The sequence below is a fragment of the Arachis ipaensis genome, chromosome B1 (assembly GCF_059453495.1).
Source record: "Arachis ipaensis isolate K30076 ecotype BB chromosome B1, ASM5945349v1, whole genome shotgun sequence".
In the NCBI taxonomy this organism is placed as follows: Eukaryota; Viridiplantae; Streptophyta; class Magnoliopsida; order Fabales; family Fabaceae; genus Arachis; species Arachis ipaensis.
Window position 1 is genome coordinate 76,458,873 of NC_142436.1, and position 72,089 is coordinate 76,530,961.

The 72,089-nt window shown below is 39.2% G+C and overlaps 2 non-coding genes across 2 annotated transcripts; one reads left to right on the plus strand and one right to left on the minus strand.

Moving 5' to 3' along the window:
* Nucleotides 1–13,753: 13,753 nt before the first annotated feature.
* Nucleotides 13,754–13,861, minus strand: LOC148577090 (small nucleolar RNA R71). Its single transcript, XR_015903150.1, has one exon. It is a non-coding gene; the product is annotated as a small nucleolar RNA R71 (small nucleolar RNA).
* Nucleotides 13,862–43,450: 29,589 nt separating this feature from the next.
* On the plus strand, nucleotides 43,451–43,558 carry LOC148577091 (small nucleolar RNA R71). Its single transcript, XR_015903919.1, has one exon. It is a non-coding gene; the product is annotated as a small nucleolar RNA R71 (small nucleolar RNA).
* The last annotated feature ends 28,531 nt before the right edge of the window (nucleotides 43,559–72,089 follow it).

The following is a 72,089-nucleotide window of genomic DNA, read 5'->3' on the forward strand; positions in this document are numbered from 1 at the left end:
TCTGAGCTTGCTTTCCTTTGCCTCTTCCCTAATTGTTGTTATTATTGAATCTTGAGAAGTTATTCTAACCTTGAGGTTGTTGTGGAACATAGCCACCTCGCTTGAAATTTAGACCTCTCGACGCCAAATTTCTCCCTTGATCTCTCCTAACAAAAGCTTAGTGATCGCCCTTGTTTGACGTGACCTTTTTTGCACAATCCTCAGTAACTCAGCTTTTGTTTACCAGTTCAGAGAAAGTTCTGATCTCCATTGAGCCTACTGTACTTAAAATGTCACCCTGAAGTCCACCTTCGTACTTGATGCACTTCTACTCTTTTAATTCCCTCGAAACACGCTGACAGATCCTAGAAAATTGACACAATTCTTCAAATTGATTGGTGTACTCTGCCACTGACATAGGACCCTGCTTCAACTATAGTAACTCGAGCTCCTTGGCTGTCTAACTAAATTGGGAAAATATTTCTTATAAAACTTAGATTGAAAAGCATTTCAGGGTATTGTAGTGTTAGGTCATTGCAGCAGGCGTCAGGTTCCCTGCCACCAATGCTGAGTTTCACCTCCCAACTGATAAGTGGCGAACTCAACACACTAGTCCTCAGGCACTTGCTATGCTTACAAAGCTCATTCCATCGCCTGAAACTAATTATCAGCCTCTGTAGGATTTGTTATTCCTCGAAAAATCCGTGAGTTTATCTTCATAAAGGTCATCGGCCCATTTCTGCCGTTACCCCCATTTTCGTTGTTAATCTGCTGACCAAGGACCTCAGCTGTTGCCTGCATAGCAGCTGCCATATTTTCCAGAGCATTCATGAAATTTACGGGATTATTCGCAATTGTTTTAGGCTTCACATTACCATTACGGCCTCTGCCTCGACTGCGTCTGTGTCCATAAGTCGTCATTTGGTTCCTGTTCACACTAAACAAGTGATATCAAGGTGATCAATCTCAATATCTCAAGCCTAGTGCTTCAAAGTCTCAAATGCATGCTCATGAACAAATATGTCACATATATAAGTTAGATATCCTAATTAGCATATACACACACCCAGAGCATGCCCAGAAGCATAATCAGTCCATCCCTTAGGCTCTATAGGAACGAACTGCTCTAATACCATAATGTAACACCCTACCAAACAGAGCCTTATGCTTAAGTCGTAAAGCAGAAAAGAAAATGTGTATATATATATATATATAGTTGAAAGAATAGTAACTAGGAGCCTTGAAGAAGAAGCTAAACAAAATCAAAACTGAAGTCGCATCATTCTCGTAAGAATAAGCATAACTGGATAAGCAAGATCGTAAGAAAGCTAAAACATATATACAGATCAGAGTTCTAAAAATACAGATATCAAGTTCCAGACTCGATCTGCGAAGCTAAAACTGGCTAAAGTATGTATGTATACACACACACACACACACACACACACACACACACACAAACACAACCCAAAATATGTACTCAAACCATAAAGTGAACACCTGTTTCTCCATAACATCTTATAAGAGGGACAAAATGTAAAATATACAAGTAGAAACAAAATTCTAAGCCCAACATATAGTTCTTTACTTCCTGAAGGCCTCCAAAATTCTCAGTGAGGTGCCTCTCGACCTGTATCTAAAAAATAGCAGAAATATGCATGGAATGAGAACCGGGGGTTCTCAGTATAGTAAATGTGTCTGCATAGTTAATATAAAAGGTCATGGGAAAGCCAGAGGCATTCCAAGAACTTCGACACTCAGAAATTAAACTTAGAATTAATTCTAAACCAGAAGGGTTGGTACCCTAACTACGGGATTCCTACCTCTAAGCAAATTCTTCACCTTAATCTCCTACAAACTTCCTAAATACCGGTGGAACAACCTTCATCACTCCTCCGCCGTATGAGGGGTCTATCAAATACATACACAAACAAGCCAAACAAAGAAAGTACAGATAGAATTCAAATACTGCAAGTAAACAAGTAGCAGCTAAACATGTCAAAACAGTTAGGCAAATCCAAAACAAATGCACACTAAAGCAAAACATTCAAATGCATATGATGTATGCCTGTCCTGTGGCTGATGATATTATCTGTCAATTATATAGCCAACCCGACATGTCCTGGTAGCTAACCGTGGACAGTCCCTCTGTACGCGCATCCCCAAGCTTAGCGATATCCATGGAAATAATCCCAAGCTCATCCATGGGAGAGAAAAAATCCCAAGATAAACTTTATACATGAGGGAGACACCCCAAACTCAAATTTATATATATATGGGATTGCCCATGGGAGAACTGGGAGAGTTAAAGTGCCCGGTCACATATTACGACAGAGGGTCAATGACGTAGTGCAAACCGTCAGCTTCGAATTTTTCACAAATTGAGTTCCGTTGCAAGTATAGTCCAAGCCAACGGATAATGCTCACAGTCAAAGTTTGAATTCAAACAATGTCACAATTTAAAACCAATTCAATTCCAGGAGTTTCAATTCCCGGGTCGTCTCCCAAGGACACTTGAGACCAATGAGTGTGCAATCTTGGTTGTGAGGATCATGGGGTTTTCAATAAAAGGGATAAACATATAAAGCAATAAAAGAACATGCAAAATTGTAATAAATGAACTAATAAAGGAATTAACAAAGTAACTATGCAATATAGACAAGTAAAGTGTAAAAGGAACTAATGTAAATATGTACGAAGGAATTGAAGCATAAAAGGTATCTTGGCTTGGAGTGAGCTAAGGGTCCTTTCCTTGTTGGAACCACAACTATGACAACTAGAATGGATCAATATCACTTGATTAACCCTCACATTGGAGAGTAAGTTAAAGGAGCATAAGTGTTCTTAACCCACAAATCCTAAATTGCTTGCTAATTGCCTTAGCAACAACCTAGCATTAGTGGGAACAAGTGCAATTAACAATCCAAAAAATTGACACTAAATGTTGGGCATTCCAACTCTAGGAACCCAATTGCTCACTTTTCCCAAGCCAAGAAATAGAAAACTAGCCCAAAATCATAATTGACGTTTTGTCGAACACTTGGTGGGCAAGAACTCTAAACATGGGAAAAATGAGGCAAAGCTTGAAACCAAAAGCAACAAATGACCTCAATCAACAATAAAGACTCAAGAAAGCATGTAACAATCATCAATAATCAAATTTATCAATAAGAAATAGAAATTGCAAAAGAGAAGTAAATTGAACTATAACTTGAAATATAAGAAAGAGTAAGAACAATATAACTATAAAGAGTAGTAACAAACAGATACTTACAATGGAAATTAGCAAAATCCAAGATCAAAATAGAAATGGCACTTGAATGTAAAAACCCTAGTATAAACCCTAGTAGAGATGATGAAAAACTTAAAGAAAAACTATACTAAAGCTATCTACTACTACTCCTAAGTTACCCTAATGTTATGCTATGATCTTCTCTTCATTTTCCCTTCCTTATGAGCTAAATGGCTTCAGAAATGGGCCTCAAAACCACCAAAATCACGAGTCACGTGAGATTTTAATGAAGGCATGTGCGGCCACCTGTGCGGACGCACAAACGTGTGCGCACGCACACTCTGCCAAAAATCTCTACCCGTGCATACACACGGGAGGTTGTGCGCACGCACACTAGGCGATGCTTGAATGGATGCACGACGCGCACGATGCGGCTTACGTGCACGCATGGCTCTGATCCGATGGCTGTGCGTACACACGCAGGTCTGTGCGTACGCATACTAGGCTGAGCTCTTCTCCTTTGATTCTCCATGCTTCCTCCACTTTGAATGCTCTTCTTCCATTCTCTCCAAGCCATTCCTGCCTTATACCTCTGAAATCACTCACAAATAACATCAAGGCATCGAATAGAAGGTAAATGGAATAAAATTAATCAAATTAGGCACAAAAGAACATGTTTTCATAATCAAGCACAAATTAGGAGGAAGTTCAAATGCATGCTATTTAGTAGAATAAGTGCAAGTTTATATGATGAAATGCATTCAATTTCAACCAAAAATCATCATCAAATATGGATTCATCAATTCCCCTACACTTAAACACTAGCATGTCCTCATGCTAAACACACTCAAAGGAGATAGATGAAAGAAAAACGATTTATTCTATGTACTACCTAAATGCATGCAACTATCCTAAAGGTTACTACCAATATGTACTATGCAAAGAGTTGGTAAAAAAAACCATGAAATTTCAATCCATCACAAGAACGCTTTGGGGCAAATGCAAAGAGTTTATGCACTAAAACCAATGTCCAAGGAATTGAATTGAGCTTTCCAAAACTAATCAACAAACAACTTGCAAGAAGATACAACATGAGATGCAAGAACATAGAATTGAGCGATCGAACCCCTCACCGGATGTGTATTCACTCAATTCGCTCAGGGTTTAGGGCTTAGTCACTCAATTCTCCTTTTATCATGCTTTTCAAAGATTTTCACTTCATCTAACAATCAACTAGTATTTGATGCATGAAAGACACATATCATGAGGTCTTTGGAGGGTTGTAATGGGGCCAGGGTTTAGGTAGGATAAATATGGTTAAGTGGACTTAAAGAATTAGTTCTTTGATTAGCTTAAGTGTCCACCTAATCCTATATTACCTATATACCCATAACAATGCAACCTAGCTACCCAATTTTTCTCCTATCTCACCTTACTCATGCACTTTCTTTTCAAAACATGGACATATGCATCCTTTATTTTAACTTTTTATTTCACATTCTATTATGCAAAAGTTTTTTTTTTAATTTCTTTTCTTTGTTAGCACAAGAGATGCATATAACCTAAAACAAAGAACACATGAGTATTTTTCAATTGCCAATTTTTCACAATGAGTTCCATGTCTTTATCGCTAATGCTTCCCAATAATTCTCCCCCACACTTAGAATATACACAGTAATCCACCCAAGCTAATCAAAGAGTAATTCAAGGACATCAATGGTTTTTTGCTTAAGGGGAAATAATGTGCTAAAATCAGAACAAAAGGGAATTACAGGCTCAATAGGGGTTCACAATGGTGAGTACAAGGGTTGGCCATATAGGTTGGTGAGTTCAACATCAAAGATGGCCTCAATCATGCTAAATGCATCCAAACAACAAATACAGGATATAAAGAATCATGCAAATCAATGATCACAATCAAAAGGGAGTAAAATCACACCAGAACAAACATTATGGTTGAAAAATGCAACCATCTATCAAAGCTCAAATCTTACAAGGTATGTTGTCCTAGCTCTTTTCTATGTTCCACAAACAGAATACTTCAAGCAAGTTGGAAAACATAAAATTTTTCTTCAATTCAACTGATGGTATGCCCTAAGAAAGATTTCATGAAAATTACTTGGTGTTTCACCAAACTTATTCATTCTATCATGCAACATGCAAACATTAACTACCATATAACTATGAACACTAAAGGGATATATAAAGACAAACCAATTAAAATGCAATAAAGATAAATCTACTAAAATTGAGTAAAAAGAACTAAAAGAGTATTGCAAAGTGTTTTGTGAAAAGAAATTTTTTTACCCCCACAAAGTCATTGATCCTCTCCCACACTTAGTTTGTGCACGGTCCTCCGTGCTTGCTTAGGATCCGGGAGAATGAGAATTTCGGGGCCACTTTCAACTGGTGGTATCGGGAATGGGTTGGTCACCTTCATCACGCTCCTCCCCAACTAGCTTGGATGAAGCCTCAAAAGTTGGGCCGGGGGTCTCTTCCTTCTAGCTTTGCCGCTATCCACTCAAAACGCTTGTGCTCCAATTGCTCCATGCGGTGGATATCGTGCAAGATGTCTCGAAATAAATCCGGAAGAGACCGGAGAATCGGTAAAGGAGTCGATGAAGTTGGTAGACTTGACGGTGGTGCTACGGGTGCCTTCCTCTTCGAGGGTGTCTTCTCTGATGATCCATCCAATTCTCCCCTCAGAATGAACTTGTTGCCTCTTAGAAACTCGAACATGATGTCCATTGGTTGCCTCTCTACCCCCACTGTGTTTGCTAAGCGCATCACCATCGACGGAAATAGAATGTTGATATTTTTCTTCTCAACCAATTTCCAAATTGATTTGTGCAACAAAGGTACAATGGCTATATGCTTCCCTTCCATAATAGCCCAAAGTAACAAAGCAGTTCTAAATCTGACATGGGTAGTGTGGGTGCTCGGGATGATGTAGTCCGCCACAATCTGATGCCATATACGAGCTTCGACATTCAAATCAGAGTATGCAATACTAGTGGGAACAAAATTTCTCCCTTTGCTATACTCCCAAGATGCATCAAGACAGCCTATTCTCTCAAGAATGGGAGCCAGAGATATTCTTCCTTTGGATACATCCACTTTTATCTTGAAATAATCATCTTTCTCAAGCAGAATGTGGGGGATGCTCAGAATAGCTTCTAGAGCTTGATTGGACGTATCCAACATCCTTTCCCAGAGGAATACTGACTTCGGTTCCCAAGCTTGGTAGTTCGCATAGAATTCCCGCACCATAGTTTTATTTACTTCAATGGGTTCTCGCTCGAGAAATCCCCAATGAAGCGAGGCAATTCTTTGATGAATAGTCGCCTTGTACTGGCTTGGAACCTTCAATGTCCGCTTCCAATGGATTGTGCACTTCTCAATAGCCTCGTATTGAGAGTCGGATCTTTGGTTAACCAAGATACTCGGTTTATCACCTTGGCGATTCCACCAAATATCAGGAGAGCGATCGGTAGTTTGCACAACCGGCGAAGTAACCGGGGCCTTACCCTTCTTTCGCATCCTGAAAATAAAATAAAAGATTTTCGAGATCATAGGGCAACAATAATATAAAATCACTGAGGAAGCACTAACAAGGTTAAAAGAAGCTTTTAAAATAGTGTGATTTACAAAAACACAGTGTGTATATTCCAATGATGCGCGCAGTTGGAACACACACCGGCGAGATACCACGGCAACCACACTGTTTATCGGTCAAATCTCACTGCTTCTCAAATAAGTGCTTAAGTTGCAAGGCTAAAGCATGGACATAAAAGCAAGTTCAAGCTCGCACCAATTGATTCATTAACACGCTTTGAATGTAATAGTCATTGAGGTTGTTGGCAAGAAATTTCATCAGCAAAAGAGTGTACAACAACAATAACCATTCACTCAAAGTGAAGTGTCAATTGCTCATCCTCAAGAAGTGGTAAGTACATGTGCAATGTTCTTAAGTTGAGGCCAAAAGATGTTTGATCAAGACATCATCTAAAGTTGAACATTTGTAAAGTGATTACCGAATCCAAATTCAGAGATGAATAATGATAATTGAGTTTCACACAACACAATGCATTTGTAACCGAGAGCGCACATCAACAAACAAGGAAATGCATTGGTGAATTCACTTAACTACCATCAAAGTCATAATTGAAGTTGCACAATTCATACAATATGCCTAACAAGAGATAAATTGAACACATATGATGGCCATGTCATATGAATTAAACAAAGTGTTCATAGAGGCATTTCATCAAACATGTGGTATGCAATGTGCAAGCTTATCATAATTAATGCTCAAATGCAATCATAATCAACCCATAATCAAATATCAACACTTGCAATACACAAAGGATCAGAGGAAGCAATAAAGTTAATCTAAGCAATATGAAAAGAAAATCATGACAATTGCAAAAATCAACAAAAAAGGAAAAGGAAAAATAACAACCTGAAAATTGAAGGTTGAAACAAGCGAGAAATGAGGAAGAAACAATGGCACTTCTTATAGCCACTGCGACTTGCGGCGGTTGGGTTCGCCGGAAAAACATCGGAGGAGAAAAAAAATCACCGGTGGTGAAGAGAGAAGAGAGAAAGGAAAGAAAGAAGGAAAAGAAAAGAGAAGTAAGAGAGAGAGGGTATGAGAGAGAGGTGGTGGCGGCTTGAAGGCGGCGGTGGCCGGCGGCAGGGTCACATAGAGCTAGGCAGAGGTTGAGAGAGAGCAATAGTAGTGAGAAGAAGAAGAAAATGAAACTGCTGCTCAACAGGGCAGGGTGCTCTGTTAACGCCCAAAACGAGTCGTGTGCGCGCACAAAAAGCAAAAATTAGAGGACTTGCGAACGCACACAGCATGCGATCACTGCGACCAGAGAGGTTGTATAAGAGTGTGCGGACGCACAGCAGGGAGCGCGCGCACAGAGGTTGCAAGATAGAGGGGTGTGTGTGTACGCACAAAACGCAAAAAGGAGGGGGATGCAGGCGCACAGAGCATGCGGTTGCTCCCACCAGAGGGGTTGCAACAACGCGTGCGGGTGCATAAGGGCGTGCGCTCGCACAGAAAGCTTCTCTCGCTCTCTCTTTCTCTCTCTTTTTTTTAAAGGAATTGCTTGAGGTACATAGTCATTCGTGTGTGCGCACACAGCTCCGTGCGCACGCACAAGGACAAAGATAGGGGGAGGTTGTTCACACGCACAACTCATGATGACGCTCCCACCAGAGGGGTTGTCAATTGGTGTGCGGACACACACCTCTGCGTGGCCGCACAAGAAGCGCGATAAGCGGAATACGTGCGTATGCACAGAGGGGTGCGCATGCACGGGACTCAGAAAACAGGGCAGCGCCCATGCACAGGCAGTGCTGGCGCTGCGACCAGAGGGTGCTGCAACAAGTGTGCGGGTGCATAGAGGCATGCGCTCGCACAGATGGTGGAAAATGCAATTTTGTGCGCACGCACAGGTGCCCTGTTTCACAAAAATTTTTCTTTTCAAAACTAAGGTTCCCTCCTATAGCATAGCAATATACCAACCCCAAATCATACAAACAAGCATAAATTTATGATCCACAAGCAATTCAACTTATTCAATTCAAAAATACTAAATCAAAACTAAGCCAATCATCATACCACAAGAAAGCAACCAATTCAAAAAGCTATAAACAAAAAGATAAAGTTGATACAATGTTACCATGGTGGGATGTCTCCCACCAAGCACTTTGGTTTATAGTCCTAAGTTGGACTATGCATGGCCTCATTGGTCACTTGAAACTTCTCCAAGGAGGAAAATATCCAACTCCTTGGCATTCTTAGGTCGAGTGTGATAGAGTTTCACCCTATGACCATTGATTTTAAACTTGATCCCATTGATAGGGGGAATCACTTCCACCACTCCATAAGGCTTGACATCCACCACCTTGAATGGACCATCCCATCTAGATCTCAACTTCCCGGGCATCAATTGCAACCTCGAATTGTACACAAGCACTTCATCACCTATCTTAAAACTTTTACTCCTAATATTTTGGTCATGGAATGTCTTGGCTTTCTCCTTGTAAAACTGGGAATTCTCATATGCTTCTATCCTAAGACACTCTAATTCCTCCAATTGGAGCTTATGTTCCATCCTTGCTCCCTTCAAATCCGGATTGCAATTCTTCACCGCCCAATAGGCTCTATGTTTGATTTCAACAGGAAGATGACAAGGCTTCCCAAAAATAATACGAAAGGGACTCATTCCGATTGGGGTTTTGTAAGCGGTCCTATATGCCCATAGTGCATCTCCCAATCTGGAACTCCAATCCTTCTGCTGTGGGTTAACCCCTTTCTCCAAGATCCACTTGAACTCCCTGTTGGACACTTCTGCTTGCCCATTAGTTTGAGGATGATAGGCTGTGGAGACTTTGTGGATGACCCCATACTTTTTCATCAACACCTCAATTTTCCTGTTGCAAATATGAGTTCCTTGGTCGCTCACTGATGAGCGGATAATTTATACGCTTTTTGGCATTGTTTTTAGTATGTTTTTAGTAGAATCTAGTTATTTTTAGGGATGTTTTCATTAGTTTTTATGTTAAATTCACATTTCTAGACTTTACTATGAGTTTGTGTGTTTTTCTATGATTTCAGGTATTTTCTGGCTGAAATTCAGGGACTTGAGCAAAAATCAGATTCAGAGGTTGAAGAAGGACTGCTGATGCTGTTGGATTCTGACCTCCCTGCACTCAAAGTGGATTTTCTGGAGCTACAGAACTCAAAATGGAGCGTTTCCAATTGAATCGGAAAGTAGACATCCAGGGCTTTCCAGAAATATATAATAGTCCATACTTTGGCCGAGTTTAGACGATGCAAAAGGGCGTTGAACACCAGTTCTACGCTGCAGTCTGGAGTTAAACGCCAGAAACACGTCACGTACCATAGTTGAACGCCAAAAACACGTTACAACTTGGCGTTCCACTCCAGAAGAAGCCTCTACACGTGTAAACTTCAAGCTCATCCCAATCACACACCAAGTGGGCCCCGGAAGTGGATTTATGCATCAATTACTTATTTCTGCAAACCCTAGTAACTAGTTTAGTATAAATAGAACTTTTTACTAGTCTTTTAGACATCTTATGATTTTTAGTTCATCTTTAGATCATATTGATCACATTTGGGGCTGGCCTCTGGGCCATGCCTGAACCTTCATCACTTATGTATTTTCAACGGTAGAGTTTTCTACACTCCATAGATTAAGGTGTGGAGCTCTGTTGTTCCTCATGAATTAATGCAAAGTACTACGGTTTTTTATTCAATTCAACTTATTCCGCTTCTAAGATATTCATTCATACTCCAACATGAATGTGATGAACGTGACAATCATCATCATTCCCCCACAAACGCGTGCCTGACAACCACTTCCGTTCCACCTTAGATTGGATGATTATCTCTTGGATCTCTTAATCAGAATCTTTGTGGTATAAGCTAGAATGATGGCGGCATTCATGAGAATCTGGAAAGTCTAAACCTTGTCTGTGGTATTCCGAGTAGGATTCAGGGATTGAATGACTGTGACAAACTTCAAACTCGCGAGTGCTGGGCATAGTGACAGACGCAAAAGGAGGGTGAACCCTATTCCAATATGATCGAGAACCTCAGATGATTAGCCATGCTGTGACAGAGCATTTGGACCTTTTTCACAAGAGGATGGGATGTAGCCATTGACAACGGTGATGCCCTTACATAAAGTTTACCATGGAAAGGAGTAGGACTGATTGGATGAAGACAGCAGGAAAGCAGAAGTTCAGAAGAACAAAGGCATCTCTATACGCTTATCTGAAATTCTCACCAATGAATTACATAAGTATTTCTATCTTTATTTTCTATTTATTTATTATTTATTTTCAAAAACTCCATAACTATTTGATATCCGCCTGACTGAGATTTACAAGGTGACCATAGCTTGCTTCATACCAACAATCTCCGTGGGATCGACCCTTACTCATGTAAGGTTTTATTACTTGGACGACCCAGTGCACTTGCTGGTTAGTTGTATCGAAGTTGTGACAAATTATGAATTAAGATTAGAGTACCAAGTTTTTGGAGCCATCACCAGGGATTGTTCGAGTGACAATTTCGCCCAGGGATCACAATTTCGTGCACCAAGTTTTTGGCGCCGTTGCCGGGGATTGTTTTGAGTTTGGACAACTGACGGTTCATCTTGTTGCTCAGATTAGGTAATTTTTTTTTGTTTTATTTTCAAAAAAAAAAAATTTCAAAAATCTTTCAAAAAAAAAAATTTTTCCCTTTGTTTTCGAAAATTATTTCAAAATTTTTAAGAATGAATTCTAGTGTTTCATGAAGCATGTTGAAGCCTGGCTGGCTGTAAAGCCATGTCTAAATTCTTTTGGACTGAGGCTTCCAAACCATCATCACAAGAGCAAGCTAGCTGTTCCTGATCCACCTGCTACTGTTTGCTTGAGATACATGCTGAAGCTTTGCTGGCCATTGGCCATGTCTAGTGTTTTGGACCGGAACTTTCAATGAAAGCCTGGCTGGCTAGTGAGCCATGTCTAATTCCTGGACTGAAGCTTTAGACTAAAAATACAAGATTCCTGGAATTTATATTAAAAATTTTGGAATCCTTATTTTCTCTTTTTCAAATAATTTTCGAAAAATACCAAAAAAAAATTTGAAAATCATAAAATCAAAAATAATTTTTTGTTTCTTGTTTGAGTCTTGTGTCAATTTTTAAGTTTGGTGTCAATTGCATTTTTCTAAAAATTTATGCATTTTTCAAAAATTCATGCATTCATAGTGTTCTTCATGATCTTCAAGTTGTTCTTGGTAAATCTTCTTGTTTGATCTTGATGTTTTCTTGTTTTGTGTCTTTTGTTGTTTTTCATATGCATTTTTCGTTTGTTAGAGTCCAAGTATTAAAGATTTCTAAGTTTGGTGTCTCGCATGTTTTCTCTGCATCAAAAATTTTCAAAAATAAGTTCTTGGTGTTCATCTTGACATTCAAAGTGTTCTTGGTGTTCATCTTGACATTCATAGTGTTCTTGCATGCATTGTGTGTTTTGATTCATAATTTCTATATTATGAGTCTTTTTCATGTTTTTCTCTTTCTTCATAAAAAAATTCAAAAATAAAAAATATCTTTTTAAAATCTTTTTCAAAAATCATATCTTTTCCATTTTTTTATTTTCAAAAATTTCAAAAACCTTTTTCAAAATATTTTCAAAATATTTTTCTTATCTTTATTTCATAATTTTCGAAAATATCACCAAAAATTAATGTTTTGATTCAAAAATTTCAAGTTTGTTACTTACTTGTTAAGAAAGATTCAAACTTTAAGTTCTATAATCATATCTTATGATTTCTTGTGAGTCAAGTCATTAATTTTGATTTTAAAAATCAAATCCTTTTCAAAACTAATTTCAATCATATCTTTTCAAAAATATCTTTTATCTTTTATCTTATCTTTTCCAAATCATATCTTTCCATCATATCTTTTCATATCATATCTTTTTCAAAAATTTGATTTTAAAATATCTTTTCTAACTTCTTATCTTCTTATCTTTTCAAAATTGATTTTCAAATCTTTTTCAACTAACTAATTGACTTTTTGTTTGTTTCTTATCTTTTTCAAAACTACCTAACTAACTCTCTCTCTCTAATTTTCGAAAATCTCTTCCCTCTTTTTCAAAAATTCTTTTTAATTAACTAATTGTTTCAATTTTTAATTTTAATTTGATTTCATTCCTAATTTTCGAAAATCACTAACCCTTTTTCAAAATTTTATTTTCGAAAATCCTCTTTCTCTCTTATCTCCTTCTATTTATTTATTCATCTACTAACACTTCATCTCACCTAAATTCGAACCCCCTCTTCCATCTGTGTTCGAATTTTCTCTTCTTCCCTTCTTTACATTACATTCTTTTCTTCTTCTACTCACACAGGGGAACCTCTATACCTGGGTAAAAAGGATCCCTATTATTATTATTTTTCTGTTCCCTCTTTTTCATATGAGCAGGAGCAAGGACAAGAACATTCTTGTTGAAGCAGACCCTGAACCTGAAAGGACTCTGAAGAGGAAACTAAGAGAAGCTAAAATACAACAATCCAGATATAACCTTACAGAAATTTTTGAACAGGAAAAGGAGATGGCAGCCGAAAATAATAATAATGCAAGGAGCATGCTTGGTGACTTTACTGTACCTAATTCCAATTTACATGGAAGAAGCATCTCCATCCCTACCATTGGAGCAAACAATTTTGAGCTTAAACCTCAATTAGTTTCTCTGATGCAACAAAACTGCAAGTTTTATGGACTTCCATCTGAAGATCCCTTTCAGTTCTTAACTGAATTCTTGCAGATCTGTGATACTGTTAAGACTAATGGAGTAGACCCTGAAGTCTACAGGCTCATGCTTTTCCCTTTTGCTGTAAGAGACAGAGCTAGAGTGTGGTTGGACTCTCAACCCAAAGATAGCCTGAACTCTTGGGATAAGCTGGTCACGGCTTTCTTAGCCAAGTTCTTTTCTCCTCAAAAGCTGAGCAAGCTTAGAGTGGATGTTCAAACCTTCAGACAGAAAGAAGGTGAATCCCTCTATGAAGCTTGGGAGAGATACAAGCAACTGACCAAAAAGTGTCCTTCTGACATGCTTTTAGAATGGACCATCCTGGATATATTCTATGATGGTCTGTCTGAATTAGCTAAGATGTCATTGGATACTTCTGCAGGTGGATCCATTCACCTAAAGAAAATGCCTGCAGAAGCTCAAGAACTCATTGACATGGTTGCTAACAACCAGTTCATGTACACTTCTGAGAGGAATCCTGTGAGTAATGGGACGCCTCAGAAGAAGGAAGTTCTTGAAATTGATACTTTGAATGCCATATTGGCCCAGAATAAAATATTGACTCAGCAAGTCAATATGATTTCTCAGAGTCTGAATAGAATGCAAGCTGCATCTAACAGTACTCAAGAGGCATCTTCTGAAGAAGAAGCTTATAATCCTAAAAACCCTGCAATAGCAGAGGTGAATTACATGGGTGAACCATATGGAAACACCTATAATCCCTCATGGAGAAATCACCCAAATTTCTCATGGAAGGATCAACAAAAGCCTCAACAAGGCTTTAATAATGGTAGAAGAAACAGGTTTAGCAATAGCAAGCCTTTTCCATCATCCACTCAGCAACAGACAGAGAATTCTGAGCAGAATCCATCTAGCTTAGCAAATTTAGTCTCTGATCTATCTAAGGTCACTGTGAGTTTCATGAATGAAACAAGGTCCTCCATTAGAAATTTGGAGGCACAAGTAGGCCAGCTGAGTAAGAAGGTCACTGAAACCCCTCCTAGCACTCTCCCAAGCAATACAGAAGAAAATCCAAAGAGAGAGTGCAAGGCCATTGATATAACCATCATGGCCGAATCCAAGGAGGAAGGGGAGGACGTGAATTCCAAGGAGGAAGACCTCCTGGGACGTCTTGTGATCAACAAGGAGTTTCCCTCTAAGGAACCAAAGGAATCTGAGACTCATCTAGAGACCATAGAGATTCCATTGAACCTCCTTATGCCATTCATGAGCTCTGATGAGTATTCTTCTTCTGAAGAGAATGAGGATGTTACTGAAGAGCAAGTTGCCAAGTACCTTGGTGCAATCATGAAGCTGAATGCCAATTTATTTGGTAATGAAACCTGGGGAGATGAACCTCCCCTGTTCACCAATGAACTAAATGCATTGGATCAACTGAGATTGCCTCAGAAGAAACAGGATCCTAGAAAGTTCCTAATACCTTGTACCATAGGCACCATAACCTTTGAGAAGGCTCTATGTGACCTTGGGTCAGGGATAAACCTCATGCCACTCTCTGTAATGGAGAAGCTGGGAATATTTGAGGTACAAGCTGCTAAAATCTCACTAGAGATGGCAGACAACTCAAGAAAAGAGGCTTATGGACAAGTAGAGGACATGTTAGTAAAGGTTGAAGGCCTTTACATCCCTGCTGATTTCATAATCCTAGATACTGGGAAGGATGAGGATGAATCCATCATCCTTGGAAGACCCTTCCTAGCCACAGTAAGAGCTGTGATTGATGTGGACAGAGGAGAATTGATCCTTCAACTAAATGAGGACAACCTTGTATTTAAAACTCAAGGATCTCTCTCTACAACCATGGAGAGGAAGCATGAAAAGCTTCTCTCACTACAGAGTCAACCAGAGACCCCACAGTCAAACTCTAAGTTTGGTGTTGAACTCCCATATCCAAACTCTAAGTTTGGTGTTGGGAAGTCTCAACAATGCTCTGAACATCTGTGAGGCTCCATGAGAGCCCACTGTCAAGCTATTGACATTAAAGAAGCGCTTGTTGGGAGGCAACCCAATTTTTATTTATCTAATTTTATTTTTATTGTTCTTTCATGTTTTATTAGGTTCATGATCATGTGGAGTCACAAAATAAACATAAAAATTGAAAACAGAATAAAAAAACAGCAGAAGAAAAATCACACCCTGGAGGAGGATCTTACTGGCATTTAAACGCCAGTAAGGAGCATCTGTCTGGCGTTCAACGCCAGAACAGAGCATAGATCTGGCGTTGAACGCTAGAAACAAGCAGCATCCTGGCGTTCAGACGCCAGAAATGCACACTGAGGAAGAGCTGGCGCTGAACGCCAGAAACAAGCATCTGGCTGGCGTTCAACGCCAGAAACATGCTGCATCTGGGCGCTGAACGCCCAAAACAAGCATCAATTCGGCGTTTAAACGCCAGAATTGCATGCAAAGGCATTTTACATGCCTAATTGGTGCAGGGATGTAAATCCTTGACACCTCAAGATCTGTGGACCTCACAGGATCATCTCAGGATCTGTGGACCCCACAGGATCCTCACCTACCACCACTCATTCTCTTCCCTCTTCTCATTCATCCTCTCTTCCCAATAAACACCCTTTCCCAAAATCCTTCACCAATCAACTCAATCTCTCTTCCCTATTACCTCTTCACCGCTCACATCCATCCACTCTTCCCCATAAACCTACCTCATAAACTCCACCTACCTTCAAAATTCAAAATCAATTTCCCACCCAAACCCATCCCAAATGGCCGAACCCCACCCCTCTGCCTCCACTATATAAAGCCCCCCATTCTTCTTCATTTTCACACAACACAACCCTCTCTTCCCCTTCTTGGCCGAATACACCTCTCCCTCCCTCTTCTCCATTTCTTCTTCTTCTTCATCTATTCTTTCTTCTCTTGCTCGAGGGTGAGCAATATTCTAAGTTTGGTGTGGTAAAAGCATAAGCTTTTTGTTTTTTCATTACCATTGATGGCACCCAAGACCGGAGAATCCTCTAGAAAAGGGAAAGAGAAGACAAAAGCTTCCACCTCCGAGTCATGGGAGATGGAAAGATTCATCTCCAAAGCTCATCAAGACCACTTCTATGATGTTGTGGCCAAGAAGAAGGTGATCCCCGAGGTCCCTTTCAAGCTCAAGAGAAATGAGTATCTGGAGATCCGACATGAAATCCAAAGAAGAGGTTGGGAAGTTCTAACAAACCCCATCCAACAAGTCGGCATCCTAATGGTTCAAGAGTTCTATGCCAATGCATGGATCACTAAGAACCATGATCAAAGTAAGAACCCGAATCCAAAGAATTATATTACAATGGTTCGGGGGAAATACTTAGATTTTAGTCCGGAAAATGTGAGGTTGGCGTTCAACTTGCCTATGATGCAAGGAGATGCACGCCCCTACACTAGAAGGGTCAACTTTGATCAAAGGTTGGACCAAGTCCTCATGGACATATGTGTGGAAGGAGCTCAATGGAAGATTGACTCAAAAGGCAAACCGGTTCAACTTAGAAGACTGGACCTTAAGTCTGTAGCTAGAGGTTGGTTGGAGTTCATCCAACGCTCCATCATCCCCACTAGCAACCGATCTGAAGTTACTGTGGATCGGGCCATCATGATCCATAGCATCATGATTGGAGAGGAAGTAGAAGTTCATGAAGTCATCTCCCTTAAACTCTACAAAATAGCCAAAAAGCCCTCCCCCTTGGCAAGGCTAGCTTTCCCTCATCTTATTTGCCATCTATGTTACTTAGCTGGAGCTTTCATAGAAGGAGACATTCCCATTGAGGAAGAGAAGCCCATCACTAAGAAAAGGATGGAGTAAACAAGAGAGCCCACTTGTGGAGCTCAAGAAACGCATGAGGAAGCTCACCATCAAGAAATCCCTGAGATACCTCAAGGGATGCACTTTCCTCCACAGAATTTTTGGGAGCAAATCAACACCTCCCTAGGAGAATTAATTTCCAACATGGGAAAATTAAGGGTGGAACATCAAGAGCACTCCATCATCCTTCATGAAATTAGAGAAGATCAAAAAGCAATGAGGGAGGAGCAACAAAGACAAGGAAGAGACATAGAAGAGCTCAAGGACATCATTGGTTCCTCAAGAAGGAAGCGCCACCATCACTAAGGTGGACTCATTCCTTGTTCTTAAATCTTCTGTTTTTCGTTTTCTTTATGTTAAGTGCTTATCCATGTTTGTGTCTTATTATATGATCATTAGTATTTAGTAACTTTGTCTTAAAGTTATGAATGTCCTATGAATCCATCACCTCTCTTAAATAAAAATGTTTTAATTCAAAAGAACAAGAAGTACATGAATTTTGAATTTATCCTTGAACTTAGTTTAATTATATTGATGTGGTGACAATACTTTTTGTTTTCTGAATGAATGCTTGAACAGTGCATATGTCTTTTGAAGTAGTCGTTTTAGAATGTTAAATATGTTGGCTCTTGAAAGAATGATGACAAGGAGACATGTTATTTGATAATCTGAAAAATCATAAAAATGATTCTTGAAGCAAGAAAAAGCAGCAAAGAACAAAGCTTGCAGAAAAAAAAAAAGAAAAAAAAATAGCGAAAAAAAAGAGAGCAAAAGCAAGCAGAAAAAGCTAAAGCTCTTAAAATCAAGAGGCAAGAGCAAAAAGCTAGTAACCCTTAAAACCAAAAGGCATGGGTAAAGAAAAAGGATCCCAAGACTTTGAGCATCAGTGGATAGGAGGGCCTAAAGGAATAAAATCCTGGCCTAAGCGGCTAAACCAAGCTGTCCCTAACCATGTGCTTGTGGCGTGAAGGTGTCAAGTGAAAACTTGAAACTGAGCGGTTAAAGTCAAGGTCCAAAGCAAAAACAGAGTGTGCTTAAGAACCCTGGACACCTCTAATTGGGGACTTTAGCAAAGCTGAGTCACAATCTGAAAAGGTTCACCCAATTATGTGTCTGTGGCATTTATGTATCCGGTGGTAATACTGGAAAACAAAATGCTTAGGGCCACGGCCAAGACTCATAAAGTAGCTGTGTTCAAGAATCAACATACTGAGCTAGGAGAATCAATAATACTATCTGAAATCTGAGTTCCTATAGATGCCAATCATTCTGAACCTCAATGGATAAAGTGAGATGCCAAAACTATTCAAGAGGCAAAAAGCTACAAGTCCCGCTCATCTGATTGGAGCTATGTTTCATTGATAGTTTGGAATTTATAGTATATTCTCTTCTTTTTATCCTATTTGATTTTCAGTTGCTTGGGGACAAGCAACAATTTAAGTTTGGTGTTGTGATGAGCGGATAATTTATACGCTTTTTAGCATTATTTTTAGTATGTTTTTAGTAGAATCTAGTTACTTTTAGGGATGTTTTCTTTAGTTTTTATGTTAAATTCACATTTCTGGACTTTACTATGAGTTTGTGTGTTTTTCTGTGATTTCAGGTATTTTCTGGCTGAAATTGAGGGACTTGAGCAAAAATCAGATTCAGAGGTTGAAGAAGGACTGCTGATGCTATTGGATTCTAACCTCCCTGCACTCAAAGTGGATTTTCTGGAGCTACAGAACTCAAAATGGTGCGCTTCTAATTGCATTGGAAAGTAGACATCTAGGGCTTTCCAGAAATATATAATAGTCCATACTTTGGCTGAGTTTAGATGACGCAAAAGGGCGTTGACCAGTTCTATGCTGCAGTCTGGAGTTAAACGCCAGAAACACGTCACGTACCAGAGTTGAACACCAAAAACACGTTACAACTTGGTGTTCCACTTCAGAAGAAGCCTCTGCACGTGTAAACTTCAAGCTCAGCCCAAGCACACACCAAGTGGGCCTCGGAAGTGGATTTATGCATCAATTACTTATTTCTGTAAAACCTAGTAACTAGTTTAGTATAAATAGAACTTTTTATTAGTCTTTTAGACATCTTATGATTTTAAGTTCATCTTTAGGTCATATTGATCACGTTTGGGGGCTGGCCTCTCAGCCATGCCTGAACCTTCATCACTTATGTATTTTCAACGGTAGAGTTTTCTACACTCCATAGATTAAGGTGTGGAGCTTTGCTGTTCCTCATAAATTAATGCAAAGTACTACTATTTTTTATTCAATTCAACTTATTCCACTTCTAAGATATTCATTCGTACTCCAATATGAATGTGATAAATGTGACAATCATCATCATTCCCCCACGAACGCGTGCCTGACAACCACTTCCGTTCCACCTTAGATTGGATGATTATCTCTTGGATCTCTTAATCAGAATCTTCGTGGTATAAGCTAGATTGATGGCAGCATTCATGAGAATTCGGATAGTCTAAACCTTGTCTGTGGTATTCCGAGTAGGATTCAGGGATTGAATGACTGTGACGAACTTCAAACTCGCGAGTGCTGGGCGTAGTGACAGATGCAAAAGGAGGGTGAACCCTATTCCAGTATGATCGAGAACCTCAGATGATTAGCCGGGCTGTGATAGAGCATTTGGACCTTTTTCACAAGAGGATGGGATGTAGCCATTGACAACGGTGATGCCCTTACATAAAGTTTGTCATGGAAAGGAGTAGGACTGATTGGATGAAGACAGCAGGAAAGCAGAAGTTCAGAAGAACGAAGGCATCTCTATACGCTTATCTGAAATTCTCACCAATGAATTACATAAGTATTTCTATCTTTATTTTCTATTTATTTATTATTTATTTTCAAAAACTCCATAACTATTTGATATCCGCCTGACTGAGATTTATAAGGTGACCATAGCTTGCTTCATACCAACAATCTCCGTGGGATCGACCCTTACTCACGTAATGTTTTATTACTTGGACGACCCAATGCACTTGCTGGTTAGTTGTATCGAAGTTGTGACAAATTATGAATTAAGATTAGAGCACCAAGTTTTTGGAGCCATCACCAGGGATTGTTCAAGTGACAATTTCGCCCAGGAATCACAATTTCGTGCACCACTCACAATTGCTCGTGGTGACCCAAATCTACAAATAATGTTATTTCTCAAGAAAGAAGCAACGGTATTGGCGTCATCACAACGGGTAGGAGTTCCTTTCACCCATTTAGAGACGTAATCCATTGCTAACAGGATATAAACAAACCCATTGGGATTTGGAAGTGGCCCCATGAAATATATGCCCCAACCATAAAAAATCTCACAAAAAATCATCGGTTGTTAGGGCATCTCATCCCTCTGTGAGGTATTTCCAGATTTCTGGCATTGATGACAAGATTTGCAAAATTGGTTGACATCCCTAAATAAAGTAGGCCACCAGAATCCACAGTCTAAAACCTTCCTTGCTGTTCTCTGTGGACCGAAATGACCCCCACTCTCAGATGAGTGGCAAAATTGAAGGATAGATTGAAACTCATATTCCAGTACACACTTTCTAATCACTTGGTCAGCTCCACACCTCCACAGATGTGGATCATCTCAAAGATAATATTTAGCATCGCTTCTCAATTTATCTTTTTGATGCCTTGAAAATTGTGGGGGAAAAATACGGGCGACCAAGTAATTAGCAATCGGGGCAAACCAAGGGGTACTTTGGGTTATTGCTTGCAAGATATCGAAGGGAAATAAGTCATTGATAGGAGTGGGATCCGAAGCTAAATGTTCAAGCCGACTCAAATAGTCCGCTACCAAATTTTGGGACCCATTTCTATCTTTGATCTCCAAGTCAAATTCTTGCAAGAGTAATATCCACCTAATGAGCCTAGGCTTTGACTCTTTCTTCTTTAGCAAATATTTCAAGGTGGCATGGTCCGAATACACCACTACCTTAGAGCCTAGAAAATAGGGTCAAAACTTATCTAGCGCAAAAACAATAGCTAAGAGCTCTTTTTTGGTAGTAGTGTAATTTGACTGGGCCGAATCTAAGGTCTTTGAAGCATAGGCTATAGTTTAAGGAGCTTTACCATCACGCTGTGCTAGCGCGGAAACTATGGCGTGATTCGATGCATCGCACATGATCTCGAAAGGTTGATCCCAATTTGGGCCTCGCACAATAGGAGCTGTGATCAATGCTTCCTTCAAAATGTCAAAAGCCTTTTTGTAATCCTTATCAAAATTGAATTCCACATCCTTTTGAAGTAAGTGGAAAAAGGGTAAGGCGACTTGGCTGAAATTCTTGATGAACCGGCGGTAAAAACCTGCGTGGCCAAGAAAGGAACGAATCTCCCTCACCGAGGAGGGGTAAGGTAAACTTGAAATGACATCGATCTTAGCCAGGTTTACGAAAATTCTGTCTTTAGATACAATATGACCTAACACTATACCCTGTTTCATCATAAAGTGGCATTTTTCAAAGTTCAATACAAGGTTAGTATTGGTGCATCGTTCTAGTACCCGAGCTAAGTTCTCTAAACATGCATCAAAGGAGCTACCATAAACACTAAAATCATCCATGAAAATTTCCATGCAATTCTCCAAAAGATCTGAGAAAACACTTGTCATGCACCTTTGGAATGTTGTCGGTGCATTGCATAAGCCAAACGGCATTCTCTTATATGCAAACGTTCTAAAGAGGCAAGTTAAAGTGGTTTTCTCCTGATCCTCAAGAGCTATATGAATCTGGAAGTACCCCGTATATCCATCTAAAAAGTAATAATGGGATTTACCTGCCAAGCGATCCAACATTTGGTCTATGAATGGCAACGGGTAATGGTCTTTCCACGTTGCTTGATTCAGCCAGTGGTAATCTATGTACACTCGCCAAGTATTTTGAATCCAGGTTGCAACGAGCTCTCCACTTTCTGTTTTTACCATGGTTACTCTGGATTTCTTCGGCACTACTTGGACCGGACTTACCAACTTGCTGTCTGAAATGGGATAGATGATGTCCGCTTCCAAGAGGCAAGTTACTTTCTTCTTGACTACATCAAAGATTGTAGAGTTTAGCCGTCTTTGCGGTTGCCAGACCGGCTTAGCACCTTCCTCCAAGAAAATTCGATGAAGGCACACTTGAGGGCTTATTCCCACAATGTCACTTAGGCTCCATCTAATCGCTTTCTTATACTTCTAGATAACCTCAAGGAGTTGTTGCTCCTCTTGTTGGAAAGATCGGTTGCCACTATCACTGGGAATTTGCGCTCCTTGTCAAGGAATGCATATTTAACATAATGGGGGTGGAAGCGGTTTCAAATCTTCCCTTGCTTCTTGGAGTGGTAGCTTACCCTCTCGGTCATGGGAACTTGTGAAGTAATTTCATCTTCTTTATCCTCAAGTTCTCCCTCTTTTGAGCTTTCTTCATCAATAAGACCTTTTTTGGGCTCATGGTGGTTACCTATCTTGAGCTTATCCTCTCTTCCATTCTCAATAAGGTTCTCACCCTCATCAATGGATTCTTCCATAGGTAGAGTGGGCTGAAAGTTTATCTCTTCGAGTGGCTTACCTCCTTGTGGGGTTATAGCATCAATGCTAGACTTTAGAATTGATGGAGGTGGTAAGTGTGGATCACTAGGCATCCCAAGTTGTGGAGGAGCAAGGTTGCTAGGGGTGGAATGAGGAGGTGTCAGATGGGACAAGACTTCGGCAAGAGTTACCATGCAATCATCTTGTTTTCTTTGAAATTCTCGCTGTTCTTGGATGAGGGCTTGAAAGTTATGCTCCTCGTGAGAGAGGTTGATGGGAGTGGGATGGTGATGGAAGCAAGGTTGTCCCATATATGGCGATGGGTAGGTTGGTTGAGAAAAAGCTGGTGGTGGGAATGGTAAAGGGGCTTGAGAGTACAATGGTTGTGTCTCATATAGAGGGTATGGGGCATGAGCATATGGATGGGAAAAATTGTAATGATGGGGTGTTCCACTTGGAGTGAGAGGTTGATAAACATTGGAATCATAGGGTCCTTGTTGCCAAGAATTTCTTGCGTGTGACCCTCCCTCGAAGTGGCCTCCCATACCTAGATGTGAACTAGTGTTAGAATTATTACCCCCTTGATGCATTCGTATATTTACCATTTTAACTAGTTAGTTTAGTTAGTTTTAGCATAGTTTCATTCACTTTCTTTGAAATAAATGGGCAATTTTGTGAGTTTTTTCCTCCATGCATCCATGAACCAAGAACTAAGTGAAATTTGGCATAATTCAAGCAAATGACTCAAAGAGTTTATATATAAGTTGATGTGAATGATTCCCTTGAAAATTATTGCATAAGATGGCAAAACTTTGAGGATAATTCTTTGGTTTATGGTAGGTGATGGAGCAAGGAGGAACAAGCACGTTGGTGACTTGGAAACCAAATTGGCAACGCCAAAACATGTGCGCAGCAAGGAGGAAGAAGGGGCGTTGTTGGATACGTGTTCAGCAACAACTCCAGCAACAACGCCCAACAAATCAAGCAGCCAGGGAGAAGAAGGCTTGGGCGTTGTTCCTGGCGTGCTTTGCCAATAACTTGGGCAACAACGCCAGGAAGCCACCAAAGAAGAGGCTTGGGTGTTGTTCCTGGCGTGTTTTGCCAATAACTTGGGCAACAACGCCAGGAAGCCACCATGGAAGAAGGATGCACGTTGTTCCTGGCGTGTTTTGCCAATAACTTGGGCAACAACGCCAGGAAGCCACCAAGGAATAAGGATGCACGTTGTTCTTGGCGTGTTTTGCCAATAACTTGGGCAGCAACGCCAGAAAGCCACCAAAGAAGAAGGATGGGCATTGTTGCTGGCGTGTTTTGCCAACAACTTGAGCAACAACACCAGGAAGCCACCAGAGAAGAAGGATAGGCGTTGTTGCTGGCGTGTTTTGCCAACAACTTGGGCAACAATGCCAGGTAGCCTGACCTTGCCCTCTTCAATGGAACATAACTTGAGCTACAGAGATCCAATTGATGTGCTTCAAGTTGCGTTGGAAAGTAGACATCAAGAGCTTTCTAACCATATATCATAGTCTATAGTGGAGCAAACAAATTAAAGCTCAAACCAGAGGCAACTTTGGGCATCAAAACTAAGTTCAAAAAGGCAGAAAGGGCCAAGTGTTTGGCAACAACTTGGGCTGGCAATGCCCAAGCACCAAGTTCCTAGCCCAGGAAGTTCTTGGGCACGTTGCCAACGTGTATAAAGCTGGCGTGTTTGCCAGTAACGCCAGACCATTGGGCCAGAAGCGAGAAGAATGAGCTCTGTTTCCTCTGTTTGGCAACACTTCCTACATTGAGCCAATATTCAACAAGGATAAAGCCCACATTGCTAACCCAATTGAAGATCTCCAAATGAGTTTTAGGAGTAGTATAAATAGAGAAGGAGTTCGTACTTTAAGGGACTTTTACTTTTAGACACTTTTACTATTACACTAGCATTTTTACTACATCTCACCCGTCTTCTATTTTATTTTTTTTGGCAACTTTGAATTTCAGTTTTAAAGGAATACTTCTTCTTCTTCTTCTTTATTCTTCTCTACACTTAGTTTAATTTTGATCTTTGCATTTATTGTTGAGTTTAGAGCTATGATTCACTAAAGCCCACCTTCATTAGGGGGAGGAGCTCTGTTTATTTGAATGGGTTGATAATTCTTCTTTTCCTTCTCAATTCAAGTGGTTCATCCGAGAGGAAACTCTTGTTCGTCAAAGATTCAACTACATTCGAGAGAAGGGTTGAATCTACATGAATTATATGGTGAACTTGAGAAAGGAGCCATGTAACTAAGTTTAGAGTCATCCTTTCATGATTTCTTCGATCAATACACTTTGGGTTGGTATGTGAGATGTAACCTCCCTTAGTTGAGATTCTGGAAGTTGTGTGGCCTTGGATTAGAAATTGAACTTCACCTCTTCTCATGACCAATTAGATCACGAGAGTGGCAATTGATTGTGTTGAAGAGAAATTGAATTGCCAAGAGATTGGGATCCAATTATTCACAATCTGCCATGGATCTATACCCATGATTGAGAAGGAATTGAGTAACATCAATTCATGACAATTTACATCTCTGATCCCTAATGATCTCTCCATCATTAATTCTCATCTCTTTTGTTCTTTAGTTCTTTGAATACCCACTACCCAATTCCCTTCTACATTCTTGCAATTTATCATTCTTACCATTTACATTCTGTTTCTCTATTTCTTGCTATTTACTCTTCTGCTCTTTAAAATTCTGCAATCTTTACTTTCTTGCAATTTATCTTTAATGTCATTTAAGTTTCTTGAAATTTAAGTTTCCGTCATTTACTTTTAGTCATTTAATTTGCTTTCCTTATTTTAGTTCTTTAAATTTCTTGTCATTTAATTCCTTGCAATCTCTTTCAAGTGTTCAAATCTCAGGAATCAAAACAATGTTTTCTTGACTAAATTTACCATTTAACTAAAGTTGCTTAATCTACCAATCTCCGTGGGATCGACCTCACTCTTCGTGAGTTTTATTACTTGATACGACCCGGTATACTTGCCGATTGCGCGTTAATATTCAAATTTTCGCTTATCAAGTTTTTGGCGCCGTTGCCGGGGATAGGCAAAGATTAACAATGATTAAGTGAATGGTAGTTTAGATTAAGCATTTTTCTTTTCCTTATTACAGCCCACTAACTATTTGATATTTTGTTAATAATGTTCAAATCCAAAAACCATGAACAAATCTTTAATTGGATGATAAGTAGAGACATTGTTCCGGAGGTGCCTTTTAAGCTAGAAGATGAAGAATACCCTGACATACAAGAAGTGGTTAGAAAAATGGGATGGGAGCTTCTCTGTGATCAACCCCAAGTTATAAGTGTGCTCCTCATCCATGAGTTTTATGCCAATGTCATAAAGAAAGATGATGAGGAAGAACCATACTTGAGTTATGTACGAGGGGTGGTAGTACCCTTTGGCCCAGACACCATCAATAGAGTGCTAAAAACCAAGCCAAAACGGTTTAAGCAACCTAGCTATGAAGAGAGGGTTCAATATGACCCAAAATGTGTAGACGTTTTAAGTGATCTATGCAAAGTGGGCACGGACTGGGTGTTGGACTCACACAAACAACCACTCAAACTCCGAAGGAGTGATCTCATACCTCAAGCAAAAGGATGGCATGACATAGTGAGAAGATCATTAATCTGCACCTCAAACAACTCAGAGGTGACACTAAACAGAGCTATAATGATCAACTGCATAATGAAAGGAGGAGAGATAGATGTGGGAGAAACCATAGCCAAGAACATTATTAACATAGCTGAAGGTGTTCAAAAAGACAGCTGGCTAGGATATCCTAGCACTATCTTGCGTTTGTGTGAAGAGGCTGGAGTACCACTTAAAGAATTTGATGACACAGAAATAATCTCCCCTGGGAAGCCTATCACCAAAAGATTGATGGAGTATGTCACCACGGTCTAATTAGAGAGGCAACCTTTAGCAAGAAGAAAGAGAAGGAAAGAAGCAAGACAAAGGGAGGAGCAAGAAGAAAGGGAACAACAAGAAGATAGAGAAGAACCAAGTGCATTGAGCGTGAACCAACTCCAAGCCGCATTAGAAGGAATCTCTGGGCAATACTCACAAATTCAAAGAAGCCAAGATGAACAAGCTCAACAACAAAGGGATCTTTGGCAATTGATGGATCAATAAAGAGGAACCTAAGCTCAATGGATGGATTAGCAGAGGGAATATCAAACGCACATGATAGAACTACAACAAGAGCAATATACCAAGATGTATGAAGCCATCAACAACTCAACTGCTGAATATGAAAGATCCATGAATAAAGTAATACAAGAACAGTTTTAGTTGAGGAAAGAGCAAGCTCAACAAAGGGAGCTTCTTCAAAAAATGGATGACAGACAAGACAAGCTTTACAGAGAATTCAATAAAAACAGAATGTTCAAAGAGGCTAGACATAGAGATAGAATTGAGTATGATATGTACACTCAAGAAAAACTCAGCTACATTTGTGGAACACTCCCAGTGCTCAACTCAAAAATCCAAACCTTCAATGAAGCACACAAAGTGTTGGAAGAACAAGAAATCTCAAGAGTGAAGTTCAACATTGAAAGGCTAAAAGATAAGATGGTGAGCTCAGGGATATGGAGAAAGATGGAAGAGGGATAAACAACAAAACAACAAGGAGAAATAAGAAGCAAGAAAAGGCAAGATCCAAAAGGCAAAGGAAAGGAACCCAAAGCTTAAAGGTGGTGAAGTTTCTTTTAGTATTACAATAAATAAAGAAGATGTATGTCTGAGACCTGATATACCTTCTAAGATTTCTCTTTTATGCATTTTCATGTTTATGTTATGCATTTTCATACTTACATCATGTTTGAAATGTATGTTTGTCCTAAGTCCTTTTGTTTGATAATTGAATAAAAGATGAGATTTGAACAAGAACAGAGAGAAATATAGCCTAGAAAGAATAAAGTTATCCTATAAAAAGTGCTAGTATACATGCCTTCCTTGTAAATAAATCAAGGCTCAAGAAATCAAGAAATGCCTGCTTATACAAGACTAGTTGGTCGAAGGTTACAAGACTAAAAAAAAAAAATGAAAAGCTAGGCATCAATGACCAAATTTGGATATGTGTCTGTGGTGATTGATGTTAGGGGATATACTTGGGCTAGTAAATCCGAGGGGTGCTTCATCACCTGATAACTTGAGTTAACTAACTCGGGATTATCGATTGAAAACCCCCGTTCAAGAGTAGCTCCATAACAGAACATTCAGCAATCCAAAGAGGTGCTGGACACCACTATCCAAATAAAATCTCAAAGTTATATGCATGTGATTGAATGTGTTAAGGAGAGAGGCTTGAGCTAGTAAATCTTTAAGAGTGTTTCAACACTTAACAACTTAAACCAACTGGTTTGGGATTGTTGATTGAAAGCTTATGCTAAAGAGCTGCCTTAAGACAAGATTTTTAGCTCAATTGAAGCAAAGAAAACTGAAAAGAAAAGCAAAATTTTTTAAGGATCATGTGCTAAGGTGTGAAAAAGGAGTCTAATAAAGCTAGTTAGCACTAAAGCAAGCATTTTGATAAAGAAGTGAATTAGCTTTGATCATTTGCATTGAACAAATGACTACACAATTTAGGATGATAGAGTTCTTGAAAGAAGTTCCTTTCTGTTAAGATATTTTTGCATCTTAAAGTCTGTTATCAAATCTTTTTATCTCTTGCTTGAGGACAAGCAACATTTTAAGTTTGGTGTTGTGATGCATTCGCATATTTACCATTTTAACTAGTTAGTTTAGTTAGTTTTAGCTTAGTTTCATTCACTTTCTTTGAAATAAATGGGAAATTTTGTGAGTTTTTTCCTCCATGCATCCATGAACCAAGAACTAACTGAAATTTGGCATAATTCATGCAAATGACTCAAGGAGTTTATATATAAGTTGATGTGAATGATTCCCTTGAAAATTATTGCATAAGATGGCAAAACTTTGAGGAAAATTCTTTGGTTTATGGTAGGTGATGGAGCAAGGAGGAACAAGCATGTTGGTGATTTGGAAACCAAATTGGCAATGCCAAAACGTGTGCGCAACAAGGAGGAAGAAGAGGCGTTGTTGGCTGTGTGTTCAGCAACAACTCCAGCAACAACAACCAACAAATCAAGCTGCCAGGGAGAAGAAGGCTTGGGCATTGTTCCTGGCGTGCTTTGCCAATAACTTGGGCAACAACGCCAGGAAGCCACCAAAGAAGAGGCTTGGGCGTTGTTCCTGGCGTGTTTTGCCAATAACTTGGGCAACAACGCCAGGAAGCCACCAAGGAAGAAGGATGCACGTTGTTCCTGGCGTGTTTTGCCAATAACTTGGGCAACAACGCCAGAAAGCCACCAAGGAAGAAGGATGCACGTTGTTCCTGGCGTGTTTTGCCAATAACTTGGGCAACAACGCCAGAAAGCCACCAAAGAAGAAGGATGGACATTGTTGCTGGCGTGTTTTGCCAACAACTTGAGCAACAACGCCAGGAAGCCACCAGAGAAGAAGGATAGGCGTTGTTGCTGGCGTGTTTTGCCAACAACTTGGGTAACAACGCCAGGCAGCCTGACCTTACTCTCCTCAATGGAACATAACTTGAGCTACAAAGATCCAATTGAGGTGCTTCTAGTTGCGTTGGAAAGTAGACATCAAGAGCTTTTCAACCATATATCATAGTATATAGTGGAGCAAAAAAATTGAAGCTCAAACCAGAGGCAACTTTGGACATCAAAACTGAGTTCAAAAAGGCAGAAAAGTCCAAGTGTTTGGCAACAACTTGGGCTGGCAACGCCCAAGCACCAAGTTCCTAGCCTAAGAAGTTCTTGGGCACGTTGCCAATGTGCATAAAGCTAGCGTGTTTGCCAGTAACGCCAGACCATTGGGTCAGAAGTGAGAAGAATGAGCTCTGTTTCCTCTGTTTGGCAACACTTCCTACATTGAGCCAATATTCAACAAGGATAAAGCCCACATTGCTAACCCAATTGAAGATCTCCAAATGAGTTTTAGGAGTAGTTTAAATAGAGAAGGAGTTTTTAATTTAAGGGACTTTTACTTTTAGACACTTTTACTATTACACTAGCATTTTTACTACATCTCACCCGTCTTCTATTTTGTTTTTTTTTTGGCAACTTTGAATTTTAGTTTTAAAGGAATACTTCTTCTTCTTCTTCTTTATTCTTCTCTACACTTAGTTTAATTTTGATCTTTGCATTTATTGTTGAGTTTAGAGCTATGATTCATTAAACCCCACCTTCATTAGGGGGAGGAGCTCTGTTTATTTGAATGGGTTGATAATTCTTCTTTTCCTTCTCAATTCAAGTGGTTCATCCGAGAGGAAACTCTTGTTCGTCAAAGATTCAACTACATTCGAGAGAAGGGTTGAATCTACATGAATTATATGGTGAACTTGAGAAAGGAGCCATGTAACTCAGTTTAGAGTCATCCTTTCATGATTTCTTCGATCAATACACTTTGGGTTGGTATGTGAGATGTAACCTCCCTTAGTTGAGATTCTGGAAGTTGTGTGGCCTTGGATTAGAAATTGAACTTCACCTCTTCTCATGACCAATTAGATCACGAGAGTGGAAATTGATTGTGTTGAAGAGAAATTGAATTGCCAAGAGATTAGGATCCAATTATTCACAATCCGCCATGGATCTATACCCATGATTGAGAAGGAATTGAGTAACATCAATTCATGACAATTTACATCTCTGATCCCTAATGATCTCTCCATCATTAATTCTCATCTCTTTTGTTCTTTAGTTCTTTGAATACCCACTACCCAATTCCCTTCTACATTCTTGCAATTTATCATTCTTACCATTTACATTCTGTTTCTCTATTTCTTGCTATTTACTCTTCTGCTCTTTAAAATTCTGCAATCTTTACTTTCTTGCAATTTATCTTTAATGTCATTTAAGTTTCTTGAAATTTAAGTTTCCGTCATTTACTTTTAGTCATTTAATTTGCTTCTCTTATTTTAGTTCTTTAAATTTCTTGTCATTTAAGTCCTTGCAATCTCTTTCAAGTGTTCAAATCTCAGGAATCAAAAAATGTTTGCTTGACTAAATTTACCATTTAACTAAAGTTTCTTAATCTACCAATCTCCATGGGATCGACCTCACTCTTCGTGAGTTTTATTACTTGATACGACCCGGTATACTTGCCGGGTGCGCGTTAATATTCAAATTTTTGCTTATCAAGTTTTTGGCGCCGTTGCCGGGGATAGGCAAAGATTAACAATGATTAAGTGAATGGTAGTTTAGATTAAGCATTTTTCTTTTCTTTATTAAAGCCCACTAACTGTTTGATTTTTTGTTTCACTAACTTTTACTTCACTCTAGCAATAGAGTGCTTTATTTGTGTTGATTGATTTGCGTGTGTTTTATGTCAGAGGCAAGGAGAGGAGTATCCACTTCATTTGATCCTGAGGACGAGAGAACCCTCCGAAGGTTAAGAAGAAAAGCAAGAGGAAAAGGGGTAATTGGTAAAGAGGATTCAGAAGGAGAGGATCAAGCCATGGAGGGCAATCTGCATAATCCTCCTGAGGGAGGTGCCAACAATAACGGCCCACATCCAAGGAGAGTTCTAGCCTCTTACACTTTCCCCAATCCAAGACACTGTGGGAGCAGTATACTCACTCCCAATGTTCATGCAAATAACTTTGAATTGAAGCCTCAGCTTATCACTCTGGTGCAAAATAATTATTCCTATGGAGGAGGTCCCCTTGAGGATCCAAATCAACACCTATCTGTCTTCCTAAGAATATGTGAAACTGTCAAGACAAATAGTGTGCATCCAGATATTTACAAGCTGCTGTTGTTCTCATTTTCTTTGAGGGACAAGGCATCTCAATGGCTGGAGACATTTCCCAAAGAAAGCATTAACACTTGGGATGATTTGGTGAATAAATTCCTATCTAAGTTCTATCCACCTCAAAGGATCATCAGGTTGAAGACAGAGGTGCAAACATTCACTCAAATGGATGGGGAATCATTGTATGAGGCATGGGAAAGATACAAAACTCTGATTAGAAAATGTCCACCTGAGATGTTCAGTGAATGGGATAGAATTCAAAATTTCTATGAAGGGTTAACTCTAAAGTCTCAAGATTCCCTGGATTACTCTGCAGGAGGCTCGCTACAATTGATGAAGATAGCCGAGGAAGCCCAGAATCTCATAGACATGGTAGCAAATAACCAATACTTCTATGCTCATCAGAGGCAGCGCCAACCCATTCAAAAGAAGGGTATGTTGGAACTAGAAGGAGTGGACACGATCTTGGCACAGAACAAGTTGATGCACCAACAAATCCAGAAACAAATGGAAATGATGGCTAAGAGAATAGATGGCCTCCAACTAGCTTCAGTGAGCACAACAAATCAACCTTCAATTGAATGGAGTCAAAATGAAGCGAGCAATGTTGAGCAGCAACAAGAACAGGTTCAATATATGCAAAATGCCTCAAATTCTTCTCAAAATGACTTCCATGGTGACACATACAACTCATCCTGGAGGAATCACCCCAACCTGAGATGGGGTGATAATCAAAACCATTGGCAGAAGAACAACAACTCCAACCACTCCCGCAACACACACAGCCAAAATCACTCATCTAACAACACTAACCAATACAAGAAACCACAAAACACATATCAACCACCCCACAACAATCAACAAACTCATCAAAATAACTTTCCCACACCAACATCCAACCCACAAAATTACCACACCAGCCCTTCAAACAATTTCCAGCAATAACAATCAGCCCCCATCATATCACCAATTGACCATCATGAAAATAGGATTTCAAGTCTTGAGGCAGCCCTACAAACAATTGCTCAGTCCACTCAAACCTTGATCAAAGGGCAAGAGGGATATGAAGCTACCATGAAGAACCTTGAACAGCAAGTGGGACAATTGGCCAAACAAGCTGAATGGCCGACCAACGTCCTCCCAAGTGATACAATACCCAACCCAAGGGAAGAATGTAAAGCTCTGCAGTTGAAAAGTGGCAAAGTAATCAGAGAAAGTTCTAACAAGGAAGCAACAAAACTCAAGGAGCAAGACACAGTAGACAAGCAAAATGAAGAAAAGGCATCAACACCTCAAAAAGGCAAAGAAGATGAAAAGCCACAAAGTAAGATACCCACTCAAGACAGCCACCACAATAACAAGGAGAATGTGAAGCCACAACAGGAGAACAAGAATGAAGAAGTGAAAGCCTATGTACCCAAGCTTCCATACCCAACCAGGATACACAAAGGATCGAAGGACCAACAATTTCCAAGGTTCTTGGAAATCTTTAAGAAACTTGAAATCAACATTCCATTGGCAGAAGCTTTAGAACAAATGCCATTATATGCAAAGTTTCTTAAAGAATTAATCACCAAGAAGAGAAGTTGGCAAGAGAAAGAAACAGTGATTCTCACTCAAGAGTGCAGCGCCATCATCCAAAAGGGGCTGCCACCAAAACTTAAAGATCCAGGCAGCTTCCTCATACCTTGCACGATTGGGAGCATAGCCATTGATAAATCACTCTGTGACCTGGGAGCAAGCATTAACTCAATGCCTCTTACCATGATGAAGAAAATGATGATAGAAGAGCTGAAACCCACAAGGATGTCACTCCAGCTTGCTGACAGATCTATCAAAATACCAAATGGTGTAGTTGAGAACCTCTTAGTAAAAGTGGGAAATTTTATATTCCCAGCCAATTTTGTGGTCCTAGATATGGATGAAGAAGGGAACAACTCAGTTATCCTTGGTAGACCCTTTTTGGCCACAGCTAGAACAATCATTGATGTGAAAAAGGGAGAGATGATCTTTAGAGTACATGATGAGAAAATGACCATAAATGTCTTCAAAGCAATGTAGTACCCCGTTGAGAAAGAGAGTTGCATGAGGGTTGATGTGGTGGATTCTTTGGTTGAAGAAGTATTTGAAACAAACCATCAAGTGAAATAGGAGGAAGTCCAGGACATCTAAGAACAAGAAGAGAACAAATTGGAAGCACCAGAGGAACCAAGTGAAGCCAAGAAAGAAGAGGCGCCACAACAAGAGTTGAAACCATTACCCCCTCATCTTAAATATGCATTCCTTGGTGAAAAGGACAACTTCCCAGTGATCATCAACTCTACATTGAATGCAGAGGAAGAAGAAAAACTTCTTGAGGTATTGAAAGCTCACAAAGATGCATTGGGGTGGACCATTGATGACTTGAAGGGCATAAGCCCTGCCATATGCATGCACAAAATACTCTTGGAGAAAAATTCTAAAGCAGTGGTACAACCTCAAAGAAGACTAAATCCCACAATGAAGGAGGTTGTTCAAAAAGAAGTGCTGAAGCTATGTAAAGCTGGGATCATTTACCTATCTCTGATAGTCCATGGGTTAGCCCAGTGTAAGTAGTACCCAAGAAAGGTGGGATGACTATCATTGTCAATGAGAAGAATGAGCTTATTCTAACAAGAACAGTGACAGGATGGAGGATGTGCATTGATTATAGAAGGCTGAATGATGCCACACGAAAGGATCATTTCCCTCTCCCTTTCATTGAACAGATGCTGGAAAGGCTGGCTGGCCATGCTTATTACTGTTTTCTTGATGGATATTCTGGGTATAATCAAATAGTGGTTGACCCCATGGATCAAGAGAAGACCTCCTTCACCTGCCCTTTTAGAGTTTTTGCGTACAGGAGAATGCCATTCGGATTGTGTAATGCCCCAGCTACCTTTCAGAGATGCATGCTATCAATCTTCTCAGACATGGTAGAAAAATTTATTGAAGTCTTTATGGATGACTTCTCCGTTTTTGGTGATTCTTTCAATGCTTGCTTGCATCATCTTACCCTAGTCTTGAAAAGGTGCCAAGAAACCAATTTGGTTTTGAACTGGGAGAAATGTCATTTTATGGTACCCTATCTTGGTCACAAAATTTCAAGAGAGGGTATAGAAGTAGACAAGGCAAAAGTAGAGATTATAGAAAAACTCCCACTGCCAACAAATGTAAAAGCTGTTAGAAGTTTTTTGGGCCATGCTGGATTCTATAGACGATTCATCAAAGATTTTTCTAAAATAGCAAAACCACTAAGCGATTTGCTGGTGGTAAGCAACTTTTTTTCCTTTGATGATGAGTGTAAACATGCCTTTGAGACTCTAAAAGCTAAGCTCACCACAGCACCAATCATCACACCCCCAAGCTGGGGACTGCCTTTTGAACTCATGTGTGATGCAAGTGACCTTGCAATTGGTGCTGTGTTGGGGCAGAGGAAGGAAAAGAAGCTTCATGTTATCTACTATGCAAGTAAGGTATTGAATGAAGCTCAAAGAAATTACACCACAACAGAGAATGAGTTACTAGCTGTGGTATATACTTTTGATAAGTTTAGGCAATATTTGATTGGATCTAAAACTTTAGTCTACACTGACCATGCTGCTCTTAAGTATCTTATGTCAAAACAGGATGCCAAACCAAGGCTAATCAGATGGGTATTACTCCTACAAGAGTTTGACATTGAGATAAAGGACAGAAAGGGTAGTGAAAATCAAGTTGCTGACCATCTATCAAGGCTGCCACAAGATGCATGTCAAGACACTTTTCAATCAGTAAATGAAGACTTTCCAGATGAGTACCTCTTGCAAATTCAACACACTCCTTGGTTCGCAGACATGGCCAACTACAAAGCAGGAAGGAGCATCCCACAAGAGTATACAAAGCAACAAGTTAAGAAGCTGTTACATGAGGCTAAGTTATTCTTTTGGGATGAACCATTTCTATTCAAAAGGTGCCCAGATGGGATGATAAGAAGATGTGTACCCGAGGGTGAGATAAAGGATATACTATGGCATTGTCACAACTCAAGCTATGGTGGCCACTTTGGAGCTGAAAGAACTGCAGCAAAGGTGCTTCAAAGTGGATTCTACTGGTCTTCTATCTTTAAGGATGCTAGGAATTTTGTGAACCACTGCAATGAGTGCCAAAGAGCAGGAGGCTTGACAAGGAAGAATGAGATGCCCCAGAAGTTCATCTTGGAGGTGGAACTCTTTGATTTGTGGGGAATAGACTTCATGGGACCTTTTCCTCCATCCTACTCATTCAAATATATCCTAGTAGCAGTGGAATATGTTTCCAAATGGGTGGAAGCAATAGCCACCACTACATGTGACACGAATGTTGTACTGCAAATTCCTAAAGAGAAACATCTTCACCAGATTTGGAGTGGCGAAAGGACTTGTAAGCGATGGGGGAAGCCACTTCTGCAACAAGCAATTGAACTCTCTCCTCCATAAATATGGAGTAACACATAAAGTGGCAACACCTTATCACCCCCAGACAAATGGACAAGCTGAACTTGCCAATAGAGAGCTAAAGAGAATCCTGGAGAAAACTGTGGGAGCAACAAGAAAAGATTGGGTAAGGAAGTTGGATGATGCACTTTAGGCATACAGGACAGCATTCAAAACACCCTTAGGGAAATCTCCATTTCAGCTAGTATATGGGAAAGCATGCCATCTGCCTGTTGAGCTTGAACACAAGGCCTTTTGGGCCACCAAACTCTTGAATTTAGATGCTCAAGCAGCAGGAGAAAAGAGGTTACTACAACTCAATGAATTGGAAGAATTCAGACTGGAGGCATATGAGAATGCCAGAATATACAAGGAAAGAGTAAAAAGGTGGCACGACAAGAGAATCTCGCCAAGAACATTCGAACCAGGCCAAAAGGTGTTGCTATTCAACTCGAGACTGAAGATCTTCCCTGGGAAGCTGAGATCTAGATAGACTGGTCCATACACCATCACAAAAGTATCACCTCATGGTTATGTAGAATTACTTGATGAGAATTCAAAAGAGACCTTCACAGTCAATGGGCATAGGGTAAAACTTTATCTTGGTGGCCCCTGGAGCAAAGAAGAGACTGTACTATGGTTAGCATGAGCAAGGAAGCTGCATTGTCAAGCTAAGGACAATAAACAAGCACTTCATGGGAGGCAACCCGTGCACAGGAGTCTTTTATTTTTATGTCTTAAGTAATCAATAATAAAAGGGTGCTTCATATACATTTGAGAAAAGAAAGATTTAATTAGCATGTAGTGTATGTGGTGCGCGAAATTGTGATCATCAACAATGGCGCCAAAGGACTTGGAGCTCTTAAACATGAATCACACTTTATCACAATTTTGCACAACTAACTAGCAAGTGCACTGGGTCGTCCAAGTAATAAACCTTACGTTAGTAAGGGTCGATCCCATGGAGACTGTCGGCTTGAAGCAAGCTATGGTCACCTTGTAAATCTCAGTCAGGTGAATTCAGATGATGATGAAGAATTGATAATTAAAAGATGAATAAAACATAAAATAAAGATAGAGATACTTATGTAATTCTTTGGTTGGAATTTCAGATAAGCGTATGAAGATGCTTTGTTCCTCCTGAACCTCTGATTTCCTATTGCCTTCTTCCAATCATTCATACTCCTTTCCATGGCAAGCTTTATGTTGGGCATCACCGTTGTCAATGGCTACTTCCCGTCCTCTCAGTGAAAACGTTCCAAATACGCTGTCACCGCACGACTAATCATCTGTCGGTTCTCGATCATGTCGGAATAGGATCCATTGATCCTTTTGCGTCTGTCACACGCCCCACAATCGCGAGTTTGAAGCTCGTCACAGTCATCCCTTCCCAGATCCTACTCAGAATACCACAGACAAGGTTTAGACATTCCGGATCTCAGAAATGGCCGCCAATAATTCTAGCCTATACCACGAAGGTTCCAATCTTAGATTAGAAACCCAAGAGATACGCATTCAAGCCATTGCTAGTAGAACAGAGGTGGTTGTCTGGCACATGTTCATAGGTGAGAATGATGATGAGTGTCACGGATCATCACATTCATCAAGTTGAAGAACGAATGAATATCTTGGAGAAGAAATAGACTTGAGTTGAATAGAAAAATAATAGTACTTTGTATTAATTCTTGAAGAACAGCAGAGCTACACACCTTAATCTATGGTGTGTAGAAACTCCACCATTGAAAATACATAAGAACAAGGTCTAGGCATGGCCGAATGGCCAGCCTCCCAAAGTCTAGGGACTAAACGTCCAAAGATTCTTCAAATACAATATTAAAAGGTCCTATTTATAGAGAACTAGTAGCCTAGGATTTACATAAATCAGTAATTAATGCAGAAATCTTCTTCTGGGCCCACTTGGTGTGTGCTTGGGCTGAGCATTGAAGCTTCCATGTGTAGAGACTTTTCTTGGAGTTAAACGCCAGTTTTTATGCCAGTTTGGGCATTTAACTCCAGCTTTTGTGCCAGTTTTGGAGTTAAACGCCAGAATTCTTGAGCTGACTTAGAATGCCTGTTTGGGCCATCAAATCTCGAGCAAAGTATGGACTATTATATATTTCTGGAAATCTCAGGATGTCTACTTTTCAACGCAATTGAGAGTGCGCTAATTGGGCTTCTGTAGCTCCAGAAAATCCACTTTGAGTGCAGGGAGGTCAGAGTCCAACAGCATCTGCAGTCCTTTTGCAGCCTTTGAATCAGATTTTTGCTCAGGTCCCTCAATTTCAGCCAGAAAATACCTGAAATCATAGAAAAACACACAAACTCATAGTAAATTCCAGAAATGTGATTTTTAAATAAAAACTAATAAAAATATAATAAAACTAATTAAAATATACTAAAAACATACTAAAAACAATGCCAAAAAGCGTATAAATTATCCGCTCATCACAACACCAAACTTAAATTGTTGCTTGTCCCTAAGCAACTAAAAATTAAATAGGATAAAAAGAAGAGAATATACAATGAATTCCAAAAAATATATATGAAGATCAGTATTAATTAGATGAGCGGGGCTTTTAGCTTTTTGCTTCTGAATAGTTTTGGCATCTCACTTTATCCCTTGAAGTTCAGAATGATTGGCATCTATAGGAACTCAGAATCCAGATAGTGTTATTGATTCTCCTAGTTAAGTATGTTGATTCTTGAACACAGCTACTTTATGAGTCTTGGTCGTGGCCCTAAGCACTTTGTTTTCCAGTATTACCACCGGATACATAAATGCCATAGACACATAACTGGGTGAACCTTTTCAGATTGTGACTCAGCTTTGCTAGAGTCCCCAATTAGAGGTGTCCAGGATTCTTAAGCACACTCTTCTTTTTGCTTTGGACCTCGACTTTAACTGCTTAGTCTCAAGTTTTCACTTGACACCTTCACGCCACAAGCACATGGTTAGGGACAGCTTGGTTTAGCCGCTTAGGCTAGTATTTTATTCCTGTGGGCCCTCCTATCCACTGATGCTCAAAGCCTTGGATCCTTTTTATCATCCTTGCCTTTTGGTTTAAAGGGGTATTGGCTTTTTCTACTTGCTTTTCTTTTCTCTCTTTTTTTTTGCAAGCTTTTCACTGCTTTTTCTTGCTTCAAGAATCATTTTTATGATTTTTCAGATTATCAACAACATTTCTCCTTTTCCCATCATTCTTTCAAGAGCCAACAATTTTAACATTCATAAACAATCAAATTCAAAAATATGTACTATTCAAGCATTCATTCAGAAAAACAATAGTATTGCCACCACATCAAAATAATTAAACTGTTTTAAAATTTGAAATTCATGCACTTCTTTTTCTTTTTCAATTAAAAACATTTTTCTTTTAAGAAAGGTGATGGATTCATTTTCATAGCTTCAAGGCATAGACACTAAGACACTAATGATCATGTAATAAAGACACAAACATAAATAAACATAAAGCACAATTTTCGAAAAACAGAAAATAAAGAACAAGGAAATTAAAGAACGGGTCCACCTTAGTGATGGCGGCTTGTTCTTCCTCTTGAAGATCTTATGGAGTGCTTGAGCTCCTCAATATCTCTTCCTTGCCTTTGTTGTTCCTCTCTCATGGTTCTTTGGTCTTCTCTAATTTCATGGAGGAGGATGGAATGCTCTTGGCGCTCCACTCTTAGTTGTCCCATGTTGGAACTTAATTCTCCTAGAGAGGTGTTGATTTGCTCCCAATAGTTTTGTGGAGGAAAATGAATCCCTTGAGGTATCTCAGGGATTTCATGATGAGGAGTTTCCTCATGCTCTTGTCCATGAGTGGGATCTCTTGTTTGCTCCATCCTTTTCTTAGTGATGGGCTTGTCCTCATCAATGAGGATGTCTTCCTCTATGTCAATTCCAGCTGAATTGCAGAGGTGACAAATGAGATGAGGGAAGGCTAACCTTGCCATAGTGGAGGACTTGTCCGCCACCTTGTAGAGTTCTTGGGATATAACCTCATGAACTTCTACTTCCTCTCTAATCATGATGCTATAAATCATGATAGCCCGGTCTATAGTAACTTCAGACCGGTTGCTAGTGGGAATGACTGAGCATTGGATGAACTCCAACCATCCCCTAGCCACGGGCTTGAGGTCATGCCTTCTTAGTTGAACCGGCTTTCCTCTTGAATCACTCTTCCATTGAGCGCTCTCTTCACATATGTCCATGAGGACTTGGTCCAACCTTTGATCAAAGTTGACCCTTCTAGTGTATGGGTGTGCATCTTCTTGCATCATGGGCAAGTTGAATGCCAACCTTACATTTTCTGGACTAAAATCTAAGTATTTCCCTCGGACCATTGTAAGCCAATTCTTAGGGTCCGGGTTCACACTTTGATCATGGTTCTTGGTGATCCATGCATTGGCATAGAACTCTTGAACCATTAAGATTCTGACTTGTTGAATGGGGTTGGTGAGAACTTTCCAACCTCTTCTTCGAATCTCATGTCGGATCTTCGGATATTCGCCCTTTTTGAGCTTAAAAGGGACCTCGGGGATCACTTTCTTCTTGGCCACTTCATAGAAGTGGTCTTGATGCACCTTTGAGAGGAATCTCTTCATCTTCCATGACTCGGAGGTGGAAGCTTTTGCCTTCCCTTTCCTCTTTCTAGAGGTTTCTCCGGCCTTTGGTGCCATTAATGGTTATGGAAAAACAAAAAAGCTTTAGCCTTTACCACACCAAACTTAGAAGGTTGCTCGTCCTCGAGCAAAAGAAGAAAGAAGAGAGTAGAAGAAGAAGAAATAGAGGAGATGGAGGGGGTTTTATGTTTCGTCCAAGGGGGATGGGTAGTGTTTAGGTTGTGTGAAAATGAAGGAGTGAAGATAGGTTTATATAGGAGTGGAGAGGGGGTGTGGTTCGGCCATTATGGGTGGGTTTGGGTGGAAAAGTGGTTTGAATTTGAATGGTGAGGTAGGTGGAGTGTTATGAAGATGGATGTGAGTGGTGAAGAGAATGGTGGGATTTGATAGGTGAGGGATTTTTGGGGAAGAGGTATTGAGGTAATTGGTGAATGGGTGAAGAAGAGAGAGAGAGGTGGGGTAGGTGGGATCCTGTGGGGTCCACAGATCCTGAGGTGTCAAGGATTTCTCATCCCTGCACCATGTGGCGTGCAAAACGCCCCTTGCTGTCAATCCTGGCGTTAAACACCAGGCTGCTTCCCATTTCTGGCATTTAACACCAGCTTCTTGCCCATTCCTAGCGTTAAACGCCAGTCTGGTGCCCATTTCTGGCGTTAAATGCCCAGAATGGTGCCAGACTGGGCGTTTAACGCCCATTTTGCTACCCTTACTGGCATTTAAACGCCAGTAAGTTTCTCCTCCAGGGTGTTCTATTTTTCATTCTGTTTTTCCTTCTATTTTTGATTTTTCAATTATTTTTTTGTGACTTCACATGATCATCAACCTATAGAAAACATAAAATAACAAAAGAAAATAGAAATTTAATATAGATAAGTAAAAATTGGGTTGCCTCCCAACAAGCACTTCTTTAATGTCAATAGCTTGACAGTGGCTCTCATGGAGCCTCACAGATGTTCAGAGCAATGTTGGAACCTCCCAACACCAAACTTAGAGTTTGAATGTGGGGGTTCAACACCAAACTTAAAGTTTGGTTGTGGCCTCCCAACACCAAACTTAGAGTTTGACTGTGGGGGCTCTGTTTGACTCAGTATTGAGAGAAGCTCTTCATACTTCCTCTCCATGGTGACAGAGGGATATCCTTGAGCTTTAAACACAAGGGAGTCTTCATTCACTTGAATGATCAATTCTCCTCTGTCAACATCAATCACAGCTTTTGCTGTGGCTAGGAAGGGTCTGCCAAGGATGATGGATTCATCCATACACTTCCTAGTCTCTAGGATTATGAAATCAGCAGGGATGTAATGGTCTTCAACCTTTACCAAGACATCCTCTACAAGTCCATAAGCCTGTTTCTTTGAATTGTCTGCCATCTCCAGTGAGATTCTTACAGCTTGTACCTCAATGATCCCTAGCTTCTCCATTAAAGAGAGAGGCATAAAGTTTATACTAGATCCCAGGTCACACAGAGCCTTCTCAAAGGTCATGGTGCCTATGGTACAAGGGATGGAGAATTTTCCAGGGTCTTGTCTCTTCAGAGGTAATTTCTGCCTAGTCAAGTCATCTAGTTCTTTGAGGAGCAATGGAGGTTCATCCTCCCAAGTCTCATTACCAGACAACTTGGCATTTAGCTTCATGATTGCTCCAAGGTACTTAACAACTTGCTCTTCAGTAACATCTTCATCCTCTTCAGAGGAAGAATACTCATCAGAGCTCATGAATGCAAGAAGTAAATTCAATGGAATCTCTATGGTCTCAGTGTGAGCCTCAGATTCCCATGGTTCCTCATTAGGGAAATCCTTGGAGGCCAGTGGGCGTCCATTGAGGTCTTCCTCAGTGAAGATCACTGCCTCTTCCTCCTCCCCAGGTTCGGCCATGTGAGACGTGTTTATGGCCTTGCACTCTCTCTTTGGATTCTCTTCTGTATTGCTTGGGAGAGTACTAGGAGGGAGTTTAGTAATTTTCTTACTCAGCTGACCCACTTGTGCCTCCAAATTTCTAATGGAGGACCTTGTTTCAGTCATGAAACTTTGAGTGATTTTGATTAGATCAGAGACAATGGTTGCTAAATCAGAGTGGCTCTGTTTAGAGTTCTCTGTCTGTTGCTGAGAAGATGATGGAAAAGGCTTACTATTGCTAAACCTGTTTCTTCCACCATTATTGTTGTTGAAACCTTGTTGAGGTTTCTGTTGATCCTTCCATGAGAGATTTGGATGATTTCTCCATGAAAGATTATAGGTGTTTCCATAGGGTTCTCCCATGTAATTCACCTCTTCCATTGCTGGGTTCTCAGGATCATAAGCTTCTTCTTCAGAGGAAGCTTCCTTAGTACTGCCTGTTGCTGCTTGCATTTTAGACAGACTCTGAGAAATCATATTGACTTGTTGGGTCAATATTTTATTCTGAGCTAATATGGCATTCAGAGTATCAATCTCAAGAACTCCTTTCTTCTGATTTGTCCCATTATTCACAAGATTCCTTTCAGAAATGTACATGACTTGGTTATTTGCAACCATTTCAATGAGTTCCTGAGCTTCTGCAGGCGTCTTCTTCAGATGAAGAGATCCTCTAGCAGAGCTATCCAATGACATCTTAGATAGTTCAGACAGACCATCATAGAAAATTCCTATGATGCTCCATTCAGAAAGCATGTCAGAAGGACATCTTCTGATTAATTGCTTGTATCTTTCCCAAGCTTCATAGAGGGATTCACCTTCCTTCTATCTGAAGGTTTGGACTTCCACTCTAAGCTTGCTCAATTTTTGAGGTGGAAAGAACTTTGCCAAGAAGGCATTGACTAGCTTTTCCCAAGAGTTCAGGCTTTCTTTAGGTTGTGAATCCAACCATGTCCTAGCTTTGTCTCTTACAGCAAAAGGAAAAAGCATAAGTCTGTAGACTTTAGGGTCAACCCCATTGGTCTTGACAGTATCACAGATTTGCAAGAATTCAGCTAAGAACTGATGAGGATCTTCCAATGGAAGTCCATGAAACTTGCAGTTCTGTTGCATTAGAGAAACTAATTGAGGCTTAAGCTCAAAGTTGTTTGCTCCAATGGCAGGGATTGAGATGCTTCTCCCATAGAAGTCGGGAGTAGGTGCAGTAAAGTCACCAAGCACCTTCCTTGCATTGTTGGCATTGTTGTTTTTGGATGCCATGGTTTCTTCTTCCTTGAAGAGCTCTGTTAGGCCCTCTAAAGAGAATTGTGCTTTAGCTTCTCTTAGCCTTCTCTTCAAGGTCCTTTTAGGTTCAGGATCAGCTTGAACAAGTATGCCTTTATCTTTGTTCCTGCTCATATGAAAGAGAAGAGAACAAGAAAGTAGGGAATCCTCTATGTCACAGTATAGAGATTCCTTGAGGTGTCAAAGGAAAAGAAGAATAGAAGGAGGAGGTAGAGAGAGGAGAATTCGAACTTATTAAGAGGGATAGAGTTCGAATTGTACCTTGAGGAGGAGTGTTAGTCCCTTAAATAGAAGGATATGAGAAGAAGGGAAGAATTTTCAAAAATTAATTAAAAGATTTTGAAATAATTAAAAGAAATTTTTGAAAATTTGATTGATGATTTTCGAAAACTAAGATTGGGAAAGAAATAAAGTGATTTTTGAAAAAGATTTTGGAATTAGAAATTAAAAGGATATGATTGAAAGTTAATTTTGAAAAAGATGTGATTGAAAAGATATGATTGAGAAGATATGATTGAAGATCAAATTAAAAAGAGAAAGTTTTAAAATTAAAGTTGATTACTTGACTAATAAGAAATTAAAAGATATGATTCTTAAAATTTAAAATTTGATCCTTTCTTAATAGGCAAGTAACAACTTGAAAATTTTGAAGTAAATCTTTAATTATAACAAGGATTTTCGAAAATAAAAAAAATGGAAAGAAATTGATTTTGAAGAGATATGATTTGAAAAAGATTTGATTTTGAAAAATTATGAAGATTTGAAAAAAATTTGAATTAAAAACAAAATCTTCCCTCTAGTGTCCTTCTGGCGTTAAACGCCCAGAATGGCATCCATTCTGGCGTTTAACGCCCAAAATTCTACCTTTTTGGGCGTTAAACGCCCAGCCAGGTACCTTGGCTGGCGTTTAAACGCCAGTTTTCCTTCTTCACTGGGCGTTTTTGAATGCCTAGCTTTTTCTGTTTGATTCCTCTGCTGAATGTTCTGAATCTTGAATTCTCTGTATTATTGACTTGAAAAGACAAAATTTTGAAAATATTTTTGAATTTTTAATGATGAGAAACAATAAAAATTGCAACTAAGATCAAATAAACAATGCATGCAGGACACCAAACTTAAAAATTTTCATATACGAGACACTAACAAATTGAGAATGCATATGAAAAATAACAAAGCACACAAAACAAGAGAATTTAAGGATCAGAGCATTGAAATCATCAAGAACAACTTGAAGATCAATGAAGAACATATTGCATGTTTTCGAAAAATGCAAGAAGAATGCAATTGACATCAAACTTAAAAATTGATACTAGACTCAAACAAGAAACATAAAATATTTTTGATTTTTATGATTTATAAATTTTTTTTGTGATTTTCGAAACTTATATGGAGAAGAAAATAAAGAGATTCAAAACTTTTAATGAGAATTCCAGGAATCATGCAATGTTAGTCTAAAGCTTCAGTCTAAAAAGATTAGACATGTTTGGCCAAGCTTCAGCAGGACATTACATTCAGCAGCTAAATTGATGAGAATCAATCAGCTTTTGTGATGCTAAGAACATCACCTTGAAACTCTAGAATTCATTCTTAAAAATTCTGAAAAGTACCTAATCTAAGCAACAAGATGAACCGTCATTTGTCCAAACTCGAACAATCCCCGACAACGGCACCAAAAACTTGGTGCGCGAAATTGTGATCATCAACAATGGCGCCAAAGGACTTGGAGCTCTTAAACATGAATCACACTTTGACACAATCCGCACAACTAACCAGCAAGTGCACTGGGTCGTCCAAGTAATAAACCTTATGTGAGTAAGGGTCGATCCCACGGAGACTGTCGGCTTGAAGCAAGCTATGGTCACCTTGTAAATCTCAGTCAGGCGAATTCAGATGGTGATGAAGAATTGATAATTAAAAGATGAATAAAACATAAAATAAAGATAGAGATACTTATGTAATTCTTTGGTTGGAATTTCAGATAAGCGTATGAAGATGCTTTGTTCCTCCTGAACCTCTGCTTTCCTATTGCCTTCTTCCAATCATTCATACTCCTTTCCATGGCAAGCTTTATGTTGGGCATCACCATTGTCAATGGCTACTTCCCGTCCTCTCAGTGAAAACGTTCCAAATGCGCTGTCACCGCACGGCTAATCATCTGTCGGTTCTCGATCATGTCGGAATAGGATCCATTGATCCTTTTGCGTCTGTCACACGCCCCACAATCGCGAGTTTGAAGCTCATCACAGTCATCCCTTCCCAGATCCTACTCAGAATATCACATACAAGGTTTAGACGTTCCGGATCTCAGGAATGGCCGCCAATAATTCTAGCCTATACCACGAAGGTTCCAATCTTAGATTAGAAACCCAAGAGATATGCATTCAAGCCATTGCTAGTAGAACAGAGGTGGTTGTCAGGCACATGTTCATAGGTGAGAATGATGATGAGTGTCACGGATCATCACATTCATCAAGTTTAAGAACGAATGAATATCTTAGAGAAGAAATAGACTTGAGTTGAATAGAAAAACAATAGTACTTTGTATTAATTCTTGAAGAACAGCAGAGCTCCACACCTTAATCTATGGTGTGTAGAAACTCCACCGTTGGAAATACATAAGAACAAGGTCTAGGCAGGGCCGAATGGCCAGCCTCCCAAAGTCTAGGGACTAAACGTCCAAAGATTCTTCAAATACAATAGTAAAAGGTCCTATTTATAGAGAACTAGTAGCCTAGGGTTTACAGAAATCAGTAATTAATGTAGAAATCTTCTTCCGGGCCCACTTGGTGTGTGCTTGGGCTGAGCATTGAAGCTTCCATGTGTAGAGACTTTTCTTGGAGTTAAACGCCAGCTTTTGTGCTAGTTTGGGCGTTTAACTCCAGCTTTTGTGCCAGTTTTGGAGTTAAACGCCAGAATTCTTGAGCTAACTTGGAATGCCTGTTTGGGCCATCAATTCTCGGACAAAGTATGGACTATTAATAATTGCTGGAAAGCCCAGAATGTCTACTTTCCAACGCAATTGAGAGTGCGCCAATTGGGCTTCTGTAGCTCCAGAAAATCCACTTTGAGTGCAGGGAGGTCAGAGTCCAATAGCATCTGCAGTCCTTTTTCAGCCACTGAATCAGATTTTTGCTCAGGTCCCTCAATTTCAGCCAGAAAATACCTGAAATCATAGAAAAACACACAAACTAATAGTAAAGTCCAGAAATGTAATTTTTAAATAAAAACTAATAAAAATATAATAAAAACTAATTAAAATATACTAAAAACATACTAAAAACAATGCCAAAAAGCGTATAAATTATCCGCTCATCAGTATGCAAGACACTAAGTTTGGTGTGGCCAACCTTAAAGCAAATGCAGAACAATTTTTTTTTTTTGCAATACTTAAGCACAAACTAAGTTTGGTGTCCACACATACATAAAATAAAGAGAAAGTATAGTTAATTTTTTTGGGCATATGAAAGCAACCCTTAGATTTAATCTCTGTTAATATTGCATTAGGATTTCATCAAAAGTTTAATAGCACAAGTCAAGACATTTCAAGAATCTCAAAATTTTGAATTTTTGTTGCAAAGAAGTGAAAGAAAGAAGTGATGGAGAATCTTGGGAGAGGAGTTCACGGATGCACATAGAAGAAAAAGGAAGTCACAAGTGCCTTAGAGTTTGTGCTTTGGGAAAAGTGACTCAACATGCATTAGCTAGAAGGTTCATACTCTCCATGACACAACCAAACCATTAAGACAATGCTTCCACCATTCAAAGTAATGTTGAACCCCCCCTCCACAACTACAAACACACCTCCCCCCACAACTACAAACACACCTCACTTTGTATTCACATCTATATATACCATCACCATACTTCACCAATTCTTTCATCCGAAAACACTCTTCTTGTGCTTCATCCTTATTTCACAAACCTTGGCCTTTAAGCCACCCGTATTATCTTCATTCCACAACTCCTTTTCAATCACTTTCAAGCCTTCATTTCTTGCCTTATAAACCTATCATTCTAAGCCTCACTCATCTACACTTCTTGTATGCTTGAGGACAAGCATTGCTTCAAGTTTAGTGTTGGAAAGATTCGGCCATCACAATTCAATGGCCTCATCATCACGAGCTAGAAGGAAGAAAGATAAGCAACCCATGCAAGAGCAACCCACATTTGATGAAAGAAGGTTCGAATCCAAAAACCATGAACAAATCTTTAATTGAATGATAAGCAGAGACATTATTCCAGAGGTGCCTTTTAAGCTAGAAGATAAAGAATACCCTGACATACAAGAAGTGGTTAGAAAAAGGGGATGGGAGCTTCTCTGTGATCAACCCCAAGTTATAAGTGTGCTCCTCATCCATGAGTTTTCTGCCAATGTCATAAAGAAAGATGATGAGGAAGAACCATACTTGAGTTATGTACGAGGGGTGGTAGTACCCTTTGGCCCAGACACCATCAATAGAGTGCTAAAAACCAAGCCAAAACGGTTTAAGCAACCTAGCTATGAAAAGAGGGTTCAATATGACCCAAAATGTGTAGACGTTCTAAGTGATCTATGCAAAGTGGGCACGGACTGGGTGTTGGACTCACACAAACATCCACTCAAACTCAGAAGGGGTGATCTCATACCTCAAGCAAAAGGATGGCATGACATAGTGAGAAGATCATTAATCTGCACCTCAAACAACTCAGAGGTGACACTAAACAGAGCTATAATGATCCACTGCATAATGAAAGGAGGAGAGATAGATGTGGGAGAAACCATAGCCAAGAACATTATTAACATAGCTGAAGGTGTTCAAAAAGACAGCTGGCTAGGATATCCTAGCACTATCTTGCGTTTGTGTGAAGAGGCTGGAGTACCACTTAAAGAATTTGATGACACAGAAATAATCTCCCCTGGGAAGCCTATCACCAAAAGATTGATGGAGTATGTCACCATGGTCCAATTAGAGAGGCAACCTTTAGCAAGAAGAAAGAGGAGGAAAGAAGCAAGACAAAGGGAGGAGCAAGAAGAAAGGGAACAACAAGAAGATAGAGAAGAACCAAGTGCATTGAGCGTGAACCAACTCCAAGCCGCATTAGAAGGAATCTCTGGGCAATACTCAAAAATTCAAAGAAGCCAAGATGAACAAGCTCAACAACAAAGGGATCTTTGGCAATTGATGGATCAACAAAGAGGAACCCAAGCTCAATGGATGGATCAGCAGAGGAAATATCAAACGCACATGATGGAACTACAACAAGAGCAATATACCAAGATGTATGAAGCCATCAACAACTCAACTACTGAATATGAAAGATCCATGAATAAAGTAATACAAGAACAGTTTCAGTTGAGGAAAGAGCAAGCTCAACAAAGGGAGCTTCTTCAAAGAATGGATGACAGACAAGACAAGCTTTACAGAGAATTCAATGAAAACAGAATGTTCAAAGAGGCTAGACACAGAGATAGAATTGAGTATGATATGTGCACTCAAGAAAAACTCAGCTACATTTGTGGAACACTCCCAGTGCTCAACTCAAAAATCCAAACCTTCAATGAAGCACACAAAGTGTTGGAAGAACAAGAAATCTCAAGAGTGAAGTTCAACATTGAAAGGCTAAAAGATAAGATGGTGAGCTCAGGGATATGGAGAAAGATGGAGGAGGGATAAACAACAAAACAACAAGGAGAAATAAGAAGCAAGAAAAGGCAAGATCCAAAAGGCAAAGGAAAGGAACCCAAAGCTTAAAGGTGGTGAAGTTTCTTTTAGTATTACAATAAATAAAGAAGATGTATGTCTGAGACATGATATACCTTCTAAGATTTTTCTTTTATGCATTTTCATGTTTATGTTATGCATTTTCATACTTACATCATGTTTGAAATGTATGTTTGTCCTAAGTCCTTTTGTTTGATAATTGAATAAAAGATGAGATTTGAACAAGAACAGAGAGAAATCTAGCCTAGAAAGAATAAAGTTATCCTATAAAAAGTGCTAGTATACATGCCTTCCTTGTAAATAAATCAAGGCTCAAGAAATCAAGAAATGCCTGCTTATACAAGACTAGTTGGTCGAAGGTTACAAGACTCACAAAAAAAAAATTTGAAAAGCTAGGCATCAATGACCAAATTTGGATGTGTCTGTGGTGATTGATGTTAGGGGATATACTTGGGCTAGTAAATCCGAGGGGTGCTTCATCACCCGATAACTTGAGTTAACTAACTCGGGATTATCAATTGAAAACCCCGTTCAAGAGTAGCTCCATAACAGAACATTTAGCAACCCAAAGAGGTGCTGGACACCACTATCCAAAAAAAATTTCAAAGTTATATGCCTGTGATTGAATGTGTTAAGGAGAGAGGCTTGAGCTAGTAAATCTTTAAGAGTGTTTCAACACTTAACAACTTAAACCAACTGGTTTGGGATTGTTGATTGAAAGCTTATGCTAAAGAGCCGCCTTAAGACAAGATTTTTAGCTCAATTGAAGCAAAGAAAACTGAAAAAAAAAAAAAGCAAAATTTTTTAAGGATCATGTGCTAAGGTGTGAAAAAGGAGTCTAATAAAGCTAGCTAGTACTAAAGCAAGCATTTTGATAAAGAAGTGAATTAGCTTTGATCATTTGCATTGAACAAATGACTAAACAATTTAGGATGATAGAGTTCTTGAAAGAAGTTCCTTTCTGTTAAGATATTTTTGCATCTTAAAGTCTGTTATCAAATCTTTTTATCTCTTGCTTGAGGACAAGCAACATTTTAAGTTTGGTGTTGTGATGCATTCGCATATTTATCATTTTAACTAGTTAGTTTAGTTAGTTTTAGCTTAGTTTCATTCACTTTCTTTGAAATAAATGGGAAATTTTGTGAGTTTTTTTCTCCATGCATCCATGAACCAAGAACTAAGTGAAATTTGGCATAATTCATGCAAATGACTCAAGGAGTTTATATATAAGTTGATGTGAATGATTTCCTTGAAAATTATTGCATAAGATGGAAAAACTTTGAGGAAAATTCTTTGGTTTATGGTAGGTGATGGAGCAAGGAGGAACAAGCACGTTGGTGACTTGAAAACCAAATTGGCAACACCAAAATGTGTGCGCAGCAAGGAGGAAGAAGGGGCATTGTTGGCTGCGTGTTCAGCAACAACTCCAGCAACAACGCCCAACAAATCAAGCTGCCAGGGAGAAGAAGGCTTGGGCGTTGTTCCTGGCGTGCTTTGCCAATAACTTGGGCAACAACGCCAGGAAGCCACCAAAGAAGAGGCTTGGGCGTTGTTCCTAGCGTGTTTTGCCAATAACTTGGGCAACAACGCCAGGAAGCCACCAAGGAAGAAGAATGCACGTTGTTCCTGGCGTGTTTTGCCAATAACTTGGGCAACAACGCCAGGAAGCCACCAAGGAAGAAGGATGCACGTTGTTCCTGGCGTGTTTTGCCAATAACTTGGGCAACAACGCCAGAAAGCCACCAAAGAAGAAGGATGGGTGTTGTTGCTGGCGTTTTTTGCCAACAACTTGAGCAACAATGCCAGGAAGCCACCAGAGAAGAAGGATAGGCGTTGTTGCTGGCGTGTTTTGCCAACAACTTGGGCAACAACGCCAGGCAGCCTGACCTTGCCCTCTTCAATGGAACATAACTTGAGCTACAGAGATCCAATTGAGGTGCTTCGAGTTGCGTTGGGAAGTAGACATCAAGAGCTTTCCAACCATATATCATAGTCTATAGTGGAGCAAAAAAATTGAAGCTCAAACCAGAGGCAACTATGGGCATCAAAACTGAGTTCAAAAAGGCAAAAAGGGCCAAGTGCTTGGCAACAACTTGGGCTGGCAACGCCCAAGCACCAAGTTCCTAGCCCAGGAAGTTCTTGGGCACATTGCCAACGTGTATAAAGCTGGCGTGTTTACCAGTAACGCCAGACCATTGGGCCAGAAGCGAGAAGAATGAGCTCTGTTTCCTCTGTTTGGCAACACTTCCTACATTGAGCCAATATTCAACAAGGATAAAGCCCACATTGCTAGCCCAATTGAAGATCTCCAAATGAGTTTTAGGAGTAGTATAAATAGAGAAGGAGTTTGTACTTTAAGGGACTTTTACTTTTAGACACTTTTACTATTACACTAGCATTTTTACTACATCTCACCCGTCTTCTATTTTGTTTTTTTTGGCAACTTTGAATTTCAGTTTTAAAGGAATACTTCTTCTTCTTCTTCTTTATTCTTCTCTACACTTAGTTTAATTTTGATCTTTGAATTTCTTGTTGAGTTTAGAGCTATGATTCACTAAACCCTACCTTCATTAGGGGGAGGAGCTCTGTTTATTTGAATAGGTTGATAATTCTTCTTTTCCTTCTCAATTCAAGTGGTTCATCCAAGAGAAAACTCTTGTTCGTCAAAGATTCAACTACATTCGAGAGAAGGGTTGAATCTACATGAATTATATGGTGAACTTGAGAAAGGAGCCATGTAACTCATTTTAGAGTCATCCTTTCATGATTTCTTCGATCAATACACTTTGGGTTGGTATGTGAGATGTAACCTCCCTTAGTTGAGATTCTGGAAGTTGTGTGGCCTTGGATTAGAAATTGAACTTCACCTCTTCTCATGACCAATTAGATCACGAGAGTGACAATTGATTGTGTTGAAGAAAAATTGAATTGCCAAGAGATTGGGATCCAATTATTCACAATCCGCCATGGATCTATACCCATAATTGAGAAGGAATTGAGTAACATCAATTCATGACAATTTACATCTCTGATTCCTAATGATCTCTCCATCATTAATTCTTATCTCTTTTGTTCTTTAGTTCTTTGAGTACCCACTACCCAATTCCCTTCTATATTCTTGCAATTTATCATTCTTACCATTTACATTCTGTTTCTCTATTTCTTGCTATTTACTCTTCTGCTCTTTAAAATTCTACAATCTTTACTTTCTTGCAATTTATCTTTAATGTCATTTAAGTTTCTTGAAATTTAAGTTTTCATCATTTACTTTTAGTCATTTGATTTGCTTCCCTTATTTTAGTTCTTTAAATTTCTTGTCATTTAATTCCTTGCAATCTCTTTCAAGTGTTCAAATCTCAGGAATCAAAACAATGTTTGCTTGACTAAATTTACCATTTAACTAAAGTTGCTTAATCTACCAATCTCCGTGGGATCGACCTCACTCTTCGTGAGTTTTATTACTTGATACGATCCGGTATACTTGCCCGTTGCGCGTTAATATTCAAATTTTCGCTTATCACCCATACAACATGATAACAACCAGACTCCAAGCAAAAAGGGTGATAACTCATGATGGAAAGGGAAAATAAAGCGCAGCAATACTAATAGAAGCAATAGATAAATGAATATATACTCTAGTTATATCTATTCACCTAGAACTAAACAAACAAGAATGTTAGTTACTACCACTACTTAGGTAGAGGCGCTATCTACAAATTAGTGCCAAGTGGCAAACAAAAACCAAATATTCACACTATTCACATATTCACAACAACCAAAATTATAGCACTCATTTCACTTAAAGTGATTCCCCGGCAACGGCGTCAAAAACTTGACGTAGTGCAAACCGTCGGCTTCGAATTTTTCACAAATTGAGTTCCGTTGCAAGTATAGTCCAAGCCAACGGATAATGCTCACAGTCAAAGTTTGAATTCAAACAATGTCACAATTTAAAATCAATTCAATTCTGGGAGTTTCAATTCCCGGGTCGTCTCCCAAGGACACTTGAGACCAATGAGTGTGCAATCTTGGTTGTGAAGATCATGGGGTTTTCAATAAAGGGATAAACATATAAAGCAATAAAAGAACATGCAAAATTGTAATAAATGAACTAATAAAGGAATTAACGAAGTAACTATGCAATATAGACAAGTAAAGTGTAAAAGGAACTAACGTAAATATGTACGAAGGAATTGAAGCATAAAAGGTATCTTGGCTTGGAGTAAGCTAAGGGTCCTTTCCTTGTTGGAACCACAACTATGACAACTAGAATGGATCAATCTCACTAAACATGGGAAAAATGAGGCAAAGCTTGAAACCAAAAGCAACAAATGACCTCAATCAACAATAAAGACTCAAGAAAGCATGTAACAATCATCAATCATCAAATTCATCAACAAGAAATAGAAATTGCAAAAGGGAAGTAAAATTGAACTATAACTTGAAATATAAGAAAGAGTAAGAACAATGTAACCATAAAGAGTAGTAACAAAGAGATACTTACAATGGAAATTAGAAAAATCCAAGATCAAAATGAAAATGGCACTTGAACGTAAAAACCCTAGTATAAACCCTGGTAGAGATGATGAAAAACTTAAAGAAAAACTATACTAAAGCTATCTACTACTACAACTAAATTACCCTAATGTTATGCTATGATCTTCTCTTCATTTTCCCTTCCTTATGAGTTAAATGGCTTTAGAAATGGGCCTCCAAACCACCAAAATCGCGAGTCACATGAGATTTTAATGAAGGCATGTGCGGCCACCTGTGCGGATGCATGGTACGCGAATTGTTTGTTCCCCAGCAACGGCGCCAAAAAAACTTGGTGCGCGTAACATGATCTCAACACTTCTTCACAACTCCGCGTAACTAACCAGCAAGTGCACTAGGTCGTCCAAGTAATACCTTACGTGAGTAAGGGTCGATCCCACGGAGATTGTCGGCTTGAAGCAAGCTATGGTCATCCTTGTAAATCTTAGTCAGGCAGATTCAAATGGTTATGAGGTTTTGATAATTAAAATATAAATAAAATATAAAATAAGATAAAGTTACTTATGTAATTCATTGGTGGGAATTTCAGATAAGCGTCTGGAGAAATTGCATTAATTCATGAAGAACAGCAGAGCTCCACACCTTAATCTATGGGGTGTAGAAACTCCACCGTAGAAAATACATAAGTGAAAGGTCTAGGCATGGCCGTGAGGCCAGCCTCCATACGTGAACATACAAGTTCCAAATATGGTCGAAAAGACTCTCTAAAAACTCCAAACATAAATCACTAAAAGTAGTTTTTATACTAAACTAGTAACCAGGATTTACAGAAAATGAGTAACTAAGTGCATATAGTGCAGAAATCCACTTCCGGGGCCTACTTGGTGTGTGCTTGGGCTGAGCATTGAAGCTTTTTCGTGCATAGGCTGTTCCTGGAGTTAAACGCCAGCTTTGGTGCCAGTTTGGGCGTTTAACTCCAATTCTGGTGCCAGTTTGGGCGTTTTACGCCAAGATATTTTAGACTGACTTTGAACGCCAGTTTGGGACATCAAATCTCGGACAAAGTATGAACTATTATATATTGCTGGAAAGCCCAAGATGTCTACTTTCTAACGCAATTGAGACTGTACCAATTGGGCTTCTGTAGCTCCAGAAAATCCACTTCGAGTGCAGGAGGGTCAGAATCCAACAGCATCTGCAGTCCTTTTTCAGCCTCTGAATCAGATTTTTGCTCAGGTCCCTCAATTTCAGCCAGAAAATACCTGAAATCATAGAAAAACACACAAACTCATAGTAAAGTCTAGAAATGTGATTTTTGAATAAAAATAATAAAAATATAATAAAAGTAACTAAAACATACTAAAAACTATGTAAAAACAATGCCAAAAAGGGTATAAATTATCCGCTCATCACAACACCAAACTTAAATTGTTGCTTGTCCCCAAGCAACTGAAAACAAAATAGGATAAAAAAAAGAGAATATACAATGAATTCCAAACTTATCAATGAACTTAGTTCCAATTAGATGAGCGGGACTTGTAGCCTTTTTGCTTCTGAACAGTTTTTGCATCTCACTTTATCCTTTGAAGTTCAGAATGATTGGCTTCCATAGGAACTTAGAATTCAGATAGTGTTATTGATTCTCCTATTTCAGTATGTTGATTCTTGAACACAGCTACTTTATGAGTCTTGGCTGTGACCCTAAGCATTTTGTTTTCCAGTATTACCACCGGATACATAAATGCCACAGACACATAACTGGGTGAACCTTTTCAGATTGTGACTCAGCTTTGCTAGAGTCCCCAGTTAGAGGTGTCCAGAGCTCTTAAGCACACTCTTTTTGCTTTGGACCACGACTTTAACCGTTCAGTCTCAAGCTTTTCACTTGACACCTTCACGCCACAAGCACATGGTTAGGGACAACTTGGTTTAGCCGCTTAGGACAGGATTTTATTCCTATGGGCCCTCCTATCCATTAATGCTCAAAGCCTTGGATCCTTTTTACCCTTGTCTTTTGGTTTAAAGGGCTATTGGCTTTTTCTGCTTGCTTTTTCTTTTTCTTTATTTTTTTTTGCCATTTTTTTCGCATTTTTTTTGCAAGCTTTTCAATGCTTTTTCTTACTTCAAGAATCAAATAATTTTTCAGATTATCAATTAACATTTCTCCTTTTTCATCATTCTTTCAAGAGCCAACAATTTTAACATTCATAAACAACAAATTCAAAAATATGCACTGTTCAAGCATTCATTCAGAAAACAAAAAGTGTTGCCACCACATTAAAATAATTAGATTATTTTCAAGATGTAATTCGAAATTCATGTACTTCTTTTTCTTTTTCAGAAAATATTTTTTTCATTTAAAAAAGTGAAGAATTCATAGGATATTCATAACTTTAAGAGATAGACACTATATAACAACCTGAATTTTTAAAATTAAATTTTATACTTTAAATTAAAAAAAAATAAAATAAAATTTAATTTAATTATAACTTATTCTATTATTTTAAATTATCTATTAGAAACTATATTAATATTTACCATCTAAATTGATTATTATTATTATCACTATTATTATTATTATTACTTAAGTTTCTATTGGGCCGAAGCCACTAGGAAACTAAAGGAAAAGAAATGAAAACTTGCTATATATATCTTACCGTGGATCACATTTTATTTGCATTAGTTTAATTATAATCATTCATATATATGAATAACCATATGTGTATATATATCTGTGCATATATATGAACGTGGCATGAAGGAATATACACATGTGTATATATATGAAAAACTAAGACACCTAATCTAATATCACATTTAATCATCATCACCCAGCTTCCTTTGCTTCCATTTTTTACTTTCACTAACTGTGAGAGTGAGAGACTGAAGCTGCATGAAGAAAACCATAAACCTTACGAGTTTCTAACTTCAATTTCTTGAGATCCGTAACTCCAACAAAAAATCTAATCCGATAAAAGTGTTCGTATCTTTTTCCTCTACACGTTGGCATATCTTTTATTTGGTGAAAGCTGACGGTGACGTAGCTCCTCTTCCCCTTGGCACAGATGATTTCTGATATTTTCTTCTTCAGCAACTCGGTCAGAAAGCTTCTCCAGAGCTATCGTTGATTTTGATTTCATACAAAGGTAGGGGGTTTCATTTTTAAAATTACAAATTTTTAATTTAAGAATACCAAAAAGTTTATTGAGTAATTGCAAATAATTTACACATGTTTTGTGTGTCTAATTGATGAGAATTGGTTGTAATTGTGAGTATTGGTCAATTTGGTGGTGCTTGTTAAATTGCAATGTGATTTGAGTTTATGAATTGGGTTTGAATTGAGACTGTGTTTGATGCTGGAATTTATGGTTATGGAAGTGGATGGTAACTGATTTTGGTATTAGTATGATGGTGAATAGGTGCTGATGAAGGGCTGGTAAAAATATGCAAGAAGGTGATTTTGGTTAGTATTAAATGTTAAACGAGTATGGTCGGAGGGATTTGTAAAGTCTGAATGAAGAAATGAATTTCTTTTAATTTTCAAAAGCAAAAGATTTGAAACGGACTAATGTTATTGAAATAGAAAGAGGCTTAGTTTTAAAAGAAAATGATTTGATTCTATTTGATATTTTGAACGATGTGAATATTGAAAACGATTTATTACTTGGAAATATTTTGAAAAGGGTTTGAAAGATAATTAATGGAATCTCTGCCACAAGAGAGTAGAGAATAAAGATTAAAGAATATATTAACTAAAAGGATGACTGCCACAGGAGAGCAGATGTGACATTATTTGGGCCTTAGTCCCAAATGTAAAGTGGGGACGCCCAAACACTGAGAACTGTTTTCCAGATGTACGCTTATTGATTTGGAAAGTCACACTGTATGCGACCTAGCCGTACGACTTAAAGTCACACTGTATGCGGCCTAGCCGTACGACTTATAAGCACACTATATGCATCTGGAAAGCCATATCTGGGACTTGTGCCCGGGTAATGTCGGGAGCGGGTAGGCAACCGACACATGAGCTCATGGCTTGCATTAGGAATAGACATGCATCATGTTGTTTGCACATTTGTATTTAGTTGTGTTTGCTTGTATTACTTCTCTGTGATTGTGCTGTTTGACTTGTTTGTATGTTGGTTTGAATCCTTTACTTGTGCTGTTAGTTCACGGATATATTGAGGTGAGATGTTGTGGTTGAAAAATGAGTATGTGGCTGAGAGATGGTTAGTATGACTAATTTCGTGATTCAAATCTGTTTTGCATTTAGATATTTAGAGAAAAGTAATTATTTATCTAAAGTAAAAATAAAAGTATTTTTAAAGGTTTAACAAAATAGTTTTACTAAGTTAATTATTTGCATTAAATTCATTACTTTTACGGCATTCTCATTCCCTACTGAGAACGTGTGGTTTGTTCTCACCCCAAAATCTTCAACTCTTTCAGTGACACAGGGTCAAAGACTCAGCTTGAAGCCGTGGATGGTTATTAGTTTTATTTGAGTTAAGTTATGAGTTGAGTTGTTTTCATAGAGTTCCATCGCCTCTGTTAATTAGGAGTTTATTTTACCCATAGGGATAAGTAATGTTTTCGAGTTTTATATTGAATTTGTTTGAATGAAATTTATTATTAGAAATAACTATGTGATTACTATTACTTGAAGATCTTTGATATGTGGTTTTAATTAATAAAAACACATTTTCTAAAATTTTCTTAAAAACCGAAACGCGATATCGACGTAAAGGCTCAATATTAAATAGATAATAAATGAAAACAGGTTAGTAACCCCTTATTTTTGGTACGACCATGACGTGCTAAAGTGAGGGTGTTACACACTAGATACTAATGATCATGTAATAAAGGCACAAACATAAATAAAACATAAGGCATAGGAAACGAAAAACAGAAAATAAAGAACAAGGAAATTAAAGAACGGCTCCACCTTAGTGATGGCGGCTAGTTCTTCTTCTTGAAGATCTTATGGAGTGCTTTAGCTCCTCAATGTCTCTTCCTTGCCTTTGTTGCTCCTCCCTCATGGCTCTTTGGTCTTCTCTAGTTTCATGGAGGAGGAGGGAATGCTCTTGGTGCTCCATCCTTAGTTGTCCCATGTTGGAACTCAATCTCCTAAGGAGGTGTTGATTTGCTCCCAATAGTTTTGTGGAGGAAAATGCATCCCTTGAGGCATCTCAGGAATTTCATGATGAGGAACTTCCTCATGCTCTTGTTGAGGTCCATGAGTGGGCTCTCTTGTTTGCTCTATCCTTTTCTTAGTGATAGGCTTGTCATCTTCAATGAGGATATCTTCCTCTATGGCAATTCCAGCTGAATTGCATAAGTGACAAATTAGATGAGGGAAGGCTAACCTTGCCAGAGTGGAAGACTTGTCCGTCACCTTGTAGAGTTATAGGGATATGATCTCATGAACTTCTACTTCCTCTCCATTCATGATGCTATGGATCATGATAGCCCGGTCTATTGTAACTTCAGACCGATTGCTAGTATGAATGATAGAGCGTTGAATGAACTCCAACCATCCCCTAACCATGGGTTTGAGGTCAAGCCTTCTTAGTTGAACCGGCTTGCCTCTTGAATCTCTCTTCTATTGAGCGCCTTCCACACAAATGTCCCTAAGGACTTGGTCCAACCTTTGATCAAAGTTGACCCTTCTAGTGAAAGGGTGAGGATCTCCTTGCATCATTGGCAAGTTGAATGCTAACCTCACATTTTCCGGACTAAAATCCAAGTATTTTCCCCGAACCATTGTGAGCCAATTCTTTGGGTTCGGGTTCACACTTTGGTCATGGTTCTTAGTGATCCATGCATTGGCATAGAACTCTTGAACCATTAAGATCCCGACTTGTTAAATGGGGTTGGTGAGGATTTCCCAACCTCTTCTTTGAACTTCATGTCGGATCTCCGGATATTCACTCTTTTTGAGCTTAAAGGGGACCTCGGGGATCACCTTTTTCTTGGCCACAACTTCATAGAAATGGTCTTGATACACTTTTGAGATGAATCTCTCCATCTCCTATGACTCGGAGGTGGAAGCAATTGTCTTCCCTTTCCTCTTTCTAGAGGTTTCTCCGGCCTTAGGTGCCATTAGTGGTTATGGAAAAACAAAAAGCTTTAGCTTTTCCCACACTAAACTTAAAAGGTTTGCTCGTCCTCGAGCAAAAGAAGAAAGAAAGGAGTATAAGAAGAAGAAATAGAGGAGATGGAGGGAGGTGAGTGGTTCGGCCAAGGGGGAGAGAAGTGTTTGTGATGTGTGAAAGTGGAGGTAGTGAGGAGGGGTATTTATAGGGTAAGGGAGACAGGGTAGCCGTGTATGAGGGGTTGGGTTTGGGAGGGAAATGGTTTGAATTTGAATGGTGAGGTAGGTGGGGTTTAATGATGGATGGATGTGAATGGTGAAGAGGTTGTGGGGAAGAGGGTAGGATTTAATAGGTGAAGGGTATTTGGGGAAGAGGTTTTGATGGGATTGGTCAATGGTGTTTGGGGAAGAGTGTTATGGAAAGGTGTGAAGAGGAAAGAAGAAGAGGTGGAGTAGATGGGGATCCTGTGCAGATCCTGAGGTGTCAAGGAAATTGAGTCCCTGCACCATTCTGGCGTTCAAACGCCCATTCTGTGCCAATTCTGGCGTTTAACACCAGCTCTTCTACCTTTCCTGGCGTTAAACGCCACTCTGCTGCCCATTTCTGGCGTTAAACGCCAGCCAGATGCCCATTTCTAGCGTTTAACGCTAGCCAGATGCCAGTCAGCCCTGTCTGGCGTTAAACGCCCAGAGTGCTGCTCATTCTGGCGTTTAACGCCCAGAATGCTGCCAGACTGGGCGTTAAACGCCCATTCTGCTATCCTTACTGGCATTTAAACGCCAGTAAGCCTGTCCTCTAGGGTGTGCTATTTTTAATGCTGTTTTTTATTCTATTTTTGATTTTTCAGTTGTTTTTGTGACTTCACATGATCATCAACCTAACAAAATATAAAATAACAATGGAAAATAAATATAATTAAATAACATTGGGTTGCCTCCCAATAAGCGCTTCTTTAATGTCAATAGCTTGACAGTGAGCTCTGAGAGAGCTTCACAGAGACTCAGAGCTTGATGATGGCCTCCCAACACCAAACTTAGAAGTTGAGTGTGGGAGCTCTATTTGACTCTGTGTTGAGAGAAGCTTTTCATGCTTCCTCTCCATGGTTACAGAAGAAGATCCTTGAGCCTTAAACACAAGGTAGTCCTTATTCAATTGAAGGACTAACTCTCCTCTGTCCACATCAATCACAACTCTTACTGTGGCTAGGAAGGGTCTTCCAAGGATGATGGATTCATCTTCATCCTTCCCAGTGTCTAGGATTATGAAGTCAGCAGGGATGTACAGGTCTTCAACCTTCATTAAGACATCCTCTACAAGTCCATAAGCCTGTTTCTTTGAATTGTCTGCCATCTCTAGTGAGATTCTTGCAGCTTGTACCTCAAAGATCCCTAGTTTCTCCATTATAGAGAGGGGCATGAGGTTTATCCCTGACCCCAGGTCACACAGAGCCTTCTCAAAGGTCATGGTGCCTATGGTACAAGTTATTAAGAACTTTCCAAGATCCTGTTTCTTTTGAGGTAATTTCAGTTGAAGCAGATCATTTAGTTCATTGATGAGCAATGGGGGTTCATCCTCCCAAGTCTCATTACCAAATAACTTGGCATTAAACTTCATGATTGCTCCTAGATATTGAGCAACTTGCTCTTCAATAATATCTTCATCCTCTTCAGAGGAAGAATACTCATCAGAGCTCATGAATGGAAACAGTAAGTTTAGTGGAATCTCTATGGTCTCTATATGAGTCTCAGATTCCTTTGGTTCTTCATTAGGGAACTCCTTGGAGGCCAGTGGATGTCCATTGAGGTCTTCCTCACTGGAAATCACTGCCTTTCCCCCATCTACAGGTTCGGCCATGTGGGACGTGTTTATGGCCTTGCACTCTCTTTTTGGATTCTCTTCTGTATTGCTTGGGAGAGTACTGGGAGGGAGTTCAATAACTTTCTTACTCAGCTGATCCACTTGTGCCTCCAAATTTCTAATGGAGGACCTTGCTTCAGTCATGAAGCTGAAAGTGGTCTTAGATAGATCAGAGACTACAGTTGCTAAGTCAGAGTGGCTCTGCTTAGAATTCTCTGTCTGTTGCTGAGAAGATGATAGAAATGGTTTGCTATTACCAAACCTGTTTCTTCCACCATTATTATTATTGAAGCCTTGATTAGGCTTCTGTTGATCCTTCCATGAGAGATTAGGATGATTCCTCCATGAAGGATTGTAAGTGTTTCCATAGGAATCTCCCATGTAATTCACTTCTTCCATTCTAGGGTTCTCAGGGTCATAGGCTTCTTCTTCAGAGGAAGCTTCCTTAGTACTGCCTGATGCAGCTTGCATTCCAGACAGACTCTGAGAAATCATATTGACTTGATGAGTCAATATTTTGTTCTGAGCCAATATGGCTGATAGTGAAGATTTGTTGTCGGTCTAGATTTTCTTCCTAAAGAAAGGAATTACTTCGTTGTAAGCATAGCTCCAAACCAACAAACAACTCTCACATCAAATTAAAATATGGTTTTGTCACATGTACAAACCCCAATGAAAATTAAGCGAAGTATTTGAACTCTGGGTCGTCTCACAAGGAATTACAATGAAATGCTCAATTATTGGCTATGAAGAACAAGGGGGGTTTGGTTGATAGAAGGGGCAATAAAATAAATGACAAAAAAAGTAAAGAGAGTAATTAAAGAAAGCAATTAATAAAGAGAGACATTCATGGCAAAGAATTGAGAATATAGGCTTTTTATCCCAGTCATACAATGATTAATTCATCTTATTTAGTCAACTCCAGCACATGGAAGAAGGTATCATGTCATCTTCTCAAAGGGAGAATGTCAAACAAGACTAATCAATCATATCACAATAATAAACTAGAATCTATCTTATTACATCATCCTCGAAGATGGAAGAAGGTATTATATTATCTTCACACTCGAAGAAAGTCTAACAAGACTAGCTAATCTCAATCCAAAAGTCCTAATCAACTCACTAATTGAATTAGCAAAAGATTAGCGTCATTAAAAATGATATTAACTAACAACTCTAGATCACCAATGTAAATTGGGTATTAATGACTCAAGATTGCCAATTACTCTTCCCAAACCAAGAATGCTCAAAGTCTACTCTAAAGTCCAACTAAGCATTTTGTCAAACACTTGGTGGGTACAAATGGAAAGCATGGTAAAAGTACAAGAATAATAAATCTACCAACTATCAATTTCAAGAAAAGTAAATTCACAACTCAAATCAACGATTAAAAGAACATCAAACATAAATTTCATAAAAGAGATCCAAATCCATCAAGAGTGCATCATCACAAAAGAAACATAAAAGAGAAATTAACATGAGGACTAAGAGAATCAAGTAGTAGAAACAAGAAATCATAAAAGAAACAAGATGAAAAGATGAGATTGAACCTAGATCTAAAAGAGATTAACCTAACCTAATTCTAGAGAGAAGAGGGAGCTTTTCTCTCTAGAAACTAACCTACATGATGCTAATGCTAGAAAAAATTGCTCCCCGCTTGCCCAAGCTTGAATTCTTCATGAAATAGCATTAGAAATGAGTTGGGTTGGGCCCAAAGTGCTTCAGAAATCGCCCCCAGCGATTTCATCTTTAGTGGGCCACGTGCAGCATCAGTGCGCACGCATACATCGGTACATGGTGCGTGCGCGCCCCTAAACGCGAAGTAACATATAACAAATTTTATATCATTTCGAAGCCCCGGATGTTAGCTTTCCAACACAACTGGAACTGCCTTATTTGGACCTCTGTAGCTCAGGTTATGACCGATTGAGTGCGAAGAGGTCAAGCTTGATAGCTTTACGGTTCCTTCATTTCTTCATGAGTTCTCCCACTTTGCATGCTTTTTCTTCATTCCTTCAATCCAATCTTTGCCTTCTAACCTGAAACCACTTAACAAACATATCAAGGCATCGAATGGAAAATAAGTGGTTATATGATGCAACCACATATTTGGGCTCAAAACTCACATGCTTGTGTTCTTAGCTCAAAAACCATGTTCCAAAATAAATTCTTCAAGCAAGTTCAACAAGAAATTTTTTTTTTTTGAATTGGTAGGGTGCCCTAAAAATAATTTTTCTTGGAAAAGAAATCATCACCCTAACCAAGTAGTCCTAACATAAAAAGAAATGGTGAAATATATACAAATTCTAACTAACATGCAACCTATCATGCAATGCAACAACTAGCTAACCAAAGAAAATTAAGAATTGGTGTTGAAAAAGGAAGTTGTTACCCATGGAGGTCGGTCGGACGACCTCCCCACACTTAGAAATTTGCACCGTCCTCGGTGCATGCAAAGAAAAGCAAGGTGGACGGGTAGTTACAATTGATGAGCTCCTTCAAAAGGTTGTGCGGGTGAACTTGTTTGTTGCCCCATTAGAATCTTTTCCATCCTTTTTCTTCTTGGTGGCCAACCTAAGAGGAGAGAAAAAGAAAGAAAATTAAGCCTACAATAAAGATAGTAAAGCAAGTAAAACAAAGGCGGGGCTAATGCCAAATAAGAGTAAGGTTCTCACTACATGTTAGCTACGCATGTAAGTGAGAGAGCAATATAGGCAAAGGCATATCAATTAATACTTGATGCAAAAGGAAAGTCAAAGCATAGGCAAATGACATGAAAAGCATGTTGCATCAAGCTTAATCAACAATTGACACAAACAAGATTAGTGATAAGCATGAGAGCATTTGGTCCCATCCTAACTCAATGATGATAAGGTACAAAAACAAGGGATCATGAGTCAGGAAGGACTAAAGCACTAATCTTGTGTGTAGAGCAAATATTACAATTAATGCCAAACAAGTCACGAAGCACCAAGAGTAACCAAGAAATTCTCAACAATTGAGTAAAAAAATTCAACACCATTATTAAAATAAGAAACTTAGGAAAGAAAATAAGAATAGGCTATAAAAACAAAATTAAAATGCAATAAAAGAAAATGGAAGAAAAAAAATTTTTTTTGCCGGCGCGAATGCGCACAGTGCGCGGGCGCGTGTCTGGTGAAGGTGGCGATCGGCGTGGACGCGTGAAGTGCACCTGCGCGTCAGTCGCGGGCACGAAATAGGCACAAAATTGGCATAGCTTTCTGGTTTTTGTACCAGAGGGGTAGGTGGCGCTATCGGCGCGCACGCGCACAGCGTGCGTACGTGCGCATTGCGCAATTAGCATCAAGGATGCGTACGCACCAGGGGCGCGCATGCGCGGGTGGTTTGTGCCTCAGGCATGGTGCTGGCGCAGTGTAGGCGCAACTCTCGGGTCAATGTATGGAGGGATGAATTTTTGCATCCACGTGTACGCGTACATGGCGTGTCTGCGTGGATGGGTGAAAATGCTTAATGCACACGTACGCGTGCAGTGCGCGTACGCGCAGATGGTTCTCTGTTTTTCAAAATTTTTCTATGTTTTTGCACCAATCCAAGCATTCCGAACCTCCAAATAGCTACCAAAACACCTTCAAACCTTATTTAACATACTAAACTACCAACTTAACAAGACATGAAATTAAACTAATTACCAATATGTACAAAAGAGAAAGATGAAAAGAATTTACCATGGTGGGGTGTCTCCCACCTAGCACTTTTGTTTATTGTCCTTAAGTTGGACTTATGGGGAGCTCCTCTTAAGGTGGCTTGTGCTTGAAGCTATCCTTAAACATTCACCAATGCTTGAATCTCCAATAAGCTTTATTCTTCAAAGATGATAACTCCAAGCCTTGATGGAGTTCTACACAAGCCATGGGCTCCCAAATTTGATTCTCCTTGTGCGATCCAGGATCCCACACTTTGTTTTGACACCCATCTTTAAATTGATCATCATGATTCCAATTGGGTGGCATGACCTTAGAATTATCAATTAAGCACCCAAACATTCTCCTAGACCCATGCAATTTGGTTCTACACCAACCATTGCGATTCAACTTCGAGCATGCATCCATTATGAACTTAGAGTGATGTTTCCAACCACTACACAACTCTCTCTTACTCTTAACTCCACAAAGAGCTCTAAGTTGACCATCATTTTCAATCAAACTATATTCAAGTGGGAAAGTAAAGATTAGAGATAAGAATTTTACCCACTTGAATGTTGTGTAGGATGGTGACTTAGGAAGGGGGACCTCCCCACACGTAGCCAATGCGAGGTCTACACCCTTGTGCTCCTTCTTGACTACCTCCACCTCTTTGGAAGCTTCTTCAACTTCAATTTCTTGCTCACCAACTTCTTCTATACACCATTTATTGCTCAAACCATGTGTCGGAGGTTGTGCACGGTCCTCCTTGTCATCAATTTCATAGCACAATGAGGGAGATTCATCAATTCCAAAAGACTCATTAGTTGGTTTGGAATCATCTTCAATGATGGAGCTTGCTTCTTGCTCAATCTCCTCCTCTTAGTGGATTCCTTCCAATTCAATCTCTTTTTCATTGCTTACCAAGGGTATGGGAGGTGAGGTATCTTCTTCCTGACCCTCTATGTCAAACCCAATTAGAGAGGATTCAATTGTACATAAGAATTCTTCAATGATTGAATCCATCTCTTGGTCAACCTCTTCAAAGGCTTCAACCACTTCCTCTTGGTGGCTCTCTTCCAATTTAATCTCTTCTTCATTGCTAACTAAGGGCATGAGAGGTTGTTCATCTTCTTCTTTGACCTAAATTTCAAGCCCAATGGGAGAGGATTCAATTATAGATAGGAACTCCTCATTGATTGAATCCATCCTTGATCAATGACGAAGGGTTTTTCTATCGGTAAAGAAATTCACAAATATAATCACGTTGCAAGTATAGCTTCTAAACCAACAGAAAATCCTTTCGTACAAACGTTTGGTTGTCACAAGTAACAAACCCAATAAAATTTATAAACTGAAGTATTCAAACCTCGGGTCATCTTCTCAAGAAACTGCAGGGAGGTGTTCTTATTATTAGTTATGGAGAACAGTGTTTTTGGGTTTTAAAAGGTTTGAACAAAGAAAATAAATTGTAAGAATTAATAAATTAATATCTAATAAAACTCTTGGCAAGGTATGAAAATTCGGAAGTCCTATCCTAGTTATCCTTATCGATGGTGATGAGAATTGAGTTTTAATCCCACTTAGTTAACCTTTACTAAAGTAAGGGAAAGTCAAATGGACTAATTAGTTAGATCCTCAAGTCCTAGCCAACTCCTAAGAAAGGACTAGAGTTAGGGGAATTCAATTCAATTAGCAGAAATAACAATTAACAATCACGATAAGTTTTGATAACTCAAGAGTATCCAGTTAATCAATTAAAGCCGAGAATATAAAAAGCTAAATAAGAATCATAAATCTGAAATACCTCAATTTATATTAAATAAAGAAAATCCTAACATGAATGGTTTATAAGCCAATTTGGCAACATAAGTAATTAAATAAAAGCATTAGAGTATCTGAAAGTAAAAGAGAAATATAAAGGAAAAGGAATATTGAACCTGAGAAAGAGCTGAAATCCTAAATCCTTTAAGAGGAATCCTAATCCTAAAACCTAAGAGAGAGGAGAGAACCTCTCCCTCTAAAAACTACATCTAAAATATGAAAAGTGAATCTATGATATCTCCTCTGATTCCTCCATTCTCTGGCTTATATTCTGTGTTTCTGGATTTAGAATTGGGCCGAAAAAGGGTCCAGAAATCGCTGGGGGCGTTTTCTGCAGATTCTGGTGCGTGGCGTCTGTCACGCGTCCGCGTGGGTCACGCGGTCACGTCATCTGGGAGTTTTCCTTGTCACGCGTTCGCTTCGGTCACGCGTACGCATCATTTGCGTTCTGCTCAAGGCACGTGTCTGCGTCAGTCACGCGTTCGCGTCGATGCCTTTTCGCGCTAGGCACGCGGCCGCATTGTCCATGCGTTCACGTCGCTTCCAGTTTCTTCAAAAACTCCATTTTGTGCTTTCCTTCCATTTTTGTATATTTCTTTTCTATCCTTTAAGTCATTCCTGCCCTATAAAGCCTGAAAGCACTCAACATACAAATTACGGCATCGAATGGTAATAAAAGATGATTAATTTTAATATTTCTAAAGCATGGGAAACATGTTTTTTCACATATATCACATAATAAGGAAGGGAAAGTAAAACCATGTAATTTTCATGAATAAGTGGGTGAGGGATTGAATAAATCACTTGAATTGGGCACAAAATATATTATAAAATATGGGTTTATCAACCTCCCCACACTTAAACAATAGCATGTCCTCATGCTAAATCCAAGATAAAGAATAAGGTAAGGTGGTGGAATCTCATGCAATGCATTCTATTCTAAATGCAACTACCTAAATGAATCATACAATTCTAATTTTTATTCACTTGTATATAAAACTTACATGTAGTTAAATTAATTCATATTCTCAAGGAATCATGTATGCATAGCCAAACCCTAGATAATGTTAAAGCATTTTTATAATTGAGATGGGCAAAAGTATTTCACAAACTTGCAAGACAATTAACACTTAAGCAGAGATATATGGTGATGAGCTATTGAACCCTCACTGGATTTTGTGTTTACTCTCTAGTCACTCAGTGTTTATTGGGTTATTCACTCTATTCTTTTTCTATCCTTGCTTTCTAAAACTTTGTTCTTCATCTAACCAATCAACAAATATGGAATATAGACATACAAAAATCATGAGGTCTTTTTCAAGGTTGTAATGGGGCCAAGGTAAAGGTAAGGGTATATGTATAAGGCTAAGTGAGCTAATAAGTGAGTCCTTGATTAGTCTAAGATCTCACCTAACATACATACTTTATATAATTTTGAAGTTCCTTTATCTATTTACCCAACTTTTCCCACTTTGTATTACAAGCTCATGCATTAAATTTAATTTTGTCCCATGTGCATTGATTTTTATTTTGCATTTGGGGAATTTTTTTAGATATCCCCTTATCTAAATACTGAAAATAAAAAGTTTATTTATTTATTTATTTATTTTTTTTAAATCTATGCACATGGTAATTCAATTGTTTTGATTTCTCATGAGCATGCTTCCCAAATTTTGTTTTTGAAACAACTTATTCTATTTAAATTCCTACTTTGTTTCTATCATCCCATGTTCCCATAAAATTCCCTACTCTTAAATTGTATACAATATCTATCTTAAGCTAACCAAGGATTCAACCTGGGATTTTTCATTTTGTTTTTCTGCTTAAGGCTAGTAATGTGGTTATAGAACAAGAGGGGATTAAAAAGCTCAAGGGGGCTAACAAGGGTGATGTAAAAGGTAGGCTAATTTGGGATAAGTGAGGAAAAATTCAAATGATGGCCTCAATCATCTCTTGGTATGTATCTATATTCTTTATTGGACATATAGATTAAAACAAAGTAAAGAACATCAGAATGAAAAAGAAGGGCAAAACACACAGGAATGAAATTTATGGTTTGAATGTAACCATACAGTTAAGCTCAAAACTCACAGGCTGTGTGTTCTCCAGCTCAAAAATCATATATCAGTTATGTATGTCATGCAAGTAGAAATCAAGAGTTCCCATTATTCTCAATGTAAATATTAGGGTGGCTTTTAAAATCTTAGTGTTCCTCTTTGATAAAATGTTGTTAACTAACTAACATGTAATGCTATATACACAAGGTGTGTGGATGTATCATTCTGTTAAAGTCTCTAGTTTACTTCCTTTTATTTTTAATTAAACCAAACTATTATATGCTAAAAGGGTAAACTATACTAATTAATCCACATATTCTATAACTAATAAGTTTAGAATTACAAACTAAGCTAAATGTCTAAGATATAAACTAAAGTGCAAAATGCGGAAATAAAGTAGAAATACAGTAAAAGAACAATGTATAAGTACTGAAAAATAAAAATAAAAATAAAGATAAAAATATAGAAAAATAAACAAAATAAGATAAAAAAAAGAGTCTGTAGTGGTTTACCAAAAAGATAGGCCAGGGATGGCAACCTCCCCACACTTAAAATATAGCATCGTCCTCGATACTCACTCAAGTTGGGTGTGAAGAAGTGCCATCACCGGAAGGATGGGCTGCTGGTGTCTCTGTGGAAGCCTGAAGGTCTGCAGACTGGATAAGTGTAGGAGGATCTGGCTGCTGCAGTGGAGGTGCTGACTATAGAGGAATCTCTGGGTCTGCGGCCTAGATCTAGTGTGGCTCCACATGCTGTGGCACAGCCTGCTCTGGTCCTGCCTGCTCAGCCTCTCTCTGTGCATGTGTCTCCTCTTCATGCTCGTCTGCCTCCTCCTCAGATGGCTCTGATGGTGTGTCAGGCTCGGAGGGGATGTCGCCGCCGGATTGGATCATCAACTTGAGGTGCTCATAGCGTTGCTTGTTGCGATGCTCAGATCTCTCATATCGCCGCTGGTTGCGGCGCTCCATCTGGTCCAGCTGCTGAAATAGGCGGTGCACGAGGTGGTAAATGGGCTCTGAGGCAGGCAGGGGTGCAGTAGTAGTAGCTGGTGCAGCAGTGGAGGAAGAGGGGACAGCTGAAGGTGTGGCTGTCTCATCAGAAGCGGTGAGGAATGGGGTCTGTAACCTAAAGCCTGGAACTTCCTGCTGTGAGAAATGATCTTCTTGCAGTCTGCAACAGTCAACTTCGCATCAGCCAGCTCCCAAGGCACGTCAGCTCGGCGGCCTAGCTGGGTGATCAGATAAGGGAAAGGAAGGGTGCCTCTGACATGGGCCCTGGCCATGTAATACTGGATGAAACGTGGAAGATACAGGTCCTTACCCTCCATCACACACCAGATGAGGGTGATCATCGCAGCGGGCAGCTCGGTCTCATGAGTGCTCGACATCACATAGTTGCTCAGAATCTGGTGCCAGAGCCGAGCTTATCATTCAGGTAAATCAGTTTGATTCCCTTAGGCATCACTGTGTTCTTTTCCATGACCCATGGGACAGTAGGATCAAGGGCTATTCTCTACTTGACAGCATCCCAGTCAAATCTCATAAAGCGCATATCCTCTTCAGCCTTTTAGTAACCGTCGGGCTGATCTGACTTAGGCTGAAGGTGGAGGATGTCCTCAATGGCTTCCTTAGTGACCAAAATTTGTTTCCCTATGAGGTGCACGGCATCCAGGGAGGTCTTGAAATAGTTGCAGTAAAACTTTCTGACCCAGGAAGCATTGACCTCTGTCAAGTTTCTTTCCAAGAAGAACCAGCTTTTCTGTTTTATCTGTTCGGAGGTGTACTGCTGTAGTTCTTCTGGAATTTTCAGAGTTCTTTTCAGGTACAGGTTTCTAGAAGTGACAAACACTGGATACTTAAGCTCACAGTATCTGTTCGCAAATTTAATTAGGTCTGTGGCAGTGAGGAGCTGGTCAGCCTTCTCCTGTGGGGTAAAGTACTTTTCCCACCAGGAGTCATCATGCAAAATGTCCAGGATGGACATAGAGGATTCACCTATTTTCCTTTTACCAGTGGTTGCTTTGCCTTTTCCTTTGCGTTGAGGGTCAGACATCCTGAAAAGCAGAAATTGCAGGATATAATTAAAGAACAAAAGCAGGAAAACAGGTAGGCAAATAGGATTTATATCAATTTAAGCATAAAGGCAAACGAGCAGTAGAATTATGAAATGAGTTAAATATATGTACATTTTGGACTGTATGTGAGTTAAAAAATCAGAGATGAAAAATCACAATCCAAAATATAATATAGGTAGAATTCATGTTAATTAGGAAAAACAATAATCATGCCTTGAGTTAGAAAGTTAAAGTAGTTAGTTAAAAGGCAAAAAGAGAAGTTAGAGAGTTAAAAGTGGGTAATAGGTGAAAAGGAAGTTAGAAAGTGAAGGCAGTGAGTTAGTAAAAAGGAAGTTAAAGT